The sequence below is a fragment of the Sorex araneus genome, chromosome 8 (genome assembly GCF_027595985.1).
Source record: "Sorex araneus isolate mSorAra2 chromosome 8, mSorAra2.pri, whole genome shotgun sequence".
NCBI lineage: Eukaryota > Metazoa > Chordata > Mammalia > Eulipotyphla > Soricidae > Sorex > Sorex araneus.
The window spans coordinates 33111379-33178949 of record NC_073309.1 but is presented as its reverse complement, the minus strand read 5'-3'; the positions used below and the strand labels follow the sequence as shown (position 1 = coordinate 33178949).

General features: G+C 42.1%; 1 protein-coding gene across 1 annotated transcript; it reads right to left on the bottom strand.

Annotated features, from left to right (window-relative positions):
• Positions 1-15158: 15158 nt before the first annotated feature.
• On the bottom strand, positions 15159-34217 carry DNAJA2 (DnaJ heat shock protein family (Hsp40) member A2). The gene is made up of 9 exons (XM_055145521.1): positions 33998-34217; positions 32354-32413; positions 31411-31634; positions 26319-26399; positions 25966-26099; positions 24260-24456; positions 18222-18366; positions 17952-18079; positions 15159-16922 (listed from the first exon to the last, which is right to left on the bottom strand). The coding sequence occupies exons 1-9, from the start codon at positions 34073-34075 to the stop codon at positions 16731-16733; spliced, it is 1239 nt and encodes a 412-aa protein (XP_055001496.1). The 5' UTR covers positions 34076-34217; the 3' UTR covers positions 15159-16730.
• Between the last annotated feature and the right edge of the window lie 33354 nt (positions 34218-67571).

The following is a 67571-nucleotide window of genomic DNA, read 5'->3' as shown; positions in this document are numbered from 1 at the left end:
CATTTCCCTGTAATTAGTGATGAGATATTTTTCTTCTCTCTCTCTCTTTCCCTCCCTCCCTCTCTCTCTCTCTCTCTCTCTTTCTCTCTTTCTCTCTCTGCTTTTTGGGTCACTTCTGCCAATGCTCAGGATAACTCTCATTCTGCACTCAGGAATCTTTTCCTGCTTCATTTAGTACTCCTGTCCCTTCATCATAAATCTGTCCGTACATGGAGGCTGGAGTGATAGCACAGTGGGTAGGGCATTTACCTTGCACGCAGCCAACCCGGGTTTGAATCTCAGCATCCCATATGGTCCCCCGAGCAGCCGCCAGGAGTAATTCCTGAGTGCATGAGCCAGGAGTGACCCCTGTGCATTGCTGGGTGTGACCCAAAAAGCATAAATAAATAAATAAATAAATAAATAAATAAATAAATAAATCTGTCTGTACATCTGAAGGTATTCTCAGATCTTAATTCTCTTCCTTTGGTCTGAGAGTTTGTTTTTGTACCAGTACCACAGTGCTCTATTATAACACTTTATAGTACAGTGTAAGGTCAAGATAATCAATGCCTCCCTTGTTCATTTTAGAATTCCTTTGGCTATTTAGGCATTTTTATGTTCTATACAAATTTTAGTAGCACTTATTCTGTCCTTGAAGAATGCCATTGGAATTATGATAGGGATTACATTGAAAATATGATGTTTTAGATAGGATGGCCTTTTTGTTTTGTTTTGTTTTGGGGCCACACCATCAATGTCCAGGGGTTATTTCTGGCTTTGCACTCAGGAGTCATTCCTGGCAGTACTTGGGAGACCATATGGGATGTCAGGAACCAAACCCAGGTTGGTCACATGCAAGGCAAATGCCCTACCCACTGTACTATTACTCCCGCCCATCCTTTACAATATTGAAGAAAGTTCCTTCTACTTAATTGTTCAGTAACTTTATCTGCTCCTATTGTTAGTGATCATAAGATTTTATCTGTCCTTTCAGTGATACCCTGTATTACCTTAGTTGGTTTGCATAAATTCAATCACCTTGTACTCCTGGAATGAATCCTATCTGATCCTAATGAATGATCTTTTTGATAAGACTGTTGAATTTTGTTTTATTGAGGCAAAATGATTTACAAAATCATTCATAACTGAGTTTCAGGCATACAATGTTACAACATCCATCCCACCACCAGTGTCATTATTCCTCCACCAACATCCATAGAGTCCCTTCCCGCCCGCCAGCCTGTCTCCTTGTCCGTCAGGCACATTGTTTTTATACACTGTGATACCTAATACTGTTGAAGGTCGGATTTCATGGATAGTACAATTCGGCACCACCCTCTCCCCGTGTCCGTTTCCCTCCACTATTGCTGCAATGTACCCACATTCTGCCCTCCCAACCCCACCCCCGTGACAGGCTTCCTACTGAAGACCTGTTCTGTTTCTGTTGCTTTTGTTATTTTGTTCAGTTTTTATTCTTTATATCCCACATAGACGGGTATCGTTTGTTACATACTGAACTTTGGGCGGTTTAATTTCTCGGGAAACCTGGTCCTGAGTTGTTGGGGTCTGGCCAGAGGCACAGCGGCAATTTTGAGGTATCAGTTAGCCTGAAGACACCATCGGGCCGCTGATGCACTTACCCCACAGGTACAGGTAGACCTGCTGGTGGCACCACACCCCTTAACTGGCTTTTTAGCTTTCTTTTAAAAAAAAAAAATATTCAGACACTTGGTGCTTTTAATTGGGGAGTTCAATCCATTGACATTTAAGGAAATTTCTGTGATAATTTTAAGTGGTTTTGCATTTTGATTTTGCTTCCCTGATTTTTCCCTTATTTTCTCCTCTAGTCTTTTGATGGCAATCTTTTATGTAGTTTGCCTCTTTGTTTTTCGTTTTGTTCTTTTAATTTGCTTTTGGAGCCACACCCAGCAATCCCCAGGGCTCAGGAATCACTCCTGGCAGTGTTTGGGGATACACAATAATCAAACTTGAGTTGGGGGGGCTGGAGCGATAGCACAGCGGGTAGGGCGTTTGCCTTGCATGCGGCCGACCAGGGTTTGATTCTCAGCATCCCATATGGTCCCCTGAGCACCGCCAGGGCTAATTCCTGAGTGCAGAGTCAGGAGTAACTCCTGAGCATTGCCAGATGTGACCCAAAAAGCAAAACAAAAAACAAACAAACAAAACCCCTGAGTTGGCTACATTCAAACCTTACTAGCTGTTCTGCCTCTAGCTTCCTGTTTTTCCACTTTTTTTTTTCCTTGTTCAGTTTTGGTTTTGGTTTTGGTTCTGGCTTTTGGATTATACCCGGCAGTGCTCAGGGCTTACTCCTCACCCTGTGCTCAGAGATCACTCTTGGTGGGATTTAGCCTGTCATAACGGTGCTGAGGATCAAATCTGGGTTGGCCACATGCAAGTCAAGCGCCCTCCCTGCTGTACTACCACTCTCGCCCTTATTTTCCTCTTCTTGTTAGTTTCTGCTAAGTAGTTTTGATTTGAGGGTACTATATATAATGTATATTAGAAGTTTTAAGTTTATTTTCCTTCGAAATTTAAGTCTAGAGACAACCAGTTTTGATGGGGATACCGTGAACAAACTAACTTTATTCACTGTTGGTAATACCATCATCTCGTTCAGTTTCTACAGAAAGTAGTATGGAGACTTAAAAAAAAAACACAGTAAAAAGAATACCAGATGACCCACGCTAGTGGTCCCACACCTTGGCATCTATCCCATAAATACAAAAACATTGATTGAAAGATATCCTATGTTCATGTCAATACTACTTACAATAGCCTAGAAATGGAAACAAAGCAGGTACCTATCGACAGATGAGGGGGTAAAGATGTGTAACATTTCACACAGTGGAATGCTGAAATAATATATTTTCAACAGAAGGTGAAATCTTGCCTTTTACTGCATCTTGGATTGTATGAAAAAATAAAAAAATAAAAGGGAGAGGGACAAATACTGGATAATGTCATTCATGTCTGGTATACAAAGAAACAAGAAAAGGAGTGGATAGGGGCTGGAGCAATAGCAGAGCAGGGAGGGCATTTGCCTTGCACGCGGCCGACTGGGTTCGATTCCCAGCATCCCATATGGACCCCCGAGCACCACCCAGAGTAATTCTTGAGTGCAGAGCCAGGAGTAACCCCTGTGCAACGCCGTGTGTAAGCCAAAAAATTTTTTAAAAAGGAGTGGACAATGATAAATAAAAGCAAATCTTTGATCTCTGATAACAGAACTGAGGTTGGGGTTAGACAGAAGGCAGGGATGGACTGGATAGCATTAACACCGCTGTGTGTGTGTGTTTGGTGCATTTACTATTGTTTTTTTTTTTCCTTTTTGGGTCACACCCGGCAATGAACAAGGGTTACTCCTGGCTTATGCACTCAGGAATTACTCCTGGCGGTGCTGGGGGTGGGGGCGGGGGGATGGGGACATATAGGATTCTGGGAATTGAACCCAGATTGGCTGCATGCAAGGCAAACACCCTATCCTCTGTGCTATCCCTCCAGCCCCTGCATTTATTGCATTTTTTAAGCTCTAGGATTTCTGTTTGAACTTCTCAAACTTTGGGGTGCTGGAGAGATAGCCCAGAGGGTAGAGCGTTTGCCTTGCACGTGACCAACCCGGGTTCGATTCCCAGCATCCCATATGGTCCCCCGAGCACGCCAGGAAAACAACTTTGAAAGTATAAGAATGCTTTCTCTGACTCTGTTAAAATTCTCTTCCCTCCATCCCTCAAGTCAAAGCTGGTGACAGAGTGCCACCCCCAGGGTTTCCGGGAACCTGCTTGATGATTATGCTCTAGAAAGATCACAGAATGTTTTCTTCTGTGAGTGTGGCATTCTTACTAGAAGTCAGGTTTGGTCTGGTGTGCTGTGCAGCAGAGTCTGAAAAATATTAAAAGTAAAACAAGACAAAAACTGGAATGTGGGTCCCAAAATGGTTCCTGGTAAAAGTACTTTGCAATCATGGGGCTGAGAATTGGATCCCCCACATGGAGCAGGATTTGGGCAGCATGACAACAAAGTATGCAGCCTTTTGTTTGAGACAGTCCCTTGCTCCTTTGTTTGAAGTGTGAAATCACAGCTAGGTGTAAGCACTACAAAAGAACACAACCCCCAAGGAGCACTACAGTGAAAAGAGTATGAGCAGTGTACTCAGGAAGTTTAATTTTCATTGAGCACATGTGAGAACCATGCTGACACCTCCCCCCCCACACACACACCCAGCAGGCACTGCAACCAAAATGTGTGACAACATCCAAACCAAAGAGTGAGACCCCTGGCAAGTATGTTTGCAAGCAAACTTGGTGAGCACTGTGGCCCAGAGTGTGAGCACCACTACCTATGTTCAGTGCCTCACACATTTAGCACCAGAGCTAAATGTGTGAGTACCTCAGCCTGGTATGTGTGCAACCACTGGGTATCACAGAATCAACAACAATGAATAGACAGAGGCTTGCCTTGCACGCAGACAACCTAAATTCAATCCCCAGCAACCCATATGGTCTTCTGGATCTGTGAGGAGTGATCCCTGGGCCTAAGCATAGTGGAGTGCGGTTCTCAAACAAGCAAAAATAATGAAAGTGGGAGGGAATTTTTAAAAGATGTGTGTTGAGAATCTATTTAGGGATGATATTCAGTGGTGTCTGATATTTCCCTTAAGGTACTTCAGGAAAGGGCTGGAAAGATGGTGCAGAGGTTAAGGCACTTCCCTTGTGTGACTTTGTTTCAGTCCCCATAGGATCACATACGTTTCTTGGAGCACTACCATGAGTGATCCCTAAGCACAAAGCCAGGAGTAAACCCTGAGCACTTCCAGGTATAGCCTAGAAATCCCCCAAAGCAAAAAAATCAAACAGATCAACAAAATTTCAGGACAGAGAAGGGAAGAGAGGTTAATCAAAAATTAACAAATCTGGGGCCGGAGAGACAGTACAGCAGGTAGGGCACTTGCCTTGCACTTGGCCAACTGGGGTTTGATCCCCAGCATCCCATATTGGCCCTGAGCACGACCGGGAGTGGATCCTGAGTGTAAAGCCAGTAGTAAGCCCTGAGCACCACTGGATGTGCCCCCAAAAGAAAATAACACAAACTTAACAACATTTTTATTGACCTGAGGAATTAATGCTAGAGCAGGAATTAATGCTAGAGTACATCTTTTACATGTAGGAAAGTCAGTGTTAGCTCCACTTCCCTCACAAAAGGATGCCAAGAAAAATAAGCACAATCTTAAAAGAATAGATAAAGCAAGAGTGGCCTTTTAAAAGAATAGATAAAGCAAGTGTTAATCAATGAATTGGGAGGGGTGTGTATGTGTGTGTGTGTGTGTAATGAATATGTGGAGATTTGTTTTATTCTATTTTTGTGTGCATTTTCATAATAAAATCTTTTTTGTCTATTTGTTTGGACCCCACCCAGTGATGCTTAGGGGTCACTCCTGGCTCAGGAATTACTCCTGGTGGTGCTCAGGGGATCATATGGATGCCAGGGATCAAACCCAACTAAGCCACATGCAAAGCAAGCACATTACCTGCTCCACTATCTCTCCAGCTGGCAGAATAAAATCTTTTAAAGCAACCATAAAATTCAAATCAAGAGATGTGGCTTTCTCAACTATAATCTGGGGAAATAATAATTTATATCTTACAAGGCATTTCCTATGCACAATATTTTCAGCACATGTAATATTTTAAGCACTGAGCTTGGCACATAGAAATCATTCCATTGTATAAATTGGCTTTTAAGATGCTGTCCACTCCCAGAAAAGAGACAGCAAACTTTCAATTTATTAAGCTTGTTAGTTTTTAGCATTATTGCACTCTTATAAAATCTCGCTTATACACACACACACACAAAAAAAAGACTTCAGAATACACCTGGGATTTTTTTTTTCTGGGAAACTCACTTTTTAATTTTTAAAAAAGTTTTATAAGTTAGTTCACAATATTTGATTATATTTAATATTCAAACACCGACCCCACCACTATTAAAACTTCCCACCACCAAATTTGGGATGTTTCCATCCCAAACCCCAATCCCTGTCCCAAAACAAACTGAAAGAATATGTTTTATATTGTCTGTTATGAAGAACTGCTGAACATGTTTACAAAAGTGTTTGTACAGGAAACAGTGTGAAGATTGTTCTATTTTGGCAGGAACCATTAAGACATTCTATAGGATATCACTAACATGTTGTTAAAATTTGGGTGATGTAAGTTTTGGTATATATATCTGAAAATATGTATATATGTATATATTTTTTCCTCTATGATTTGCTGCCTATTGTCTGAACCCCATCAAATATTGTGTGGTAATTATGGAGAATGGGTAGGGAGTGTCTTATGATGTGTCACACAGCTGCAAAAGTGGTTGCGTGGTCCAGGAATATGTTCACTCATATGTGAGGCTTGTCCCGAGCATGTGGGATGCGGCCGGGAACATGCAGCAGTTGGGTAGTGGAGGTCAGCTGCCGGGGTGGGTCCCTTGGGATGGGGAGGGCTCTCACCTGCCCTCCTCTGGGGCGCCCCGAGTGAAAACAGCCTGGTGCGGAGTCCGGTGGCATGGCTTTGGGGGCCTCTTTTTATGCTCCCTTCCAGAAGAAGCAGCCGTTTGATGTCAAAACTCTCAGTTTTAGGGGCTGGAGTGATAGCACAGCGGGTAGGGCGTTTGCCTTGCACGCGGCCGACCCGGGTTCGAATCCCAGCATCCCATATGGTCCCCTGAGCACCGCCAGGGGTGATTCCTGAGTGCATGAGCCAGGAGTGACCCCTGTGCATCGCTGGGTATGACCCAAAAAGAAAAAAAAAACTCTCAATTTTAAATATTTGATTCTATTAGGAAGAAAAGCATCAAAACCCTGTACCATGTCAAAAGAATCAAAAGAATTAGTTGCTGACCATATGTAGTGGGAACTGGCCTGAGTTTTTCTCAGGTCAATGTTTCAACCCAGGACAGGAGATGTGATGAAAACGATTAAGGTGCATGCTTTGCATCTAACTAAGCTTGGATTAATCCTTCACACCACATGGTCTCCCAAGCATCTCTGGACTCCAACACTGCCTAGTATAGTTCTGGAGGCCCTCAACCACCACTGGGGTGGCCCCGGTAATCTTCAGCACCACAAGGCTTAAAAAAGACCTCATCCTCAGGCCCTGAATTGAACCACTGGCTGGGTTGGCTGAGAACCAGTGGGAGTGGTTTTTTTTTTAACCTCTTGAGCACTGCTGAGGAGACTCCACAAGAAAATGAAATAGAGTGGTGCGTACTAGGCCATTCTGTGTCAGGTAGGATTCAGTTGGTTGCCCAATAGAAGCTATATCAAAATCCACACAAACTAAGAGAGAGAAAGGCGGTGCTCCTTGGAGCAGCATTAGACACTTCTTGAAACATGCCAGATAGAACCCACAGAAAAGAGACTGAGTGAGTGAAGCTAGTTGTAGCACTGTAGCACTGTCGTGGCACTGTCGTCTCAGTCATCGATTTGCTCAAGTGGGCACCATTAATGTCTCCATTGTGAGACTTGTTATTGTTTTTTGCATATCGAATACACCATGGGTAGCTTGCCAGGCTCTGCTGTGCCAGTGGGATACTCTCGGTAGCTAGCCAGGCTCTCCGAGAGGGACAGAGGAATTCAACACGGGTCAGCCGCATGCAAGGCAAATGCCCTACCTGCTGTGCTATTGCTCCAGCCCGAAACTAGTTAAAATTAAAAAAATACATATTTTTTGCCCCCTTTTAGCACTGTGGTTTACCATACTATCACTGATAGAATATTACGCATGCCACTTTACCTCCTTTCGGCACCTAGTCTTGGTCCAAAGTGGATTCACAGAAATTAAAAACAATCAGGTTTAGATGTTCTCTAGAGGTCTACCAGGTTGTGTATGCTTTAAAGTTTTAAGAAATCTCTTGCAACTGGATATTAATCACAAGATGTTAGGAGTAATTATTAAATTATGCACATCCTTTTTGTGGTGTCAGAACCCACTCATATGATGCAAGTCGAGTAAATAGGCCACATCTCTGGCCCCAGCTATTTACATTAACGTTAACTGTTACTTAACACTGAAGGAACAGAAAGCTTCCAAGTTACCAAATTAAAAACTAAGGGAAGCTTAGGTTTATTGATTTTATATTCTTGTGTAGCATAAGTAAATGAGTTGTCAAGGAAAAGCAATATAAATTAATAATTATAATCAGAATGGAGAGCAAGATATGTGGCCCCTGGAATTGAGGGTATATCTCAGTAGTGAAGCACACACTTCATGTGTTTGTGTCCCTGGGTTTAATTTCCTCCCACCACAATAATACAGGAGCTAATTGATACAACTATTGACAATGACCTAACATGGGTTTCTCATGTAAATTAAAGTTGCCATATAGGTTCGACTGTGGCAGACTGGGAGTCAGTTCTACCGACTCCCAGCGCAAGATGACTATGGTACGTGAAAAAGGAGCTACTATACCAAACACCAGAGATCATCTACAGTGTTAAATACCTTGGTTAAAATTACATCACACTGGGGTTACCTGCCTGCCACTTCCCAGTAGTCAAATCACTGGTAAGATTTTCCCAGAGTTGAGGAATGTAAGTACCCAGATTCAAGGTCTCATCCAAGATAGATACAAACAGAAGCATTCCAAGACAGGATTGGAATGGCAGAAGCCAAAGACAGAGATAGAATATTGCAAGCAGCAAGATGAAAGAAGTAATTGCATACAAAGGAAACCCCATAAGATCTGAAGGGGAGGAGCTGGAATGATTGTAGAGGCGGTAAGGTGCTCAGTGGTTACTCCTGATTTTGCACTTAGGAATCACTCCTGGGGGGGCTCAGGGGACAGTATGGGATACCAGGCATGGCATAGAACAGGGTTGACCTCATAATCTCTGAACACACACACACACACACACACACACACACACTCACAGCAGATCTGCCAAATGAGATGCTATGGGCCAGAAACAAATGGTGAGATACAGAAGACAGACAGAAGGAAACTGGGGACATTGGTGGTAGGAAATGTTCAGGTTTGGAACATTGTATGACTAAAACCCAATCAGGAATAACTTTGTAACTATGTATCTCATAGTGAATCAATTTAAAAACTGGGGAAAATATTTTTTTAAAACCAAGAGTTCTCCGTCCTTTCCTCTCTGATTAACACTCTGGCGGATAGTGAACAGACTGAAAAACCACTGAAGCTTTTGTAAGAAATGTGGCAAGTATCAGCCCCACAAAGTCACACAGTATAAGAAAGACTTGTATGTATGCCCAGGGAAAGGGCATACATACTTCCTGTTATAACAGGAAACAGAGTGGTTATGGGGGTCAGACTAAGACATTTTTCTGGAAAAAAGCTAAAACTACAAAGAAGAATATGTTGAGGCTTGAACAATCCAACAATATAGCCCAAACTGCAAATCTAAGAGAGAATGCTGGCCATTAAGAGATGCAAGCAAGCTTTTGAGCTGGGAGGAAGCCTGAGTGCAGAGCCAGGAAGAAGTAAGCTGAGCACTGCTGGGTGTGGCAAAAAAAAAGTGCTAGGAAAATTGATCACACATTAAAAAAATCAACTCACTCCTTTCTCACATACAAAAGTCAATTTCAAATGTCCTAAAGACCTCAATGTAAGACTTGAATCCCTGATTCTCCCCCCCAAAATGACCTAAATCCATAAATGATATTGAGGAAAATAAGTAGAACACTTCATGTCTTTGAATCTAAAGATATCTTCCATGATTCAATGCCACTGGCCCAGCAAACGAAGGCAAAGACAAATGAGTGGTGCTACATCAAAGTATGAAGCTTCTGTGCCCAAAATAAACAATGACCATAATAAAAAGGTACTTCACAGACTGGGAAAAATATTTTGCCCACCATTCATCTGAGGAAGGGTTAATATACAATATACATAAAACACTGATGCAACGTAACAAGGAAAAAACCAACTTCATTCAAAAAATGGAGGAAGATTGAGGCCGGAGCAATACTGCAATAGGTTAAGCTTGCCTTGCATGCAGCCAACCTAGGTTTGATATCTGGCAGCCCATATGGTTCCTGAGTCTGGAGTGATTCCTTAGTACAGAGCCAGGAGTAATCCCTGAGTGCTGCCAAGTGTGGCCTCAAAAAGAAAAGAAGAGAAGAGAAGAGAAGAGAAGAGAAGAGAAGAGAAGAGAAGAGAAGAGAAGAGAAGAGAAGAGAAGAGAAGAGAAGAGAAAAGAAAGGAAAAGAAAAGAAAAGAAAGGAAAAGAAAAGAAAAGAAAAAAAGGGAAAGGAAAGGAAAGGAAAGGAAAGGAAAGGAAAGGAAAGGAAAGGAAAGGAAAGGAAAGGAAAGGAAAGGAAAGGAAAGGAAAGGAAAGGAAAGGAAAGAGGACAGGAGAGAGTACAGCAGATAGGATGCTTGCCTTGCTGTCTGGGTTTGATCCCCACCATCCCATATGGTCCCTGATCCACACTAGGGGTGATCCCTTAGCGCCATAGCCAGAGTAACCCTTGCGTATTGACGAGTGTGGCCCCCAAAGAAAAGGAAACAAAATGGACTAAGAGATTAATAGAAACTTCCTCAAAGACGAAATACAGATGGCCAACAGGTATATGAAAAAATATTCTGCATCACAAATCAAAACAATCATCAAATTACCTCACACCAATGAGACTGGAACACTACAAGAACAAAAATAAGGTGCTGGAGGGACAGCACAGTGGGTAGGGCGTTTGCCTTGCAAGCGGCCAACCTGGGTTCGATTCCCAGCATCCCACATGGTCCCCTGAGCGTCACCAGGAGTGATTCCTGAGTGCTTGAGCCAGGAGTAACCCCTGTGCATCGCCAGGTGTGGCCCCCCTCCCCCCAAAAAAGAACAAAAATAACCATTGGTATGGGTGTGGGGAAACGGAATCCTCATCTGCTGCTGGTGGGAATGTCAACTAGTCTAACCTTTTCTGAAAATGATTCTTTTTTTTTCCCTCCAAAATAAAAAATTCTTAAAAAAAAACTAAGAATTGCTCTTCCGTATGATCCAGCAATTCCACTTAATGGCATCTTCCCCAAGAGCCCAAAAATTATCCAGAAAAGACATTTGCTCTTGTATGTTCACTGTAGCACTATTCACAATACCCAATATTGGAAACAATCTAGGAACAGATGACTGAATAAGGAAACTATCATACAAAAGAAGTTGAATAGAATATATACAACTACTTGACTGTAAGATTGAAATAATGCAATCTATTGCTACTAGGGTAGACCTGGGGTGTATCATGCTGAGTGAATTTAGAAAGGAGGACAAATATAGAATGATCGCTCTCATATGTGGGGTATAAAGAAATATAGTAAGGAAATAACAAATGCCCGAAGACAACAGAAGCTGGGAACAGGTCCTTGGTAGGAAGCCTACTGTGGTAGGTGGTATAAGAGGGACTAGGAGGGGGAAACACTAGGACAGTGATGGAGGGAAGTGGACACTGGTGGAAGGTGATGCTGAATGACTTATGCATGATAGCTTTTCATTAACAGTATTGCAAATGACAATGCCTAAAATTAAAATATTATGACACCAGTGCTGGATACACAAGTAAAGGCCTTACACCTGGTTGACTCAAGTTCATTCCCATGATATCTACCAGGAGGGGTTCCTGAGCAGTGAGTGGGCCAGGAGGAAAGTCCTGAGCACTGCCAGGTGTGGCCGAGCCAAAAATAAACTATATGAAAAAAAACAAAAGCACACAAGACAAAAAAAAAACCCAAAACACCAAAACCTGGAGTTAATTAAAAGCTTTTTTACTTAAAAGATATTATCAGGGAAGTGAAGACGACCAATGGAATAGGAAAAAATAATTGCAAGTCAAGTATCTGATAAAGGAAAAACGAAGTGTGGTAACAACTCTTATCCAGCAATAACAAGATGAGTTATCAAGCCTTGTAGAGATACAGCTCTTTTTTTCTCTTCAGTTTAAAATTTTTTATGCTTTTGAAAAAAAATTTTTTTTGCTTTTTGGGTCACACCTGTCTGTGCACAGGGGTTACCCCTGGCTCTGCACTCAGGAACTACTCCTGGCGGTGCTCAGGGGACCATATGGGTTGCTGGGAATCAAACCCGGGTCAGCCGCGTGCAAGGCAAACGCCCTACCCGCTGTGCTATCACTCCAGCCCCTTTTTATGCTTTTGGATCACATCCTATGGTCTCTCATAGGGCTACTCCTGGCTTGGTGCTCAGGAGTTACTCCTAGGTTTGTAGGTAGAACCATCTGTTTCTGGAGAGCAAACCCAGGACTCCTGCATACATTCTTTCATTTACCACCACCTGCCCTTGCCATTTCCTTTCCAACTTCAGTGTTGCTGCTGACATTGTGATGCCAGGGTGTTGCATACATACCTAGCTGTGGCGCTTGCACAATTTTTTAGCTATGGTACTCACCAGGGACTGAACACTCTGGTATGTGATGCTCACACACTTGACACAATGCATACTGAGTTGTGCTCCTTCAGTTGCAGAGGTTACATTATGTGCTCACCAGAGGTCATATGGTTTCTCAAATCATTTTAAATTGCTGCTGTGATTGTGAGAGATGAGTATTTTCTTCTATGGTGTTAACACACACCTGGCTGATGGTGCAACTGAAAATTTCTTGCAATACCAAGAATCACAGATAGTAGAGCTGCCAGGCTCAAACAGGGCAAAGCAGTTCAGAATGCATTCTGCACAATAAGCACTGGAGATATGAACTTAGAACCATACACTTGCCAGGTACTACGATACTTCATGTCCAGATATGGAAAGCGGGTTTGAAAAGCTATATACATTTCCAATTACGTGGAATCCTTAGGCAAAACCACTGTTTTTTATGGACACAGGAGTAAGAATAGGGAAGAGGAATAGGTGAAATGGGATAATTTTAGGGTGATAAACATATGTATTACTGTCTAATGATACTACGTCAAAATAGTGACCTTTCAATCATTGTTTCTAACTTGGGAGCTATCTGATACCCACTCCATTTCATCCCTGTGTCCCCTGGATATTCCAAGGAGGACATAGATGGACCCTATCTGGTCCCCCAAGCACTGAGCACAGACAGGAGTGTTTGTTTCCTGAATTCAGAGCCAGGAATAACCTCCGAGCATCACCCCCAAACAAGAATGTCATTTAGAAGGGCTGGGCAGATAGCTCATGCTTTGCACACAGGTCTGTCTGGGCTCAATACCAGGCACGAGGTCACCTGAGCTTAAGCAGAAGGTGCGTTGGTCGATAGGAATGCAGAGAGAAAACAATAGTGCAACTATGTTACGAATGTAAGGAATAATCTCACAGCAGTGCTGGCCGGAATAATTTGGAAACAGTTTATAAAATTAAAGGTGAAAGTAAGGTAAAGAGGCTAGAAGCACAATAGGTAAGGCTTGCTTTGCATGCTGCCTGTTTGGGTCTGGTTCCCAGCACCAGTGACAGGAGTAAGCCCTGAGCACAACTGCAAATGGCCTAAACCTCACCCTTTCCACCCTCTGCTTCCCCACAAAAGGTCGCATATGTGGTTTACATATAGGAGATCCAGGTTCAATCCCAGGCATCAACACATGGTCCCCTAACCAGCACTAGAGTAAACAGTAATGAATAAGAACAGAAGTAGACTCTAATCACCATATGGCCCCAAACAACAAAACCCTTGCAGTGTAGTTAGTAGCTAAAAGTTTTCTGTATGAGTATGGTTACAAAACTTTATTTTGGGGCCACACCCAGCAGCACTCATGGATCATCTGTGGTGTGATGCTCAGGAGACCATATATGGAGTTGGGAAATGAACCCGAGACAGCATATGCAAGGAAAGTATCCTACCTGCGGCACCATTTGTTCCCAGTTTAAAAACTTGTATAATGCTTTACATATACACTGGGAGAATTATAAGCCAGTGGGAGCAAGGTTTCGCAACACTTCACTGAATTATCATTCATTCATTCATAACATGCAAGTTGGACTGCCAGAAGCTTGTACACATAGCTTTAGAGCCTAACCTGCACAATTATGCTCTGGCATTTGAAATGAAAAATACTGTGATAGAATGTTTGGTTTTTGCTTCTGGTTCCTGCCATAGGAACTCCTAAATTCACTATAATTTGAAGAATGTTCTGAGAGGGTTATCTTTTCATCTTTCTCTCACAACTTTTTTTTTTGCTTTTTGGGTTATACCTGGCGATGCACAGGGGTTACTCCTGGCTCTGTACTTAGGAATTACCCCTGGTGGTGCTCAGGGAACTGTATGGGATGCTGGGAATTGAACCCGGGTCGGCCGCATGCAAGGCAAACGCCCTACCTGCTGTGCGATCACTTCTGCCCTCTCTCACAACTCTTAAGCCCTCAATAATTCACAACAATGAGTTTATATTATAAGGTGGCAACTTTTGAAAGACTGTTGAGAAGAACCAAGCACGTGATTAGAAGGTCAGAAATTTCCAGCACACTTCCAGATCTCCAGGAAGGAGGGGGTTAAGATTGAATTTAACAAGTTTTGTGCTCCTTTGCCCCCCACCTTCATCTTCCAGGCAGTACTAAGGAGTTACTAAAGCCACTCTAGGTGGTACCTGGCTCTAGTACTTGATCCCTAACATACTGACAGCTGCTACAAATCCTCCACTCACTAGAAAAACTAAGTGTTAATGACACTGCTAACTAAAACAAACCTACAATGAATACATCATATTAAATCAGTTATGATTCCATCTGGGCAACATCTGGCAGAGCATGTGATTTCTCCAGCCTGACTACATTTTATATAAAATGTTTAGGAAGTAAATCCATAAAAACCGACTAGTGAGACCAACAGGAACTGGAGGATAGCAACAAAAAGCAAATGCTAGGTTTGCTTTTTCTAGAATGGTTTCTTTCCTAGAATGGTGAAAATACTTAGGTGTGGGTGACTCCAAAATTGACTGATTATACTGGAGATACTTAACACTACACCTTCCTAAAAGGATAGCTGTAATGGCATATATTAAAGCAGTTATAAAAATTATCTGTGCTGGTGATACTAAAAGTTTATTCACTGGACAGGTGCTCTACAAAGTAGAAGCAGACTACAAAAAGCATTAAGTTATAACCAAGTTTTATTCCAGTTCCACATGGTTTTGTTATAGTAAACAAACCAGAATGAAAGGACTACACTGAACAGCTCTAATGTTTTATAAACCTTTATTGGAAAGGCTACAAACTTTATATTGCCACTGCAGTTCTTAAACACTTAAAGTGGTTGTGGGGAAGTAACCTCGAATACAAAACTACTATGCTGTTGAATCTTGCCCAGGCTGGTTGTAAATTTTGTACAATGGAGGTAGAGTGGATAGGGCAATAATTTAAATCTCACAGGCCTTGATTAATGCCATTTTTTTTTCAGGTTCTAGTCAACCTAGAAATAAATTACAAATATTATAATTGGGTTCAGGGCTGGCATATTACATTTAAAATTGTTTTCAGTTTTCCCCCATTTGTTTCTTTTACAAATGTAAAATTTCCAACTGAGGTCTCTTTTCCTTAAAAGTGTGTTCTAAAAATATTTACTACGGGAATGAAAAGAAGTGATAATCAGAAGATAGAAAGAACACAATATCTTTTTCATAGTAGTTTTACCTGATTTTTCTCATACCAGCCTAAGAGATACTTTTCTATAAAATGTTGTAACTAACACTTCCCCCAATCTCGAATATTCAATTTAATGGAGACAGCACACCTTTAACTTAATATTTAACAAAAAAAAAAAAAGCTTTTTAACAGGATCTATGCAGACATGGTTCTAATATTGATTTGCTGTTACTTTATTTTTAAAAAGTGGTGGTAGGGAGATACAGAGGTTAGGTTCTTCTGGCTCCAATGCTGAGAATCATATGTATGAGTTACATTAACTCAGTTGTCCTTGACTCTATAAAGCATCAATTGAAGCCAATAAAAGCTTGTTTCTACCAACATACCAAACTTTCTTTTGCCTTTTAAAACTGTAAAATGGGCATAAGCTTCAGGCCAATGGGTTTGTGAGGGTTGTTTAAAGGAACCAGCACTAAGGCTATATTATCCAGTTTAAGGATATACTTTACAGTTCAAAATATCTTCTTCCTTCTAAAAATGTGACACAAATAATTTACACCACTTCCTTTTATTATCAAGTTTCAGAAACCTTTCACAAGATGGTTAAAAAAAAAAGGGGGGGGAGGAAAAGTCCCAAAACCTACAACCACAGCTAATGTTATTTATTCCATTGTTCCCAGTCTGATCAAAACCCATTGTGTGCAAAAGCCCATTTTTCCATGCATCTAAATGATAGATACAGGTTATGAAATTCTTTATTCTATTTGTAGCAGCTTATGCAGGTGCAGCCAAACACAAAGCTTCAGGACAAATTGTACACAAACTTTACAATGTGGGATCTGAAATTAAAATATGAAACATAAAATCTACACAAAACTGAAAAAAAATCAACAGATATCAGGACTGCAACCTAATAACCAAGTGTGAAAGGGAGTCTTGTTTCCTTTCAAGTGCTTTATTCTGCTACAGAATAGTCAAAATGAAGATGGTAAAGCTTTGTGGTTAGTTTAAATTATACACTCTGTAGATACTATACCAATTTTAAAAGTTACACATAGACCAACAGATGTCCATCAGTTCATCTGAATTGACCGGACACTCCAGCTGGGTCGCTGAAAACAAATCAGGCAAACGTGGAAAGAAAATCCACCTGTGCAGTTTGCAGAGTTTACTGATGGGCACATTGCACTCCTGGTCCATGATGGCTGCTGCTTTCTTCATCAGAGCTATCATTATATGCTTCACGCCTCTGACCACCTCCTGAGCCCCTAGTGCTATCAAATTCCTGAAGCTCTACCTCCTCTGTTTCTCCAATTATGTTTGGAACTTCTGGTCTAGATGGCAAAAGATCTTCTAGTTCCTTCATTAAAACAAATAAAGTAAGGTTACTTCTAAGACATCTTCATAAACTTGCCTGATAATTCAAGGAGAGTGTTAAAATGCACCTATTTCTGTACCAAGTCAGAAATGACAAATCGATAACCCATCAAATCTGCAGCTGTCATTGGTTGCTCATCTTGATTTTAGAAGCACTGTAGCAGTGTAGTCCCGCTCATCGATTTGCTGGAGCGGGCACCAGTAACGTCTCCATTGTGAGACTTGTTACTGTTTTTGGCATATTAAATACGCCACAGGGAGCTTGCCAGGCTCTGGCGTGCGGGTGGGATACTCTCGGTAGCTTGCTGTGCTCTCTGAGAGGGACAGAGGAACTGAATGCGGGTAGGTTGTGTGCAAGGCAAACGCCCTACCCGCTGTGCTACTGCTTCAGTCCCTGATTTTAGAAATTAAAAACAAAACTCCTGAACTAGTTGTGAACATTCATTTTTTTTCTTTTTGGGGTCACACCTGGCGATGTACAGGGGTTACTCCTGGCTCTGCACTCAGGAATTACCCCTGGTGGTGCTCAGGGGACCATACGGAATATTAGGAATTGAACCTCGGTCAGCTGCATGCAAGGCAAATGCCCTACCTGCTGTGCTATCACTCCAGCCAGTTGTGAACATTTAAACATTAAAAAATTCCCCAACAGACACATCTCCCCATGTGAAACAACCAGCAGATGCTATGCTGGGGTTTGCTCTCTATGGGTGAGGGATCTGATCTCCAGGGAGCTCAATCTTTTCATCACTTTAGACTAGATTGGTTTTACAACTTATTCCCATTTGGCCCCATAAATATTTACACTAACAATCTTTGCTTCACTCATTTCCAGGAGAGCCTACGAGGCAAATATTTTCAGAAGTCTAACCTTAAAAACTGTGATATGTCAACATGCAAATCAAAAGCTGACACTCACCCAAATCAAAAGCTGACATGTTTCTTAAATGTAATAGTTGAAAAAGAAAAAAAAAACCCAAAAAACTAATGCTTAAATTCGAAGAATACTTACAGAAAGTTTGTCTGGGTTGATCCAGTTGTTTTCAGGAAACTGCACATCGAATTTTATGTAAAGATCACCTTTTTCAAAAGGATTACGGTACTGTGGCATACCTTCAGCTCGAACTACACGAACACATCCTATTATTTTAGCAAGTAAAACGGAAATGAAAAAGCTTGCCCAAGGTGTTTAGGAATATTAAGTCACCATAAAAACAAACTGTAAAACCAACCTACAAACAAACCACACAGAATCCTGGATCAAACAAAAATCAAGATTTACCTGGTTCAATTACTTTGCCAGGAGGGTATTTTACGACAATTTGACGTCCATCAAGGTGTTTAAATGTGAACTGAAATCCACACAGTGCTTCAACAAGTCCTATCTTATATGTCATGTGCAAGTCATTCCCATCTCTCTGGAACACCTACAGAGCACAAAGAAACATTAAAAAAAAATCATGATTTAATACTGTGCTATGTTCCCTGAATCAGATTATTCAAACTGGAAAAATGAAAGTGAGTCACAAGGCACAGCAGATGTACTGAAAATAGAACCAGACATATTCTGTAATCATGGCCCATTTCCTGATCCCACACCACTGAGCAAAAAGGTATACTAGGCCAAAAGGAATTCTGTATAACAGTTTCACCTTACAGTGCTCCTTAGACATAACCCTAACAGAGGAATAGGGGGATACAACATAAAAAAGTCAACCAGTAGTATTCAACCAAGAAAGCCAAAAAGGTTTAATCCAATGCTTTAAACATACACAAATAAGGTCTCTCACCTAAATTCAGAATCTACTTTAAATGGATGTAAGTCTTCTCAGCAATGGAAAACAAATTACCAAATGCTTTCTTTTCAGCAGATCGACTTTAGGGGGGAGAAACTCCAAATCAATAATAATGAATTTTTTGTTGAAATATTGAATGTAATCAAAGTAAAGTGAAAGTAAAGTGAAATTTACCAGTTACACATGCGGGGTGGGGGGAGGTATATCGTGATTCTTGGTGGTGGAATATGTGCACTGGTGAAGGGATGGGTGTTTGAGCATTGTATAACTGAGACTTTAACCTGAAAGCTTTGTAACTTTCCACATGGTGAATCAATAAAAGAATTTAAATAAATAAATAAATAAATAAATGGATGTAAGTCAAATAGTAAATGCTAAAACTGTCTTATTCCATTACAGCATAATCCTCGGGACTAGATCAGTGGTCGGTTTTTGTATGTGCAAACAAATTACAATTACTGGGTGAGATAATGCAACAATAATACAAAGAAAATGTTTGTGACAAGGTGGAACGATAGCACAGCAGGTAGGGTGTTTGCCTTGCACTCGGCTGACCCGGGTTCGAGTCCCAGCATCCCTGATAGTCTCCAAGTGCCAGGAGTAATCCCTGTGCATCACCGGGTTTTTGACCCAAAAAGAAAAAAAAAAAAAAAAAAAGAAGTTTGTGAGCCTTCAAAATGTATAGGTATATGGCTGAACTTGGTTCAATCATTGTACTAAGTACAGGCGGATTCTTGAATAACCAGATCCTGAGAACTACCATGTGTGATCTAAAAATGCCTGCCCAAACAAAAACACACAAAAGACGAAACAAAGCTAATAGCAGTCATTCTATGTTTTTCCCTATTGTAAATCTTTTTTTTTTTACCCCCTATGTTTTTGGGCCATACATGGTATTACCCAAGAGTTACCTCCTGACTCTGCACCCAGGAATTATTAAAATCAAAGTTTAATGCAATACTTTCCACTGCTTCAAACTTTAAAATGCCAGTGTTTCTGAACATCTTACACTATCATTGTTCTAAAACCCCTGTTCCTTTGATTAAAGTTATAACAGAATGAACAAGAAAGAATAGCAGGTTCTGGGGCCGGAGCGATAGCACAGCGGGTAGGGCATTTGCCTTGCACGCGGCCGACCCGGGTTCGATCCCCGGCATCCCATATGGTCCCCCAAGCACCGCCAGGAGTAATTCCTGAGTGCAGAACCAGGAGTAACCCCTGAGCATCGCTGGGTGTGACCCAAAAAGAAAAAAAAAAGAAAAAAAAAAGAATAGCAGGTTCTTAGATAAGAAAGCTCAACCTGAAGAGACTCCAGTAAAAATGAGTTATTTATTTCTGACAAGAGGTGGAGGGAGTGGATAGGCCGGATAATTTGATGTGCAGGGGGAAAAAAAAACAACTGGTGGGGAGAAAGTAGGTAGATTGTATGTGATTCACAGAAAATAAACAATAATAATTATTTTCTCTTGTTTTTTGGTTGGGGCTCTTGGGGCCAACCCCGCAATGCTCAGGGGTTACTCCTGGTTCTGCACTCTGGAATTACTTCCTGGGAGTTCAGGGAATCAAACCTGGGTGGGCGTGTGCAAGGCAAACACCTTACCCACTGTACTATTGCTTTGGCCCCAAGAATAGTAATCTTTCTTTTTTATATTTGGGCCTTTATCCAGTGGTACCTGGGGCTACTCCTGGCTCCATGTGTGGAGACTGCTCCCACTGGTGCTCAAGGGACTATGCAATGCAAGGGATTAAATCCATGCTTCCTCCATGCAAAGCATGTGCTCAGTTCACTGAGTCAATACTCTGACCCAGTTGAGGTAATTTTTTTAAAATCCAGGGAAAGAACCTGAGATAAAAATACTTAACACTCAAAATAACGTCTGAAAAGCCAAATACAGTGTTACAGAGGAGGGATTAACATTATCAGATACTGTGGTTTTCAGCTGTATTAATGTACTACAGTACCAAGAGCACGAAAACACATCTGTACCGAAAGATCAACACACACGAAATACGTAACATGCAACACTCTACTGTAGCACTGTCATCCCGTTGTTCATCGATTTGCTCGAGCAGCCACCAGTAACATCTCTACTGTGAGACTTGTTAATGTTTTTGAAATATCTAATACGCTACGGGTAGCTTGCCAGGCTCTCTGAGAGGAACGAAGGAATTGAACCTGCGTCGGCTGCGTGCAAGGCCCTACCCGCTGTGCTACTGCTCTAGTCCGAACACTCTACTAATAAAACAAAAATGGTACAACCATTGGCCTCTTACTAGATGAACTTCCATATCTTGACCATTTTCTATTTTCTTTTCGTTTTCATTGTTTTTGGGCCACATTCAGTAGTACTTTGGGTTTATTCTTGGTGGTGCTTGAGGGACACGTGGTGCCAGGGACTGAATCAAAGTTATCCACAGGCAAAGTCAAGGGCCTTAAAAACCTTGTAATACTTCTCTGGCCTCTTTTTTGATTTGTCTTTTTGGGATACATGCAGTTGTACTCAGGGCATCAAACCTGGGCTAGCTACCTGCAAAGTAAGCACCTTTCCAACTGAACTCTTTAGCTCCCTTACTTAAAAATTGTATTCTCATTAGGCACTGTGACAAAACATTGTCATTAGTGCTTTAGGCAAACACATTGCTATACCACAGACCATCTGAGTATTCCCAAAGTACTGTCTCTATGATCCCTCTCATATTTTCTTTTCTACTTTACAAAACCAGTTACACCTGCTCTCTGTTGAGTGTGCCCACACAATTCCCCAGCTGCCAATAATTTTAAGTCACTTATTGACAATACTTCTTCACATACAACAATGTAAAACAGGTTATTCACTATCTCTTTTGATTCTACAAAATGCTTATAAGAAAGGACTATTCTTGCTTTTAATAAGCAAAGTCAAGTACAAGGAGACAAGAGTTAATGAACTGGAATACATATACATAATTGCCTTATCTCCAAATCCAGTAACCTGTACTTAAAAAATTCATATTCATTATATAACAACATTAAAGACTAAACTTAAGAGGTTAAAACCAGGTTTGATCAGTTTTTTTTTTTTTAACCTTTTTGAGTCACACCTGGCAATGCACAGGGGTTACTCCTGGTTCTACACTCAGGAATTACTCCTGGCGGTGCTCAGGGGACCATATGGGATGCTAGGAATCGAACCCGGGTTGGCTGCTTGCAAGGCAAACGCCCTACCTGCTGTGCTATTCCTCCAGCCCCTTAATCAGCCTTACATACCCCAAACTCCAAATCCATGATGACTTCTCCAAATAAGCATTACTTTTAAAATTCCTCACTACACCCTCACTACTACACTTTTTTTTTCTTTTTGGGTCACACCCGGCAATGCACAGGGATTATTCCCGGTTCTGCACTCAGGAGTTACTCCTGGCAGTGCTCGGGGGACCATATGAGATGCTGGGAATCTGAACTTGGGTTGGCTGCATGCAAGACAAACGCCCTACCCAATGTGCTATCACTCCAGCCCCTCATTACTACACTTTTAACTGCCTCAAATTTTATTTCATTAACAGCTCTCAAATTATTCCATGTATACATCAATAAATAACCACATGCTGTTTATCTTATAATACTGTCTACTCTATACCCAAGCAGTCAAGTATCTTAATTACTTGACTGTGTCTTTTTATGCCTTATGTGGTGGTATGCATGAAGTAGTGAACAAATTATGAGTTAAAAGAATCTTGTAAAAGAATTATAAATACTTCAACCTACCAGAAGCTAAAGCAAATTCTAGAAAAAAATTCACTATTTTTAATCTCTGGGCCTACTCAGAGGTATTCATGGCTTACTCCTGCTCTGCACTCAGATATCACTCCTGGGGATGATGCCAAGGATCGAATCCATGTTGGCCCTGTGCAAGGCAAGAGCGCTACCCACCATATTATCTCTCTGGTGCTGAAATACTATTTTAAATAGCCCAATAATCTTGCTATTTATAGGTTTGACAGTGTCTGCAAAGGCTCAATTTTATAGCTTTTCTGAATTAAGAAATGTCACTGGTACACCCTAAATAAAGCTAGTACAATCTAGAAAGATAATGAATATAACCAAATATCCAGAACGCACATTTCAATATGGCTTTACTAAAGTCTTGAGCACTAGACTGCACTCTAATTTCTATGCTAAAACCAGTGGAGTATCCTTCCTTTAATTACCCTATGTGCAGTAAACAAAAGACTTAGATTCAAAAAGCTCAAATGCTAAGTTCAAAATTTCAGCTCTGATAGAACACTCTAGTTATTGTGGATATAGCTTCAGTTTTATTTGATATGTCATGTTTAAAAACAGATGGAGAGAAAAGCTCTAGGAAATTCTAAAGCAAGTGATTCCAAACAACTTTATAACCTTATATAAGATGTGCATGAATGTGTCTTAAAGACCCAACCTCAGAGAGAAAGTGGAATGGACCAACTTGTGACTCTCCTCTGAAAATTTATGGTAGCACTCCCTTTCTCATATCTGCTTCATCTAGTTCTCAATAAGCAGAAAAAAAAATAGTAAACAGACTTTCAAAGGAAATTTTGAGTAAATGTGATCAAGTATGAAGCCAGAACAATCTGTCAAATGATCCTACCTCCAAATCCTTCTTATCATCAATAATTTGGGTGATCAAAAAATTATCATTAGCTCTAGATATAACTATGACTTAATAAGATACACAGCAATTACATGTGGGATCCACATGATTACATGTGGATCTTACCAAGATCCATAGCAGGATCTTATCAAGATTCACAGCTGTATCATCAAAAAGAAAGCGAAGTGGCATAATCACAATCACATACATTAGACATGTGGCTTTCAACCACTAACCCTGCATTCCATATAAAAAGACCGAACACTGCAGCATATTCGACTAGTTCATTTTGCTTTGTACACAAAATAGATATATTACAGGGGCTGGAGTGATAGCCCAGTGGGTAGGGCGTTTGCCTTGCACGCAGCCGACCCGGGTTCGATCCCCAGCATCCCATATGGTCCCCCAAGCACCACCAGGAGTAATTCATAAGTGCAGAGTCAGGAATAACCCCTGTGCATCGCCGAGTGTGACCCCCCCCCCAAAAAAAAAACCCAAAAAACAAAATAAATATATAATACATATCGAAATTTTAAATAAACCTGTGAAATCTTTCAAGAAAGTTCACCTTGACACACAGTATGTAGAACAAATCAACAGCAGTATTGAGGAGTAAAGCCCTGTTTACTCACCACCAATCAAAAGGAGTTTCACAGTGAAAAATAGGTTGCTTTAGATCTGGTCCACAAAACAAAAGGCATCAGATTACAGTGCTAGTCAAGTGGCCCAGCTGGAACCAAAACTCTTTCCACAGTTCTGCTGACTATACCTGTCTTGCTGGTTTCCTAAACAAGTCAGGAACTCAGTTTGACCACTTAAACACTTCTATGTTCAGTGTTGCTCAAGGGAAACCAAACAGATCAAACCTGTATCATGCACAACCCACTTCTAAACAAAAACAGAAAGGAAGTTACCTCATGCTCCTTTTCCTGAAGCAAAAGAACAATGTCTCCTGGTTCCACTCCTGGGGCCTGGTCTGCCTCCCCAGTAAACGTAATTCTCTGTCCATGTTTCATGCCTTTGTCTACATGAACTTCAAGAATCTTGACTTCTTTAATCACCTTCTTCCCTTCACATTTTTTACAACGGTCTTTTTCATTAATTACCTCTCCTGGAAAAAGAGGTCATTAAACTTCTAGTGCACCATACACGCACACGCACGCGCACGCGCACGCGCACACACACACACACACACACACACACACACACACACACACACAGACACTCATCCCAACCCTAAATAGCACAAGTCCTAGATAAAGCCTTTATTAAATAGAATTATAAGCTTTAAAATAATTGCTATTGAAAGTCTAAATCATCTAAGACTAATGATCAAGGAAATAAAACAAGTTAGATGCTAGATTTTCCACAGATGAAAAGTGTCACTAAAGGATGAATCCAAATAAATATTCTTGGGCCTGAGATAACTTAAATGGCAAGTTCCATCCATTCTCCATTCATGCTACTTGAATCAATGGGTCTTGAATCAACCAGGTAGTCCAAGACTGAACATTGACCTGTAAACCATCAGGCCCACAAAGCTGAGCTGTGTATGGCAGGAAATTGTCCCTGAGTACTGCTTGGCAGAGCAATTCCTATCCCCAATTAAAGAGCCTTTGTGAGTCATTAATACATGGTATAGTGGATAGCCCTAAACACTTATATTCCATGCTTAGGACATCCTAACTTCTTTTCTACGTATTTTTCTAAAACATTTGATAAGTGATATAATAAAGTATAAATAAAGTTTTACATAAAGTACATAGTGATAAAAAAGCACTGATTTCTAAAAGCTGAGCATCAGCATACTTTAATACTTAGATGACATATATAATGGACTTCAGGGACCGTTTCAAGAACACTACTTTGGCCAAATGTGTCCTCAAAATAATAACACGTAAGAAAAAATCGTTCAACTTTAGCTTCTAGATACTGTCAACTGTCAGTAACACTATGTAATAAAGTAAAAAGCAATGAGAAACTCTAGAAGGGAAATGTAAAATAAGCAGCTTATTCCAATTCCATCTCTTCTAGGAGCAATATTAAATAGGATATTCAAACTGCACTGTCCAACGTGGTAGTTATTAAATATTTAAATATCAGTTTCTAAGTCATATTAACCATATTTCAAGTAATCAGTAGTCAGAGATGGCTCAGTGGCTATCAACCAAGCATACATATACAGAACTTTTCTCACTGCAAAAAAGCTCATTAGGACTGCTCTAGAACAACCGTTGGTGACATTGAATACACCTATTTTCCAAGTACTATTTAATTAGAAGTCATGGCCATTTATTTACATATTATCTGTGACAAAGTATTAAACTAGAGATTGAAACTTTCCAAAAACATGCAGCACAAAACCAGAATGATGCTCTCCCGTTAAAGAGCTTTACTTGTTATTCTTAAAGTTAACAAATGTCTATGGTAAAATCCGTCCACTATCAGATTATTTTACCAAGTTAACCCATGCATTAGTATATTATTACTTCCACATTTTTCTTTCAGAATTAGCATATTTTCTTTAGTTCTCTATTACACATTGAGAAATAGTAAGCATCTCTATTTTGTGAAATCCCAGTTCATTCTAACATAAAATCAAAAGTATTGGCATGAATACCTTCTCCATTACAGTCAGAACACACAGACTGCATCTGTTGCACCATTCCTGGAGCCAGCTGTCTGATCATGATGCGTACACCTCGACCTCGACAAGCACTACACTTCTGCACAGCTCCAGACTTTCCACCTTGGCTAAAGCAAGCAAAAACAAAAATTAAATTTGCCCATGGACAATTCTAAAAGAAAATATATTATGCTGTTCACCTTTACCTTCAATCCCAATGACTGGCACTCCAACATATTCATACTGAAGAGTTTAAAAATTTTAAGTTTTAAGACAGTTTTGATTTGGTACTCATTGTACCACCAAAACAAATGAAGTTAATTGCATAGATCAGAACATCCACTTACCCATTGCATGCACTACAGAGTACATTCTTGCTAAGTTGTAGTTTGGTTGTCTTGCCATTATACAGATCTTCTAAAGATACTCTGGGGAGAACAGAATATGTTCAATCAAACTTTGTGATGTTTTCTTAAATAACAAGATAAAAATAATCACTGACATAGCAATTTTCACTTCTACTATAATGTGCCCTTCACTCCCCTTTTTATTTTGTGGGCCACACTCAGGGATGCTCAGGGGTTACTCCTGGCTTTGCACTCAGGAATAACTCCTGGCAGATGCCTAGGTTAGCCACACACAAGGAAATCACCCTTCCTGCTGTACTATCTCTACAGCCCCTCTATTATGACACTTTAACACAATTATTTAAAATTAAATTTACAGAAGTTTTTTGGTTTCTTTTTGGCTGACACCCAGCAGTGCTTAGGAGTTACTCCTGGCTCTGCACTTAGGAATTAGCCCTGACGCGGTGCTCAGGGGACCATATGAGGTGCTGGGAATTGAACCCCAGTGGGCTGTGTGCAAGGCAAACACCCTACCTGCTGTGCTATTGCTCCAGCCTCTCAGGAATCACTTCTGGAAGGCTCAGGGAACCATACCTTATGCCGAGGTTAGCCATGTGCAAGGCAAATGTCCTAACCTGCTATCCTATCTCTCCAGCCCCAAATCAACTAAAGTTTTAATGTATAGCTCTAATTAGTAAACTTTATCATAATGTGCAGTATACTATGTTCAAAATCAAACCCTACTGGATCAGTCAAGTATTTTATTGTGCTGCATTTTTGGATATATGATAAACTGCAGAGAGCTAGGGATATTGCTAAGTGGTCAAACATACTGACTTGTATGTGCAGACCCTCATACGATACTCCCAGCACTGCATTATATGGGCCCTATCCAATAAAAAATAAAATCTTAAATGCACAAGCCCAGGCATTCAAACTCTCAGGCACAAGAAGTTTTCTACCTAATGTAATTCTAACCTAATCCTTACATCCTAATCTAGTTCTGAAAGAGATAAAATTATCATTAAAATTTTATACAACAGAAAAGGTTGACCTATGTGATCCTGACCAAGATCACATAAGCAGTCTGACTCAAGCCTGTGCTTTAGCCCTTCAGAACTCAGAAAGGTCGGTTATTACAACTTGTACTGACTAATTCTTAAAAAAAGAAAAAAAATTAAGAGGTTCTATCTACAAGTTGAGAGGAGAAACAGGTTTTCAACAGGTTTTCCTCAGTTTTAGAGGTTTTATTTTTTTAGAATACTGTGTATATGAATGACTTTAAACAAATTTTCAAAGTGGATAAGCCAAAAACAGAAATAAAAAGATTTAAAAAATATGTATCTGGGGCTCGAGAGATAGTACAGTACATATGAGTTTGCCTTACATGAGGACCACCCAGGTTCAATCCTTGGTACATAGACAGTTCCCCAGTAACACTAAGAGTGGACCAAAAACCAAACAAAACAAGGAAACAAAAAAAATCCTTTAAACTCATTTTGTTCTCATAGCATATTAGAATTGGAAGACCATTTCCAAACCTTGTCAATAAAATGAATGTATAGCAAAAAATCCTCAAAATGCAATAAATCAGGATCTGGCAACAAGGAATTTAATTTGGTTTTACCCTTTTAAACTTTTTTTTTTTTTTTTTTTTTGCTTTTTGGGTCACACCGGTGACACACAGGGGTTACTCCTGGCTCTGCACTAAGGAATGACTCCTGGCAGTGCTCAGGGGATGATATGGGATGCTGGGAATCAAACCTGGGTCAGCCACTTGCAAGGCAAACGTCCTACCCGCTATGCTATTGCTCCAGCCCCTAGGTTTTACCCTTTTAAATGCATTTCAAAATTTCTCAAGATTTACTTGAACAGAAGAACGTATCACCAACAAATTTCAATACTGGAACATCGACAATTTAACTGGATTTGAAAGCATTTTTTTTGGGGTGGTGCCAGGGATTGAACCCAAAGCATCACATCTGCAAGGCAAGTGTTCCCCTAGTCTGTACCTGTCTTTTATATAAGTTCTTATGGAAAAATCTAACCAAATGATAAACATGATTTATTTAATTTTTAAATACTGAATCACCGTGAGGTAGATACATACTTACAAACTTTCGTGTTTGCGTTTCAGTCACACAATGATTGAGTACCCATCCCTCCACCAGTGCCCATTCTCTACCATCAATGATCCCAATATCCCACCCATCACCGCCACCCCATCCCACCTCTGTGGCAGATAAACATGATTTTTGCCCCTTTACACATTCAATCACAATCATTATGTAAAATGACCGAAAGACCAGAAAATGTTCATTTCAACAAATATGGATACAGAAAAATATGGGTAATGGTCTGGTATAGCTGACACTCTCTAGCACTTGGGCTAAATAGGCTCAATTCTCCACAAAGCAACTTAACAGTATTATCAGCCTCAAGACACTGGGAGTCTCTGCCAAGAGAGACAAAGCTTATATATATAAAAGCATTACTTATAAAGAACAAAATCTGGCAATGGGCAACTGAAAAAGTGACTAAATATACCATAGATGGAAGTGTAACTCAAATGAAATGTTACTATAACCAGAAAAATTTGAAGCAATGCTAAAACAACAAAAACTAGAACTGCATTTACTATATACTATGAATTAAAAGTTTGTAAATCTCCCACTGGTGGGGGGGAGAAGAGGGGAGGAAGGGGGGGGGGTACCCCGCCACTGATATACACCCAGTGCTCCTTGGCCAGGGAAAGCTGCTTCGTATCAGTGCAGGGGACCTAACTCAGAGACTTCAAAGATGCTAGATATGAGGCCAGACAGTACACTGGGTACGGTGCTTGTTTTGCATGCAGCCAGCCAACCGAAGTTTGGTCTCTGGCAATACATATAGTTTCACACCTTCTAGGAGTGATCCCTGAGCAGGGCAAGGTGAGAACTGCCAGGTGTGGCCCAAAACCAAAACATAACAAACAGGGGCAAGAGATAACAGCAGACAAGGTACTTGCCTTGAATCCCACATGGTCCCCCTCCAAGCTTCTGGTGTGGTCCAAGCCCCACCCCCAAACAAAAATGCCCCATGTTAATGCTATTTCCCTAGGCCTTAAAAAAAAAATTTGGTGGGGGTAGGGATGTCGTGTGGGGATACTTACTGGTGAAGGATGAGTATTCAAACATTGTATGACTGAAACCCAATCTGTAACTACGAATCTCATGGTGATTCAACTTAAAAAACAGGGGGTGGGGTGAGCAAAAAGGATAGTACAGCAGGTAGTGTCTTGCACGCAGCCAAACTAGGTTCTATCCCTGTATCCCATATGGTCCCCCAGCTGTCAGGAGTGATCTGAGTACAGAGCCATGAACACTGCTGGGTGTGGCCCCAAACTGGAGTAGCAAGAATGTGTGTGAAGTAGCAGCACACCCACAGCACATACAGTGTGTACAGGGGTCATTCCCCATGGCACTCAGAGGACAATGCGGTACTGCCAGGTTTCCAACCCCAGGTTCATTTATGAAAACATGTCCTCTAGCCCTTTAGCTATCTCACCGATACAAGAGCAAACATTTTTAAGGATAATAAAAGGAAATGTAAGAAGAGCATGCGTTCTTGACCCTAATCTCAGATAGATCATCTTTATCAGATGAAAACATATGAGGGGAAAATACAATCAAATTTAAGAACGAGATTTAGGAATCAGAGATGGATCAGAGATGTGCTCTGTGGTAGAGGACATGCCTTGCACATCTGAAGCCTGGGATCATCCCTGGAACCACAAGCGAATAAACTAAAAAAGTGAGGTTCAAACGGTAGATTATGCTTTAATTCCTCTAATCTACCCTAACGTATTAACTATGTAATATCTTTAAAATGTACATTTGAGCTTAATTTGCCAGTAAAATTGTTGGGTCATGAAAATGCCATCAAGATAAAAGACCTCACGAAATTTGCAAAGTAAAATAGTTATTTTCATACTGGAGAGGGCTCATAGGCTCACAGTGTAAAATCAAGGTCAGATGCCATTCATATGTTGGCAGGTTAATGTCAGGCTTAAAGCCAGCAACCTCAATGGAAACCAATTTAGGAAAGTCCATTGCTGAGGATGAAATAATGAGCGACTGTAACATGCAAACAAAACAGCTGGAAAGGGATGGATAGTACAACGGGTAGGGCATTTGCCTTGCATGAAGATGACCCAGGTTTGATCCTTGTAATATAGCATATGGTCCATCCAGCACTGCCAAGAGTTAATTCCTGAGTGTAGATCCAGGAGTAATCCCTGAGCATTGGCACATGTAAGGCAAAAACCAAATACAAAAATAGGATAGTCTCTTTGTATGGATTTGAAAAGAAAAGAAAAAGCCCTGGAAGATCAAGTACCCCAAAGAATTTTCTTTCTTTTTTTTTTTTTTGCTTTTTGGGTCACACCCAACGATGTTCAGGGGTCACTCCTGGCTCTGCACTCAGGAATTACCCCTGGCCGTGCTCAGGGGACCATATGGGATGCTGGGAATCGAAGCCGGGTCGGCCACGTGCAAGGCAAACGCCATACCCGCTGTGCTATCACTCCAGCCCCAGCCCAAAGAATTTTAATTATCAGAAACTTATGTACTAACAAGCCTCAAATGGATCTAACAAAACCAATAAAATACCCAATAAAATTCCAGCCATATTTTAAGACATAACAACACAGACACATTCATATTATCAAATTCAACTTAGTCACCCAACAAGAGTAGGTTTTTTTTTTTTTGGGGGGGGGGGGGAGTCATACCCAGTGATACACAGGGGTTACTCCTGGTCCTGGCTCTACACTCAGGAATGACTCCTGGCGGTGCTCGGGAGACCATATGGGATGCTGGGATTCGAACCTGGGTCGGCCGCGTGCAAGGCAAATGCCCTACCTGCTGTGCTATTGCTTCAGCCCCCAACAAGGGTAGTTTAAGTCGAATGAAAATTTTTTTCCAATCAAAGACTTTTCCTCTACTAAAATTACTACTTTTAAAAAGTCACGATTAAAAAAAAAAAAAATAAGAGGCCAGGGATGAAGCTTTAATAGAGGGTTCCATCCTCATCACCAAGAGTAACAACTCACTTGAGTGGATGCATCATGTCTTCTCCTCTTCTTCTGCCGTTTCGACTTCTACTTTGATTGCCCATGAAGCCAAATAATCCCCCACCAAAAATGTGAGAGAAAATGTCATCCATTCCACCTCCTCCGCCACTGCCTTCCCGAAGACCCTGTTCTCCATATCTGTCATATAATTCCCGTTTCTCTGGATTTGATAGTACTTCATATGCAAAGCTTATTTCTTTGAACTGTAATGAAAAAGCAACAAGGAAAGCAGCTGCACTTTATAGGTAAAGACTAATAAAACTCACATAATAAAAACCTTGGTCTAGTACTACAGAGATAGTATAGTAGGAAAGTTCTTGCAGACAGCCTCTGGGGTGTAATCCCAGTAGTCCATAGGGTCCTCTGAGCACTGCTAGGAGTTACTCCTGGGCACAGAGATAGGAATAAGCCCTGTTTTACTGAGCACCATAGAGTGTGGCTCAACGCCCCACGCGCCCCCCCTCCCCCCATCCCAAGCAAAAACCTTGGCCTGATTCTGGTCTTTTTATCTATTACCACTGCCTGGAACGTTAGTATTCCCATTTAATGAAATAAGCAAGTTTTATAAAGGCTTGGATCTAAAGCGATGATGGACTTTTCCTCATCTTTTTTATCTTTCTTTTTTTTTTAAACTAAAAGACAAATGACAGATTCAAACACACTGAAAATGAGGTCCAAATTTTACCATTCAAATTTAAAAATGTGCCTGCCAAGGTGGCAGGCAGGGGGTGGTGGGTGAAGAGTGGGTGGGAAGGAACCTGGGAACCCTGGTAGAAAAGAGACACTGGTGGTGGGACTGGCTCTGGAACATAGTATGCTAACCCAACAACTCTGTAAACATGGTGTTTTAATAAGATTATAATATAAAAAGTAATCTAAATTTAAAATGAAAACCTTAAAGGTTAAGTTTCAAATAACTTACTTTGTCTCCAGCATTTGGATTCTTATCAGGATGGTATTCCTTGGCTAATTTTCTGTATGCCTTCAATAGAAGATTAAAAGAAAAAGGGAGAAAAAAGTTAGGTACAAAGATCAACTTAAAGACTTCTGAGTGAAAAATATCTTTATCCATCCAGATTGTTTGGCATTTTCCCCCTCCATACTATATACTCGTTAATTTAGTGTAACAGAGTGCCCAACTGGCTATTCTCGCAAATAACTGATTTCTCAGATACAATGAAAACAAGACCAAAAAAAACCAAAAAAAAAATGCCGGGGTTGGGGCTTAAAACATTCTGCTGCTTTCACCACCATCACGTCTGTAGCTGCCATACACAGACCAAGAAGACTTCAGCAACTCAGAAATGATGGCTAAGCTTTCAGACTGCAAGACATGGCCCCAAACAAACCTAGGTAATCACTGCTCGAGATGCCTCCTGCCTCGTCTTCAAGGGAACATCGAGTTAAAAAGGATAAAAAGAAAACCGAAAGCAAGCAGGCCGCCCTAAGAGTTTCACCTTCCGGAGAGCGGCTATTAATCGCGACCCCAGTTCCCTGGAGTGACTGGTTAGCACCTTACTAGGGTGGCCTCCACCCGCGAACACCCCCCCCACACCGTTCCCCCCCTCCCCGCACCTTCATTCAGGGCCCGGGTTATATAACACACGAGCATTTCCGGTAAGGTAACAGGAAGTCCATTTTACTCTCCAGTCTCGCGTCCCACTGCCTGCCGGAGCCGCCTCATGTCTCTCGGCGCACAAACCCGGTCACTCGAACCCCCCTGGAGGATGCTCCGTGTGTGTGTGTGTGTGTGCTGGGGTGGGGGGGAACGCTCCGTCAAATGCCTCGCGGGGGTGTGTGTGTGTGTGTGTGTCCGGGATGGGGGTGGGGGGGCTGCAATCCCGAGGCGCGATAACGAAGCCGCCGCGGGGTTATTTTTAGTCGGCCTCCGCTCAGGTGCTCGGCCGCGACCCCACGCCCGGGGTGGGGGACCCGCGCCCCGAACGCCCCCATGTCGGCGGCGGCCCACAGAACAAAGCTCGCCCGCACGCGAGCCGAGCCGAGCCGAGCGAGCGAGCAAGCGGGCGACCTCTGGGCGGCACGCGCGAGGGAGGCGCTCCCGGTGGCCGCGGCGCCCGGGAAACGTCCCACAAATGCCCGGCGACGGCGGCGTGGCCGCCTCTCTCCTCCCCGGGGCCGGCGGCGCGGGGCGCCTCGGTCCGACCTGTTTTTCCGGGGTGGCGACCTCGGCGCGGGTGGGCCGCGCCACGCTAGGCCCCGGGCGCCCGGCCGCGGGGTGGGGGTGGGGGCGGGGGACGGGCGGGCAGGCAGGAAGGAAGGAAGCGTTTTTCGCCGGTTTGCGACGGAGTGGGTTTTTTGGTGTTTTTTTTTTTTCCCCCTTTTTTTAATCTGCGGCATCTGCGGCGGGCGGGGCCGCGGGCCCAAGGTCAGCCGAGGCTGAGTGCGCGACCCCGCGGCCCGGCCACGCCGAAGCCGGCGCCGGCTCGCGGGCCGCCCCCGCCACAGCGCGGCCTGGCCCCGCACAGGCCCCGGCCCAGGCCCCGCGCCCCTCGCGATCCCGTGCGGCCGGGCCCCCCCTCTCTCGTTCTCTCTCCCCCGCCAATACCTTCTTCAGCTCGTTCTCGCTGGCGCCCGGAGGGACGCCCAGAATGTCGTACAGCTTCGTGTCGGCCACGTTCGCCATGGCGGCCGGCCTGGCAGCGCTGCAGGGCAGGAAGGCGGCGGAGCTGACTGAGCGCGGAGCCGGCCCACAGCGGCGGCGGCGGCGGCGGCGGCGGCGGCGCAGGCCCAAGCAGACAGCGGAGGGGAAGTGGGGGCGGGGCTGAACTTTGACCCGGCGCACGGCGCGCCGTGACGTCGCCGCGTGGGAACCGCCCCCCGAGCGCTCGGCCGCGGCCGTTGGAGGTCGGGCGTGGGGATTGCCGCGCTGTGTGTCGGGCGGGAGCCTTAAGCCGAGAGGTGGAGACGGGCGGACCGGGCACTGCGCTCGCCTGGAAGTCACCTGCGAGGGGCTTTCAATGGAGGCTGTGGCGGGGGCGCGGGGAGGGTCTAGGAGCCTGAGCGATTCAGGTGGAAGAGAAAAATTGGTCCAGACCTCGGCGGAGAGCCCAATTCTGCAAGCTTGTGCATCAATCCCAGATGCTGCGGGTGGACCCGCCGGTGTCTGGTTCAGTTTGGGTTTTATTTAGCCTGAGAAACGGGACCTGGGGCGCATTTGCGTATCTCTCGTGTTTTAGGTTAGGAAATTAGACAAACGTGCACCCAAAGTGTGAGGCCCCTTCTGTGCAACAGTTAGCTACAGTTTTACAAATTTTTGTTTTGTATAGTCTTCCTACTCTTACAGGTTTGTAAGGGAAACCATTTCATTCATAAGTACGATGTGTATATTTCACATGTGACTTCAGTGGGGTGTCCCTGAGATATGCTGGAGGTCCCTGGGGTCATATGCCAGCAATGCTGGGGTTCGGGCTCCAGGGTCTTCCCATGATGCTCAGAAGGTGACATACCAAACCCAGTCCCACCTGTACTAAGCCCAGCTCAACAGATGGCTTTTTATGTCATGTGTATTGAAATCAGCAACTTCATCTCATTCCTAGTTTATCACAGTTGTCTTCTCTTTCATGATTTGTTTATGGCATCTAAACTTTGATCCAAGGTCACACTGGATCATGATATTTTGGGCTTTTTTAAGATTTATTTATTTATTTATTGCTTTTTCGGTCACACTCAGGAATTACTCCTGGCGGTGCTGGGGGACCATATGAGATGCTGGGAATTGAACCCGGCTCGGCCACGTGCAAGGCAATCCGCTGTGCTATCACTCCAGCCCCTATTTTGGGTTTTCTTGATCCATTTAAAATTAACAGCAAAGGTCTAGGTGATTAAAGGTGACCTCTCTGGGCCCAGTTATTTGGAGATTGACACATAAAAAAGTAAAAAAAACCCTGTGCACCTACCTTAATGAGCCAAGATGTTCAGAAGCCTGGACGAGGGAAGGCCATGTTCTAGTGGAAGAGTAAGTCATAGTGTGTACCTTCAACTCATCAGCTACGGAGATGGGAAAAGAACACATTTCTGAACCATTAAACCAGACTCCTGCATGACCTCTCAGAATAGTTGCCTTCTTTAACATTCTTTGGAGGGCTTTGAAAGGCCATGCCAAGGAGTTTGAAATTTATTTTGAAAACTGGGGTTTAGTAGGTCTTAAATTATGATATTCCTTTCCCCTGACTCTTCTCATTTCCTCAAGTCCAACCCCAAATGCTGCTCCTTTATTGAAGTCTTGATTCTGTAACCAGAAAGCACTGTTTAGTTTGAGTGCCCACTATTCCTTGTTTCTGCCCTTTGTGATCAGATCTGATGTGCCACTTGAGTGATATTTTTTGTGTCTGAACTCGAGTTCCTTCCTTAGGTGGAATTAACTCTTCTTAGTCTCCAGGGTCTGATTTGAACTCCATCAGGACTGCAACACTCATTACGGTAGAGTTAGATTATGTGTGTTGATACTTGGACTCTATAAAACAATGTGAACTTAATTTTTCTGAGATGGTTTCCTTTGTACAGAATGGATTAAATAGCATTTACGTAATTGATTTTATTTAAAAAATATTAAAAGAGCAAATAGGGGCTAGAGAGATAGTCCAGAATATTGGACACTTGTCTTGCACATGCCCGACCCGTTTGATCCATGGCACCCCGTATGGTACCTGGGTATCACTGGGAGTAACTCCTGAGTACAGTCAGGAGTAGCACCCCAGCTGCCCCTACCAAACAGCAAATAAGGGTCTGCAGCACATGCTTCACAATCTGGGGTCCTGAGTTCCCGAGTTGGGTATAGTCTCCCAAAAACACAAGGAGATAAAGAAAAAGTGAATACATGGAGCAAATTTAGAATTAGAACTAATCCCCGAGCTGGGTGTCACTGTCACTGTCATCCCGTTGTTCATCAATTTGTTCGAGCAGGCACCAGTAACGTCTCTCAATGTGAGACTTATTGTTACTGTTTTTGGCATATCCAATACGCCACGGGTAGCTTGCCAGGCTCTGTCGTGCGGGCGCCATACTCTCGGTAGCTTGCCAGGCTCTCCGAGAGGGGCAAAGAAATCTAACATGGGTCGGACACATGAAAGGCGAACGCCCTACCGCTGTGTTATCGCTCCAGCCCGATATGGGTGTAGTCTCCCAAAAAAGTAAGGGGAAAAAAGAAAAGGCGGATACATGGAGAAAAATTAGTATTAGAAGTATCCCAGAAAAATTAGGAATAGAAGATGAATTTTTGTTTTTCACTCATTTGCTTATAGGTTTTCTCTACATATCCATTGTTTTTATTTAAATCCCTGGCTTCCCAATAGTATCCCCAACTTTTTCCATTGACTATTCCAGGCTTTTTTCATGATGTATCCCTCAAGATCTCTCTCTTTGCCAATTGCCATGTTCTTTATTCCTCCATCAGTTCCTGTTACACATGAAAAATTTGAAATGAAACTGTTTTATTGAGGCCTTCATGTTTTCTTTCTGCTTCTAGCATTAAAAAAGAGCAGAACTTTTGAATTTGTTTCGGTTTCCTCATTTTTTTTTCATTTTTTCAAAATGAAAAATGTCCTCAGTTCAATTTTAGCTTCTTTTACTGGATTAACCGGGTAAACCCCCACCCTAGCTCTTGTTTTTGTCTGAGTAAAACCAGTCACCACAGTATATCTTTTTATTTTCATTTACTTAGTGTATTTTCTCCATTTCTGAAGCTTTAGGTGTAGTTAGCATTGTTGCTTGCTAACTTTCTAAGTAAAACGTTATTTCTTATAGTTCTGTGAACTTCAGCTGACACACACTTGCCTTTCTGTCATAGAGTGAGTTCTACTGGTGTGAGCACTGTAACTTTTCAGCTACTAACAGTGTTTTTGAAGTAGTTCTTTTATTTTAGCTCCAAATTTAGCTAATGCCATAAAGACAACAAGACCTTTATCTCATGTCATGTCTCGGGCACCATAAAATGCTGAGTCACAGTGCATCTGCAGGCAGCTTTCACTAGGTAAATGATTTAAACAGTAAGTTCAGATTTCTGCGAGGCTTATATAATTTAATTCCTTTTAATTTGTTATACTTGTGCAGTAACTGCATGAGGTTGAGAATGGGGAGAGGGGGCTGGGTAAGGACTTCAGAGAGGGTATGTGTGGTTGAAGGCCTTTCAACTGCTATCAACTCAGATTGTTCAGACAGTAGTTTTGCTTCCTGCCTTTTGTCTAGTTTTGAGTGGGTAGAGCATGAGATGCAAATTAAAATGCTTTTCAGGGGCTGGAGCGATAGTACAGTGGGTAGATAGTACAGTGGGTAGGGCATGTGTCTTGCACATGGCTGACCCAGGTTGAATTCCCAGCATCCCATATGGTCCCCTGAGCACTGCCAGGAGTAATTCTTGAGTGCAGAGCCAGGAGTAACCCCTGTGCATTGCCGGGTGTGACCCAAAAAGCAAAAAAACAAAAAACAAAAAACCAAACTTTTCAGGGTTCTTTTTTCAAGGAGGTTGTTAGTGGCAAGAGTTGATGACTGCTAGTACTGAGGAAGAAAAAAATCAAAGGGTTTGAATCACTAGATGATCTTTAAATTCCTTTCAGATCCAATACTAAGTTGTTCAGTGACGCAACAATATGGCTGCACATAGATTATGTGTATATGCATAGTTGTACCTTGAAAGGGTTTGAACTGTTGGGTTCAAGTCAACCCATTCAGTTCAATTGACTACACATTTATCTTCTATCTCCAGGTTCTGATTTCATGTACAACCAAGGACACATGGGTGAGACTGGGAGAGAGGAAGCTGGCTGAACATCCACAAATTTAGTATGGGTGAGAGAGGTGGGCGTAATGTCCTGAAACCAAGGGAAAACTGTAGTTAGGTTTTAGGTTTTAGAGAAGTCAGAGATTATAAGTACGTGGAGGCTGGAGAGACAGCACAGTAGATAAGGACATGCATGACACTGACCCAACATCCCATATGGTCCCCCAGCATCTTCAGGAGTAATTCCTGGTGTAGAGCCAGGAGTAAGCCCTGAGCATTGCAGGGTGTGGCCCAAAACCAAAAATAAACAAATTAGTAGTGGAGGGTTGAGGAGTACATGGCTTAAAGGGCTTCATCTCTAATACTCCCTAGGCCCACAAGCACCATCAGGTATGTCCCCTTATCAGGTGTGTCCCCTATCCCACACCCCTCCTGCTCCCCTGACTCTTCCCTCCCCCACCCCTCCCACCCCTCCACTTTGCTGGCAAAAAAAACAAAATTAGAACAGGGCATTGTATTTCTTTGGTTGTGATAATGGAACCCAGGATGTCTCATGGGAAGTATACACTCTACTATATCCCCATTGATTTGGTTTTGTTTGTTTTGTTTTTGAACCATACCCAGCAGCGCTCAAGACTTACTTCTCTGTGCTCGGGGATCACTCCTGGAGGGCTCAGGGGACTTTATGGAGTACATGGGGTGTAAATGATACTTCTATGAACAAACTTGTAATCTAATTTTTCTATCTAGCCTTACATTCCATACGATACATTTCTAGAGTATTGGTAATATTTTTATAATATTTTGATGTTTTAATGTTATTTTTACACCTGTAAGGAAGATTAGAGACCACCCTAAAACTGTCCGTCCCTCTCGGAGAGCCTGGCAAGCTACTAAGGGGATCCCGCCCGCACGGCAGAGCCTGGCAAACTACCCGTGGCGTGTTTGATATGCCAAAAACAGTAACAATAATGGGCCTAATTCTCCTGACCCTGTAAGAGCCCCCCATATGGCAGCATTGGGAAGGACGAGTAAGGAGAAGCTGTGATGTTCTTCATGGTCCTGGAGTAAGCAGACGCCATTGGGCTACACTAGCACGCAACAGGGATGAATGGAGATATTACTGGCACCCACTTGAGCAAATCGATGAGCAATGGGATGACAAGTGATACAATGTTATTTTTAAATTAAACTTAAAATTAATTTTTTTTTAGTTTTGGGGCCATATCCAGCAATGCCCAGGAGTTACTCCTTGCTCTGCACTTAGGAATCACTCCTGGCAGTGTTCCGGGGACCATATGGGATGCTGGGGGATCGAACCGGGGTCGGCCATGTGCAAGGCAAACACTACTCACTGTACTATCGCTCCAGTCCTTTATACATTATTAGCACTGTAGCACTGTCATCCCATTCATCGATTTGCTCAAGTGGGCACGAGTAACGTCTCAATTGTGAGACTTGTTACTGTTTTTGGCATATTGAATATGCCACGGGTAGCTTGCCAGGCTCTGCCATGCGGGTGGGATACTCTCTGTAGATTGCCGGGATCTCTGAGAGGGACGGAAGAATCGAACCCAGGTCAGCCTCGTGCAAGGCAAACGCCCTTCCCGCTGTGCTATCACTCCAGCACACCCTGTAGTACTCCTTCAAAAGTATTACATTAGTCTTACACATTTCCAAAAGGTTTACAATGCTCATAATCAAAGATCTCACGATATAGAATTCCAGACTATAGGAAAACACAGATAAAAGAGGGTTAAAATACTCACAAGATTTATTTATTTCATCCATCTCCATGTTCCTTCAATCTTTGCCCACCTCATCAGTTCCAGTGGACTGCACCTAGTGTTTTATTCTATTAAAGGACTTTAATGTCAATTTTTAATTTTCTCTCCAATATACAGCTCAAAGGGTCATTTATGCTGTTTAAGCTTGTGTTTTAAACAATCTTTGGAAATTACATAATATAGAGAAAGGGAGCAAAGTTTTAAATTGTCTTATCTTTGTATGCAAGCCAAATATTCCTTCCAATTTCCTGTTTTATCTCTTTTCATAATTCTTGAAATAAAACTCTTCTGCCAGAATGCTTTAAACTTTAAATTCCTTTTTACCAGAAATGCATATTTTGTTTTCTGGATATACTCAATTCAAAAGGCATTCAAAACTTTTAACACTTTAGGGCTGGAGCGATAGCACAGTGGGTAGGGCATTTGCCTTGCACGCGGCTGACCTGGGTTCGATTCCCAGCATCCCATATGGTCCCCCAAGCACCGCCAGGAGTAATTCCTGAGTACATGAGCCAGGAGTAACCCCTGTGCATCGCTGGGTGTGACCCAAAAAGGAAAAAAAAAAACTTTTAACACTTTAGATATTAACTTCCGAACTTCAAAACTGAAATCAGAAGGCTGAGAAAGGGCCGAGGAGGAATAAAGAAAAAAAAATAAAAGAAGGTGGGAGTAGGCAACTTCCTCTCTTCCTCTCTTCCCCTGCAAGATCACTAAAGATTAATCCAATTTAACTCTTTGCTAATAAGCTCTAGAAATTTTAGCTACCAAAAGTCTCAGAGATCAAAATAACACTGGTAGGATAAGTTTTGCAACCAATTTTATAACTCAATAAAAACTCATGTTTTGAACCAAACCAGTACCTTTTTTTTTTTTTTGCTTTTTGGGTCACACCCAGCTATGCACAGGGGTCACTCCTGGCTCTTCACTCAGGAATTACTACTGGCGGTGCCCAGGGGATTATATGGGATGCTGGGATTCGAACCCGGGTTGGCCACGTGCAAGGCAAACGCCCTAACCGCTGTGCTATCGTTCCAGCCCCAAACCAGTACCTTTTGAACCTGTTTTTAGATAACACAATTATTTCGGCTCTCATCTTAACAATCCAATGCAATGTAAATGCAAACAAAGTGTGTGTATGTGTGTGTGTATATATATATATATATATATATATATCAGCATAAAAACTTGAAACCAATTTTTATGAAGCATGAGGGAAACCTCTTGTGGCCTAATTTCAATAGTTCTTATACCGTAGTTATTTCAAATCATGAGCTTTCTACAGCAAATACTTCAGCAATTTTTACTGTAGTTTCAGGCTCTGATTCTACAGTTCTTCCTTCATAGCAGCATATTCTTAAGTTAAAAAGAATTTCAACTCAATAACCATTAATGCTTTTTCAATAGGAGATTTTAGATTGAGAATTTCAATTTCTCTGTAGGTGCCACATTCTGATTATAAATCTTTGTTTAAACCTTTGTCTAACAGGTTCCAGAAGCCGCCTAAACTATTATACTTTATTATTATTATACATAATTTTATTCTGGCAAACCTTAAAATGTTTGTTTGAAAGTCATACATTTACTTAATAAAATTGTAAATTCTTTTTTTTTTTTTTTTTTGCTTTTTGGGTCACACCTGGCGATGCACAGGGGTTACTCCTGGTTCTACACTCAGGAATTACTCCTGGCGGTGCTCAGGGGACCATATGGGATGCTGGGATTCAAACCCGGGTCGGCTGCATGCAAGGCAAACACCCTACCCGCTGTGCTATCGCTCCAGCCCTAAAATTGTAAATTCTTAACTATTGGAATAATATATATTATAAAATACTTGATAATGTGGAACAATTTATATTATAAAATACTCGATAATGTATTTCTTATTGTTTGAGATTCTGTGGGTTACAGTCCTGTTATGATGGTTTCCCATCTGCATAATTCCAGTATCACACCCGCCCGTCACCAGTATAGCTACATTCCTCCCGCAAGGACCCCCCACACCCTTTACCTACACCTCTCCCCCACCAGCCCAGTTGCATGAATCAGCTCTCTCCGACCTTTGTTGCCACCTGGCTATGTTTGTTTGGTTTTCTGGTTACACCCAGCAGTGCTCATGGCATACTCCTGGCTCTTTATTAAGGTATCACTCCCAGTGCAGAATAGGGAGTACCAGCGATCAAACCTAGGTTAGCTGCAGATAATACACCTCACCTGCTATATGATCTCTCTGGCCCCAAATTGCTTTTAATTTTTAAGTCCTACCCATGAGAGAGACTGGAGTGATAGCACAGCGGGGAGGACGTTTGTCTTGCACACTGCTGACCCAGGTTCAATTCCTCCATCCCTCTTGGAGAGCCTGGCAAGCTACCGAGAGTATCCCGCCTGCACGGCAGAGCCTGGCAAGCTGCCCGTGGCATATTCGATATGCCACAAACAGTAACAAATCTCACAATGGAGACATTACCAGTGCCTGCTTGAGCAAATCGATGAACTACGGGATGACAGTGCTATGACAGTGCTACAGTGCTAACCATGAGAGAGATCATTCTGTATCTGTCCCTCTCCTTCTGGCTGACTTCTCAGCACGATAGCCTCTAGTTCCATCCATGCTACTGAGAATTGCCTGATATTGTGCTTTCTTAGCGATGTATAGTATGCCATTATGTATATATACCACAACTTCTTGATCCATTTACCCATAGTTGAACATCTGGGTTGTTTCCATATCTTGGTTATGGTACTAGGTGTGGTGGAGAACACAAGTGTGCACAAGGGTCTCCTTTCAAATTGATATGTTTGTGTTTGGGGGATAGATGCCAAGAAGTAGCATCGCTGGGTCATATGCGAGTTATATTCCTTTTTTTGTTTGTGTTTTGCTTGTGTTTAGGACTGGAGTGATACCACAGTGGGTAGGGTGTTTGCCTTGCATGCAGCCAACCCAGGTTTGATTCCTCCATCCCTCTCGGAGAGCCCGGCAAGCTACCGAGAGTATCCCGCCCACACACCAGAGCCTGGCAAGCTCTCTGTGGCGTATTTGATATGCCAAAAAAGTAACAAGTCTCACAATGGAGACGTTACTGGTGCCTGCTCAAGCAAATCAATGAACAACAGGACAATAGTGCTATGATAGTGCGATAGTGCTTGATAATGTAGATGAGGAAAATGACCCAAAATCTTTAGTGACATTTAAGTATCAAACCTTTCTCCAGATATAGTGATTAAATTTCCCAACATTATTTAATCAGGAGAAAAGAAGAATAAAAAGGAGCTTGAGTAATAATACAATAGGCAGGGCACTTGTTTTGCTGCTGCCAACTCAGGTTTGATCCCCGGCACCCCATATGGTCCCCCCAGTCCACCAGGAGCCATCCTTGAGCATAAAGCCAAGAAAATGCCCTGAGCACCACCAGGTGTGGCATCCAATTTGTTTTTTGAAGAATATGAAGAGCTCATTTAATTCTGATTTAACTACCAAAGTAATAATAATATGGAATTAAGTTTATTTTATCTCATGCTTTTTTTGGTTTGGTTTTGTTCAGGGACCACAAGTTCTTGAGGCTTCCTCTTGGTGCTGTCATCAGGGAACACTCCTGAAAGTAATTGGGGGACCATATGTGGTACCATGGATTGAACACCCCCTCTTCCCCCAACTTGATAGGCATATTACAAAGTTTCTGTGGTTGCAGCTTAGGTGTCATGTTCTTAGTTCTGTTGAGTCTGAGTTTTGGAAATATGGCAAATCACTCACTCATATCACCCATATCACCAGTAGAAATTAGTCGTGGTGCCTGTTCACCCATTACTTCCCACTCTCCTCTTTCCTCCTTGATTTCTTTCATTCTCTGTCCTTCTCTCCTTTTGTATAAGTTCAAGAGTAATCTAAAATCCTTTTTTTACTGTGGTAAATTTCCTCATCCAGTGTTTTGTGTATACAGATAATTTGGATCATCCTGTCCAACACTTACTTCTTAGTGCTTTTTATAGGGTTTAACATTATAGAATCAGACCAAGACTGTGGCTCCATGGTGGAGCACATCCTTGCATGTGTGAAGCCCTGGTTTACAGAATCAAACTGATATGATCACGGAAAGCAAGTCAACTGCAGGAATCCAAGAGAAAAAGATAGCAGTTTGGAACAGCATGGTTATAGTAAAAATGGAGATGAATGGTTGAATTGATCTTTTTGTTGTTGTTGAAATGCTGACTCTTATTTTTATACCCTGCCCTCTTCCTTGTTGTTATAGATGTTTTGTTGCAATTAACAAGGATTTCATACATGTCTGTCCATGGTTGTGTTCACACATCTCAGTTGTGGTGCCCTCTGAAAACGCACATCAGATTGTGATGTTATTGCTTGTACATTGTGATGTTGTTGCTGTAGTACCAGGATCACATTCTTAGGTTGTGGTGCTCATACATATTTTACTTGTGTTGCTCACCAGGTGTTACATCCTGCTATTGTAATGCTCACATCCACCTTGCTTTAGTGTGACTGGAATGCTTGCAGACAACAGAGCTACCAAGTTAGATCACTTGGGTTGCCAGGGTCATGTTTAGTATATGTGGCAACACCAGAGATTGAACTTGTACCCTTACATGTGAAAGGCAGACATTCTAAACTACCAAGCTATTCCTCCCGATCTCTTGTATCTGTTCTAGAAGTAATGTCTGGAGATGAGATAGATGACCCCCATTGTTATTTCTTTTTTTTTTTTTTTTTTGCTTTTTGGGTCACACCCAGCGATGCTCAGGGGTTACTCCTGGCTTTGCACTCAGGAATCACTCCTGGCGGTGCTTGGGGGACCATATGGGATGCCGGGGATCGAACCCGGGTTGGCCGCGTGCAAGGCAAACGCCCTACCCGCTGTGCTATTGCTCCACCCCCCATTGTTATTTCTTTCCATATTAATAAACACCTAAAATTTTTACCCTCCACTTAATCAGACGATGTCATCTACTGTACCTCATTACATTCTCAATTCATTTTTTTTCTTTTTGCTTTTTGGGTCATACCTGGTGATGCACAGGGGTTACTCCTGGTTCTGCGCTCAGGAATTACTCCTGGTGGTGCTCAGGGGACCATATGGAATGCTGGGAATCGAACCCAGGTTGGCCGCATGCAAGGCAAATGCCCTACCCGCTGTGCTATCGCTCCAGTCCCATTAATTCATTATCAAGTTTTTGACTCTTAGAATTACTCCCTTTTATTTTTCCAAAATTTTAGCTTCTGCCTCACCTCGCCAACTTTATCACTGTCTTAATTCTTACCGCTATAATTTTTCAATATACCTGTTAGTAATTCCTGAATTTACTTCCTTGAATTTGCATTCAGTGTTCTTATTCTTGGACTGGAGCGGTAGCACAGAGGGTAGGGCATTTGCCTTGCACGTGGCTGACCCAGTTTTGATTCCTCTGTCTCTTGGAGAGCCAGGCAAGCTACCGAGAGTATCCTGCCCGCACACCAGAGCCTGGCAAGCTACCCGTGGCATATTCAATATGCCAAAAACAGTAACAATAAGTCTCACAATGAGAGACGTTACTGGTGCCTACTCGAGCAAATCGATGAACAACAGGATGACAGTGTTACAGTTCTTATTTTTCAGTCCTAAATCCTCCTTAATCCCATTCAGTTTCTATCACTTTTTTTCCTTTTACTCCCTGTAATAATTTGGCATTCAACTACACTAGAATAGTGTAGTTTTGATTTTAGCAAAGTAGAAATCATTGATAAGGAAGCAAGGTGGGCTGGAGTAATAGTACAGCAGGTAGGGCATTTGCCTTGTATGTGGCCAAATCTGGTTCTATCCCTGGGACCCCATATAGACCTCTGGGCCCATCAGGAGTGATTCTGAGCACAGAGCCAGTAGAAGCCCTGAGCACCGATGGATATGAAAAAAAGAAAAAAAAAAGGAAGCAAGGACTTTAAGGGTATCCAGGAGGCAGATGAATTTTAATGAAAATGTAACAGCACCAATAATTATGGAGCCTGATCCTGTGGCACTTGCTAAGAGATGTGGTCTTCATGCCTTTAGGCTACTTTAAGACTAGGCAAGCTCTTAAGTTTTATTATTTCCCAGAAGTACATAACTGAGCCCCTATTTATCTGCCTTAAACACGATTTGATCTGGCCCCCGTAATTCCTTTCTTAACTTCATGGGACTCCTCTTTCTGCACTTTCTCAAGGACATGTTCTTTTCTCTCCTTTTTCATATTCGATGGTCTTTTCGGTTTTGTTTATGGGCCACACCTGGCAGTGCTCAGGGCTTCCTCCTGGGTCTCTGCTCAAGGATCGCTTCTTGCAGGCTCGGGGGCCCATATGTTGTGCCAGGTTTGGAACTCGGGTAGCCATGTGCCACGCAAGTACCTACCTACTGTGCCATTTCTCTGGTTCCTTGAGAAAATTTCTTTGTTTCACTGTTTGACTCATCCTGAAATTCTTTCCTACAAGTGTCGGTAATGAAGCGGAAGTTGGAGAGTGGAGGTTCTGCAAAAAGCAGTCAAGCCCTTGACCCTGCCTGAGGCTGTGTCTTCTCAAAAACTCAGGTAGTAGGGCCAAGTTCCTATACCATGTGGATCAAGTGGGTTCCAAGTGCAAGCTGAGGGCTATCTTAGTGGGGCTGGTAGGACCCTAGAGTATGCAAGTGTTTGTGCAGCCTTTTTTACTAATCATAATCAGTCCTGGTCACTTCTCCAGGGAAATCAAGATGTGCCTAAGCAAGATGGCAGTAGCCCTCTTTCTACTGAGACCTCTACATCCCTACTCACTGGTTTCCTGTGTTTCCCACTAACAAAAATAACTGATAATATTCAAAGACTGAAGTCACTCTCCACACCCAGGGACAAGGGGAAAAAAAAACTGCAGACAGATTTGCACAAAAAGGCAAAGGAAATGCTCAGAGGTGATGTTGAGTCTATGGAGACTGGTGGGCAGTGAATGTCCATCAAAGTGATGGCTATGGAGCAGGGTACAGAATAATTACTTGAGACTTATGATCATTTTGGACTAGTTCATTTATTTTAATATTGGCGGCCAATGCTGCTTTGAAACAGTTTCAAGTTTGGTGTGATATGACTACACAAACTATAGGATGATTTATTGTTGACCTATTGTGTGCAGGCAGCAGCCTACCCAGCAGTGCCTGGAAGCCTGTGGACCATGTACAGTTCAGTGGTACTTGACCCAGCTGTGCAGCTTGACAGTTCAGTACTTGAGCCCTGAGGTGCTGGGGGCTTCCAAGATTGCACCCAGTGATGCTCAAGGTGGGCCAGATGGTGCCAACTATCAAACTTGGAGCCTGGCTGAGGAAGGCAGGTGCTCCGGCACATTCAGTTATCTCTCTGACCCCCAAAACTTTAATTATGTTAAAAAATAACAGACTTTTTTTCCAGTTCTGGAGTAATTAAAAATCTCGATATTTTCTCTTTAAATTTCTGGATCCAACTCTTCTTTCTTCCTTCCTTTCTTTCTTTCTTTCTTTCTTTCTTTCTTTCTTTCTTTCTTTCTTTCTTTCTTTCTTTCTTTCTTTCTTTCTTTCTTTCTTTCTTTCTTGCCTCCCTCCTTTTCTCTCTTCCCTCCCTCCCTCCCTCCCTCCCTCCCTCCCTCCCTCCCTCCCTCCCTCCCTCCCTTCCTTCCTTCCTTCCTTCCTTCCTTCCTTCCTTCCTTCCTTCCTTCCTCCCTCCCTCCCTCCCTGCCTCACCAGGTCATGCTCATGGCTTACTCTTTTTTTTTTTTTTTAAATCTTGAATGTTGCTCAGGGATCACTCCTGGCAGAGCTTGGGGGTACCATATGAGGTGCAGGGTATTAATTACAAATCAGCCATATGGAAGATAATTGCCCTTCTTGCTCTCTCTCTAGCCCATGGAACCAATTAGTTTCTTAAATGAAAAGGGGAAAAAAAAAGCTTGATTTAATCTACCTTAGAAAAATGTCACTAAATGACTTTTAGAATCAACTTATTTTCTATTTTATCTGAACTTGAAAAAATCTTTGACAATAAAAACCTTGGTTTCAGGGGCTGGAGCAATTGTACAGTGGTTAAGACTTTTGCCATGCATGTGGCTGACCCGGATTTGATCCCTGGTACCACATGCAGTCCCCAGAGACCCCCCACCCCAGCCCCCAAGAGTGACCCCTGATCACAGAGCCAGGAGTAAACTCTAAGAACTGTCAGGAATAGTCCAAAAACCAAAGTGGGTGGGGAAAGTGTTTTCATTGCTTTCAATGAAAATGTAATATTTTGTAAAAAAATTATCTCTATTGGGACTGGAAAAATAGTATAGCAAGTAAGTTACCTGCCTTGTGTGCAGCTGACCCAGTTTCCATCTCCAGTAACCCATATGGTCCCCCAGCTCTGATATGAACGAGTCCTTAGTACAGAGCTGGAAATTAAGCCCTGAGTTAAGACCTGAGCACTGCCAGGTGTGGATCCCAAACAAAAAGTTATTTATGCATTTATGTGATTAGAAGTCTTAAACTATGACTAGGGCTGCGAGATGGCTCAGAGAGCTAAAGCAAATTCAGGAACTCCAGGGGAACTGCCACTGCTGTCCCCAAGCCCTGTGGAGAATAAGCCCTGAACACCGTGCTAGGAGGGAGTAGTCACAGCCCAAGAACATCTGGGTACGACTTAAAAACAGCAACCAAAATGCAACCAAAACCCAAAACCCTTAATCATATAAAAATTTGCTTTATCCTATACTCCACAAATTAGTGCAGTCCTTCTATGTCTGTCCCTCTCTTTCTGACTCTGGAGTATAGAATAACATCACATGAGGCTGACACCCAAAGACAGTAGATACAAGGGCCAGGGGGATTGCCCCATAGCTGGAAGAATGCTTCATGAGTGGAGGGGAGAGGCAGATGGAATAGAGAAGGGATCACTAAGAAAATGATGGCTGGAGGAACCAGTCGGGATGGGAGATGCATGCCGAAAGTAGGTAATGGACCAAACATGGTGACCTCTCAGTGTCTATGTTGCAAGCCATAATGCCCAAAAGTAGAGAGAGTATGGGGTATATTGTCTGCCATGGAGGCAGGGGGAGGGTGGAAAAGGGGGGTATACCGGAGATATTGGTGGTGGGGAATGTGCACTAGTGGAGGGATGGTTGTTAGATCATTGTGTGATCGTAACCCAAACATGAAAGCTTGTAACTATCTCACGGTGATTCAATAAAATAAATAAATAAAAAATAAAAATTTGCTTTAACCTTTTTTTGTCTCTCCTTACGTCACACTTGAATTTCTTCTTTGCTTGACTCTGCTCAGGATCTGTTCTCAGTGGTGCTCAGGAGACCATGCAGTGATGGGGACCAAACCTAGAGCCTCCTGTGTGCAAAGCATGCGCTCAGCATCTTGAGTGACTTTTTTTGTTTTACCCATCATTCTCACTTATTCTTTTAATTTTTGTCAGGGGTGGGTCTGGGCCATATCTGGTGGTGCTTGGGGGTTCTATTCTCAGGAGTTTTCCCAACAGTACTTGGAATTTTATCATAAAAGTGAATTTATTCCTGAACTTCTGGGTCCTTGAGGATTGTATGAAAGATTTGCATGCAAAATTCAGATGCTTAAGTTCAAGTTTATTGCACATTAGGGTCTGAGTCCTATCCAATGTCCAGGCCTCTCCTTTAACCTGTGCATGATGTCACGTGTCCTGTCCCTCGATTATAATTCCTTATTCTATCCCTCACCAACTGCCTACCTCTGGTGTCCAAAAGCCTGGGGTCTTGCCCCTTGGCTCTCTCTCTCCAGTGTATCTGCTTTTGATCTGGAATCTGTAGTTAGACCCCTAGGACGTGTGTCCCCTACTGGGGTTTGCTGCTCTGTAAACTGTCTCAAGGCTTCTCTACCCCAGCAGCTCCCTGTCCCCATCAGCTTTCCTTTGGTTCTGATCATGGTCACGTGCCTGTAGGTGAGATCACTGCTCTCCTGCCATTTGTCTGGGCACGGGGGAGGGGGCAGAGAGAGTGTTTCCTGGCTAAGGTCTTCTTTTCATTTATTTATTTTTGGTTTTGGGGTCATATCTGGCTTTGCTCAGAGCTTACCCCCTGACTTTGTTCTCAGTTCAGGGAACCATATGGGGTGCTGGAGAATGAACTTGGGCCTACCACATGCAAGGCAAGCATATTACCATCTCTTATCTTCTTCTATCTCCCACCCCCCAGCCTTCTCATTATCTATTTTGACTGTATATTTTCTCAGCAGGTGAGATTTTAAAATGACCAATTAACTAGTCACCTGTTGGGCCACCCTTCCATTCCCACAGTAACAGGAAGACCAGGTGGTGCCAGGGATAGCATGAGTCAGTCACATCAAGACAATTGCTTTATACCTTTTTTCTATCTCTTCAGCACCTTAACATTGTTTCTACAAATTTAAGCAAATATATATATTTATATACTTAGATCCATTTTTTTGTTATATAGAAATATGCATATGAAAAGTGTTGCAGGTGGCTTGGTAAAGTGGGGAGAAAGGGAGATAGTCTCAAGAAAAAAGAATGTCCATCTCTCTGCTCAAGAAAATAATGCTTCCCACATCAAAAAGAACAAGAACAACCAGTGCTGGCCTGGATGTGAGGAGAGAGGGACTCTCACTCATTGTTGGTGGAAATGCCGAAAGGTCTAGTCTTTTTGGAAAGCAATATGGATATTCCTCAAAAAACTAGAAATTGAGTTTCCATATGACCCAGCAGTACCATGTCTGGCAAGCTACCCCAGGGCTCCAAAACACACAGCAGAAATGTCATCTGTACTTCTATGTTCATTGCAGCACTATTCACAACAGCCAGAATCTGGTAGCAATCTGAGTGCCCAAAACCAGATGACTGGATAAAGAAACTATGGTACATCTACACAATTGAATACGCAGCCACCAAGAACAATAACGTCATAAAATTTGCTTATAAATGGAAGGACATGGAGAGTATCATGCTGAGTGAAATAAGTCAGGAGAGGTACAAACTAGAATGATTGCCTTTATCTGTGGGATATGAAAAACACAGCATAAGGGCTGGAGCAATAGCACAGTGGGTAGGGCGTTTGCCTTGCACGCAGCTGACACCAGTTTGATTCCCAGCATCCCATATGGTCCCCTAAGCACCTCCAGGAGTAATTCCTCAGCACAGAGCCAGAAGTAACCCCTGTGCATCGCCAGGTGTGACCCCCCCAAAAAAACCCTAAAAAAACCCCACAGCATAATACTATTACTTAAGGACAATAGAAATGAGGGCCAGAAGGACTGGTCCAGGGTTGGGAGCTTTCGAGGGTGTGGGGGATGGAGAGAGGAGAATTAGGATAGAAAAGGGATCACTATGACAATGACAGTTAGAAATGATCACTCTGGACAAGAACTGAGTGCTATAAGTAGGTAAAAGGACATATATTATAATTTTTCAGTACCTGTATTGCAAACCATAATGACTAAAGGGAAAAAGAAAAGAGAGAGGGGAGAGGGAGAGGGAGGGAGGGATGGAGAGAGAGAGAGAGAGAGAGGGAGAAGTGTCTGCCATAGAGTCAGATGGGGGGGTGGGGGGAAGGAGGGAAATTGGGGATATTGGTGGTGGGAAATGTACACCAGTAAAAGAAAGGGTTTTAGAACATTGTATGACTGAAACCCAACGTACAACATTGAAGCTGTTTATCTCACAGTCATTTAATAAAATTTTTTTTTTTTGGAAAAAAGAATATATTAGTTTACAATATCAGTGGTTTCCAAGTAAGATGATTACAGAATCAAGGTCTAATAAACCAGTATTTATAATATTAGAAAAAGGTGCTTTCACCTCAGCCACCTGGGAGAATGCCTGGCGTGGGTCAGGACTGGAAAAGTCTGCCATAAGCACTGACACAGCATGATGCTCAGATCTTGCCAGTCCCATGAGGATGTCAAACTGTGCCTGAAGTCCACTCATTCTGCAGCACGCAGGAAATGTCCCCACTGTCTGAACTCTCAGGGACCGTGGGCTCAGGCCGGAGTGAGGAACTGCTCTTTACGGAAAAAGAAAGTGCGTCCTTACCTTGGACCAGGTTTTTCAAGTCCATTGCTATTCCTCACAGAAGAGTTTCAGGAGGAGGTGAAATAGCAATGCAAAATAGTTTATGTGGAAATAAATTTACTTTGATATGAAGGGAGAGAAAGAGAAGAATACATGTTGATCAAGAGAGAATATGTGCTTCTCCTGAGTGGGAAGAGCAAGAGACCAGCTCTTGGGAGTATATATATACAATTTATTCAAATTGTCTTGGCCAGGAATTCTCTGCACACAAAAAAGTTAATCAGAAAAAACTTTGCACTGTTGATGGTCCTTTCATATTGTTATCACAACCATAGGTTCTTCTGTAACCACTCTTTTATGGATGAGGCCTTCGTTTCTGCATTTGGTGGTGCCTGTAGAGCTCAGGATTTGCATCTTAACAGGATGTGTTGTGTTTTTCATGCCTTTTGGCTGGGAAATTCCTTCCTCTTTTTTTTTTTTTTTTTTTTGGAAAGGACACGCACCTGTCAATGCTTAGGGGTTACTCAGGAATTACTCGGGGAGGTGCATGGAAGACCAAATAGGATGCTGGGAACAGAATCTGGATCAGCCTTGTACAACAAGTAAAGCACCCAACCCACTGTATCATCTTTCCAGCCCGTAGGTAATTTCTTAAGTTTTATCATATTCCAGAAGTTTGTTATCAGGGTCACCCTAACTGTCTGCCTGCAACAAAAGTATAATAGTGTATGCATTTGTCAGAGTACAAAAGACATCACATGAAACCCCTCTGGGTTGTTTTTATCTTAAGATTTTTTTTTCAGGTTATTTACCACCAGTAACTGTTATTACCAGTAACTGTTTACTTAAAATTTCTTTCAGGTTATTACCAATAACTTTTTAAAATTTGTATACTTTTTTTTTCTTTTGGGGTCACACCTGGCGATGCTCAGGGTTTACTGCTGGTTTTGTGCTCAGGGCTCATTCCAGGGGTCGAAGCCAGGTTGGCCGCATGCAACCTAAGTGCTGCCCTCGCCGTAGTCTCTCTGGTCCTGCTCTGGGTTCTTTAGGTCTGGATAAGTAAATATCACACATATTGACAAGAGAAAAAAAATTTTAAGTTTAATATCATGTATCACTTGTCATCCTGTTGCTCATTGATTTGCTCCAGCGGGTGCCAGTAATATCTCCATTCATCCCTGTCGAGTGCTAGTGTAGCCCAATAGTGTCTGCTAGCTCCAGGAACATGAAGAGCAACAAACGGTTTATTCAGGGTCTTGACGAAGAAATCCATCTCATAGGTGGGCGGCCTGGTGTTCTTTTGACGTCCTGTGGAATCCAGTCAGTAATAGCTCTAGTCCAGCGGTTGTCTCCAAGTCGCATTACATGTCCGGCCCATCTGATTTTTGACACTTTGGCAAAGGACGCAGCGTCCCTGATTCTTGATTGTCTACAAGGGAAACTCGGGAGTCCTTCTCTCACTCGAGTGAAATGTGATACTCCAAGCATAGCTCTTTTGATTCCTCTTTGGGAGACCCGAATATCATTCTCATCCTGTTTTCACAGGGCCCAGGTCTCTGAGGCATATGTTATTGCAGGATGAATGGTGGAGTCGAAAAGATGTGCCCAGAGTCGGAGGTTCTTTGTCCTTTTAACAACTTCTTCGATGCTCTTGAAGGCGTTCCATGCCGCTCTCTTCCTCCTGTGCAGTTCTGGCACCAAGTCATTCGTCATGTTGAGTTCTCCACCCAGGTACACATAACTGCTGCATTTGGAGATTTTCATTCTATTAAGAGCAAATGGAACGTCAGGAACTAGTTCATTTCTCATGAACATTGTCTTCGTGAGATTCAGCTGTAAGTCCTTAATCTCTTAATATCATATACGCAAGTTTAATGCCTTATGTAAACACGGAAGAGGTCAGAATTCTGAGTAGTTTATTCAGTTACTTGCCTTCAGATGTGGTCTTATGTAACTAAAACAGAGAACTTTAGAGACCAGAGAGATAGTACAGTGGGTGAGACACTTACAATCTTGCATGCAACCTATCTGGGCTTGACCCTGGCCCCCTATCTCCTAAGCACCAATCAGGAGTGATCCTTCAGTGTAGATATAGGAGTTAAGCCCTGAATACCACTGGGTGTACAGCCCCTTCCTGCCCTCCCTATCCCTCAAAAAGAGAACTTTAGGGAGGAGGAAGGGAAGGTCTTTGAGAGGGGTTAACAGTAAAACTAATAGAAAAAGGCATGCAGATTTAGTTTTCCTTGCCTTAGGAATGAGATAATGAGATTTGGATTAAGTCCTAGCGAGGGACTTTCCCTTACAGAGCAGTTTGCAAAGTCACAAACAAATACCTTTCACCCAACTTTCAGAGCTCTTCCCAGTAAATCTTTTTATCAAAGACAGTACAGAAGGCCAGGTGCTAACCTTGCACACGGCTGTCTGGGTTTGATCCCTGGCACCATACATGGTCCCCCAAGAATTGCCAGGAGTGAACTCTGAGGGCAGAGCCAGGAATAAGCCCTGGCCATTGCCAGGTGTCTACTGCCTCTCCTTCCCCCAAAAATACTTTTTTTTTTGCTTTTTTTTGGGTCACACTTATCGATGCACAGGGGTTACTCCTGGCTCATGCACTCAGTTATTACTCCTGGTGGTGCTTGGGGGACCATATGGGATGCTGGGAATTGAACCCAGGTCGGCCACGTACAAGGTAAACGTCCTACCTGCTGTGCTATCACTTCAGCCCCCCAAAAGACATTTTGAAGGCAGATTTTTTTTTAATTTGTAAATCGTCTCTCTTACTTTTTTAAAATTCAATTATCTTTTTCTTTTCCAGTTAGAAAGTTCATGGTCTGGAGTGATAGTGCAGCACTTAGGTATTTGCCTTGAACACAACTGACCCGGGTTTGATTCCTCCATCCCTCTTGGAGAGCCTGGCAAGCTATCAAGAGTATCCCTCCTGCACTTGCCAGAGCCTGGCAAGCTACCCATGGCATACTCAATATGCTAAAATCAGTAACAACAAGTCTCACAATGGAGATGTTACTGGTGCCCACTCGAGCAAATTGATGAACAACTGGATGGCAGTGCTATAGTGCTACAGTGCAGAAAGTTCATTGGGTTTCAGTCATACAATGTTCCAACACCCATCCCTTCAGCAAAAAAAGCAGCTTTTTGCTTCTCTACATACCCTCTGCACTGATTTTTGAGCACTTAGTGAATTCTGAAAATCCTTTTGATACAGGGCAAGTGGAAGGGTGGTGTACGGGTGAATTTAGTAGGTCACTTTAAATCTCACCAGTGGAACAGAGAGCCAGACAAAACAGATAATGTGATGTCTGGGAGTGGGAGATGGCAGCAGATAAAAGGAGGGCCCCTGCTTCTTTCTCTCTGTCTTCCCACAAATCCAGGCAGACTGCAGGATTAGGTAGGGCTCAAGTGCCCAGATGGCCAAATACAGTCAGACCTCAGTCAGGCTCAGACAGGTGCAGAATGCAGGCAGGGCTTAGATGCCCAGGAAAGGTCAGATTCAGGCAGGGCTCTGACGCCCAGGTAGTGACAAGGTGCTGAGCATAGGGCTTCTCACCCACGAGCACCATGGCTGTGGAAATGTACTAGGAAAGCCAGAATGACAGAAAGTGCTGGGGTACAGTTTGGAGGCCCAGCAACAGGCACAGAGCACAGGGATCTCATTCATTTGCATATGGGGGCAGGCTGGAACCAAGGAAAACTAGGACAATATGTTAGGGAACTGTTGGGGTGTAGGATAACATTGGTTTGTCCTTTCTGCCTTGCCACAGGGAGCTTGGGTTTATTGGGTTACTCCCATCACAGCGCTCCCATTCCTCTGTGTTTATTTGTAACTTCTTTCTTTCTTTCTTTCTTTCTTTCTTTCTTTCTTTCTTTCTTTCTTTCTTTCTTTCTTTCTTTCTTTCTTTCTTTCTTTCTTTCTTTCTTTCTTTTTCTCTTTCTTTCTTTCTTTCTTTCTTTCTTTCTTTCTTTCTTTCTTTCTTTCTTTCTTTCTTTCTTTCTTTCTTTCTTTCTTTCTTTCTTTTCCTCTCTTTCTCTTTCTTTCTTTCTTTCTTTCTTTCTTTTCCTCTCTTTCTTTCTTTCTTTCTTTCTTTCTTTCTTTCTTTCTTTCTTTCTTTCTTTCTTTCTTTCTTTCTTTCTTTCTTTCTTTCTTTCTTTCTTTCTTTTCCTCTCTTTCTCTCTTTCTTTCTTTCTTTCTTTCTTTCTTTCTTTCTTTCTTTCTTTCTTTCTTTCTTTCTTTCTTTCTTTCTTTCTTTTCCTCTCTTTCTCTCTCTCTTTCTTTCTTTCTTTCTTTCTTTCTTTCTTTCTTTCTTTCTTTCTTTTTTTTTTGCTTTTTGGGTCACACCTGGAGATGCACAGGGGTTACTCCTGGCTCTGCACTTAGGAATCACCCCTGGAGGTGCTCAGGGAACCATATGGGATGCTGGGAATCAAACCCGGTCGGTCATGTGCAAGGCAAACGCCCTACCCGCTGTGCTATTGCTCCACCCTTTGTAACCTCTTTCTTTGTACTCTATTAAATTGTAAATATTGCTTTTCTCTTCTCCTTAAGTCCTTTGCATAGTTAATTCAGAGCAATGTCCTTTTTGTATAGACACAGGAAGACAGCTAATGCTATGCTTTTGTAACTTGGGAGTTAACTGACTTTGAATGGTATTCACTCTGGGATATCTGTTCTCTTGATTTAAGCGTCAATTGACCTTACTTCCTAGCACCTCAAAAGTAACGTCCCAGCAAGGGACTGGATGGACTCAGGGCAAGCAGTGAGCTACTCTGGCATCAAAATGGGCCTGGCCAAATAATACTTAACTATAAATTAAGAGCATAGTCATGGACAAATTCTGTCATGATCCAAAAAGTAACAACTAGATTAGGACCCTGCTAGGGTTAGGAAAGACTAATTTGGCCTGAGCACTGTAGTCTGAGATCCATAGTGAGATGTCCCCAGGAGAGCCATCCTACCAGCTCAATGTATCTCTTATTGTGTCCATACAAAGTAACTAATATTAAGAAGTAGAATTAAGATGTTAAGGTGTTAATTAAGTTATTGGACTATGGAGAGGAGAAAAACCCCTTGGTGGTATTTCTGCCCTTGAGCCTGATCTGTGATCAGGAAGGACTTTTGATATGTTGATTTTGCTACTGGACGGGGTGTGGTGGCTACCCCCAATGTGGAGAGTTGGGAGAGAGATCAGAGAGAGACCAGGACAGCAAGACAGAGCACGGAGAGACTAGCAAGGGGGACAGAGGGAGAAGAAAGTAGGGGAAGAATGCAGGAGCAGGCACGTGGAGAGCCGTGGCTGGGAGAGGGAGCATGGAGAGATGAGGGGCAGTGTGAGACTAGAATGACTGGAACAGGCACATGGGGAGAATGGAATAAACGGCACCTGATCATCAACCAGCCTAGCAGCCTCATTTCCTCCTTTGTCCACCCATGGCATTGGCAGACCCGGGTGGGCTAGTGGGCCCAGTTCACCAAATGCAGGAGGTGAGAGAGAGCCGCCCTGGAGATTACAGTCTGGGAAAGGCCCTGGGACATGGTTTCAGATCAGGAAAGTGTACATGGGATAGAGAGCAACGCTGGGACGGGACTTGGCCATCATATACACTGGAGGCAAGATTGTGCAGGATGGGACTGGAACATAGTAATTGGATGGGGAAGCCCCAGGGTGAGTAACGTCATTCATGGCTAAAGGAGAGGTCTGGGACATGTGGGGAGGAACCCTGACCAGTCTACTTGAACTATTAAACTGTACAATAAACAAGAACCCACCAGTGCAGGAAAATCCACTTGAGTAACACTTTTACTCAAGTGGGAGGGAGGGGACACTGAAGTCTGGGCCTCAAACTTTTTAGGCATATGTCCTGCTCGGGGCCCTGTCCTCTCACATCAGTACATAATGAAAATTTCCTTACTAAAACAATAAAATAAGTTTATATCAATGCACCTAATTCATTTAATTAGTTCTTGGTGGCTATTTTGCATCAGCCAGTCAGGCAGAGGGGCTTCTTGGCAGTGATCTGAAAAGGACTTATACTGCTGAATTTTAACATTTCTTCAGAAAAAATATCCTGGAGTTAAAAAGACCCTCCCCTACCCTAGCCCTAGTTTGATGTTTAAAACGACCCAGCCCACACTTGAGACCAGCCTGAGGCTCCAATTTAGGAAGACCCTAACCAAGCCTAAACCTAAGACTGGACTCAGGAGACACTTCATCAGAAACAAAGGTCCGATGACTCTGAAGACCACCAGAATTCAAAGTTCTTTTTCTTTTTCTTTTTGGGTCACATCCAGCGATGCACAGGGGTTACTCCTAGCTCATGCACTCAGGAATTACTCCTGGAGGTACTCAGGGAACCATATGGGATGCTGGGAATCGAACCTGGCTTGGCCAACTGCAAGGCAAACACCCTACCCGCTGTGCTATCACTCCAGTCCCACAGAATTAAAAGTTCTTGACACTACTAGCAATATGACCCTACCAGCAGCCTCTTACCTTCACAGAGAATCCTAGAGAAAGGAAGGCACCATGAAAAAGGCATATAATTCACTTTCAAAAATAATTCCTAGAGTATGCTCCATTCCGAAACCATTCTAGCATCCTGACTTTGAATGTGCTATCCCTTTACTTCCTGGGACACTCATTCTCATATTTCCTAAATACAACTATTTACTTTACTATTCATCATCTGAAACTTTTTTTCTGCCAGAGTAGACGAAGAATCAAAGGGTCTGGGTGGAGATCTGACTGACTTTCCCTTCTGATAAAAGCCTTACCTGACCTCAGCCTGACAAGCACAGATTCCCCCAAATTCAGGTTACAAAGGGAATAAATCCCATGCTGAGCAGATCAGGTGACTTTGAAAGCTGCCTTAATGAAGCTGGCAGGACTTCAGAGACTAACCATACAGAAGCTCTCGAAGACTTACCAGTCCTGATCTCCCAGAACTGGTAATTAAAATATGTATATATGCCAAAGAGAGAAAGGCTTAGAATTTTTTTTAACTCTGAACTTTTAGAAAATAGAATATGTTTCTCAGGAGCATTATTATATATGATGTTATATATCATATAGTATTATAATATATCATGCAATATTATATAATATATAATTATGATTTCAAATTGATTTTACTTTTGATTCATTTTTTTCTTTTTTAGGCTTTGGGGGACACCATGTATTGCTCAGAGGTTACTCCTGGCTCTTCACTCAGGAATTATTCCTGGAGATGCTCAGTGGGTATTATGTGATGCCAGGAATAAAACCAAGTTTGGGTGTGTGCAAGGAAAGCATCTTATACTGCCTCTCCAGCCCCTTGGTTTTTTAATTTTTAAAGACATTTGCTTTACTCGAAGGAGAAATTAAAATTTTTTTAAAGCAAAAGAAATTGACTTAAAATATCCTGGAATTAAAAAACACTGTTGCACTTCCTTCCCCCTCCCCCCCCAATCTAAAAGAAATAGCCACCCGCATCATTTTTTGAACTTGAAGTCATTGTTTTTTTCCTATGTGTGATTCAGAAAAAAATATTCAGAAATTGTAAGAGCAGTAGCTCTGAATTATGGTTTCTAGGTCAAAGAATGAAGACATAATGTCAGCTCTGATTTACTACTGAACTTGACTAGCAGAGTTTTCCTACTAAAGAAATAAACTACTCAGTTCCAACTGGAAAAATACACAGGAAAAAAATCCAGGATCTAGTGGCTTTGGCAAGGGAAACCTCTCCTCTAAAAGAAACCAAGACAAAATACTCTTTAGGAAGATTTTCATTAGAGAAGAAACTCTTCGAAATAATTGCATTTAAAATCTGTGTCTCCTTTGAAAGTAGATTCTACTCTGAAAGCTTTTTTCCAGCAAATAAAGAATGTCATTTTCTGTAGACTAGAGACTGAACACAATGGCCACTCAATACCCCTATCGCAAACCACAACACCCAAAAGGAGAGAGAACAAAATGGAATACCCTGCCACAGAGACAGTGTGGGGTGGGGGGGACGGCATTGGAGGGTGGGAGGGATACTGGGTTCATTGGTGGTGGAGAATGAACACTGGTGGAGGGATGGGTTCTTGAACATTGTATGAGGGAAACACAAGCACAAAATTGGGTAAATTTGTAACTGTACCCTCATGGTGACTCACTTATTAAAAAATAAATAAAGGAAAAAATATGCATGGAAAAAAAAAAGAATAAGTCACTTTCCCTACCAAATCAGTGACAAAAGGCCTCTGAACTACTGACTTCCTTCTTCAAAGACCATCATTTGAATGATCTGAAGTTGAATGTCACAACTCAACTGCTGAATTAATTTCTTTTTTCTTTTCTTTTTTTAAATAGTGAACAACCATGAGGTACAGTTACATACATACAAACTTCTGTGTTTGGGTTTCAGTCATACAATGATCGAGCACCCATCCCTCCACCAGTGCCCATTCTTCACCATCTATGATCCCAATATCCCTACCACCACCTAATCCTTCCCCTCCACCACCCCACCTCTGTGGCAGGGCATTCCCTTTTGCTCTCTCTCTCCTTTTGGGAGTTGTGGTTTGCAATAGAGGCATTGAGTGGCCATTGTGTTTGATCTATAGTCTACATTTGGCACACATGTCCCAACCCGAGCGTGTCCTCCAAACACCCTTTAATTGCTATTCCCTTCTCTATCTGAGCTGTCTTTTCCCCCAGCATGTGAGGCCAGCTTCCAAGCTATAGGACAAACCTCCTGGTCCTTATTCCTGAATTAATTTCTTAAGAGTTGTTTAGGGCCAGAGTAATGTACAGGTGTTAAGGTACTTGCATGTAACCAAACTCATTTCTATCCCTGGCACCACACATGGTCCCTCAGCACCACCAGGAAAAAGTTATTTTTAGCAAAATTAATGAATTCTAAATATTGAGACTTCTCTTTGAATAGTCACCTTGGGGTGGGGGCTGGGGTGATAGTACAGAATGTAAGGTGCTGGTTTTGCAAGCGGCCTACCTGTGTTCTATCCCTGGCATCCTTTATAGCCCCCCAAGCACCACCACGAGTGATTCCTGAATGCAGAGCCAGGAGTAAGGTCTGAGCACTGCTGGGTGTGACTCAAAAACAACAAAGAAAAGTTGCCTTGGGAAAGGTTGCAAGTTGTGGCAATTCTTTGCTAAAGGCATAAAATCCTGGGGCATCGCTGGATGTGCCCCAAAAAAGCCAAAAAAAAAAAAAGGTTTAATGAACCTTTAAAAGTAAATGAAGTTTAGGGGCTGGAGCAATGGTTGACCTAGCACAGTGGGTAGGGTGTTTGCCTTGCATGTGGCCGACCCGGGTTCGATTCCCAGCATCCCATATGGTCCCCTGAGTACTGCCAAGAGTAATTCCTGAGTGAACATTTTTTCTCAACTGTATTATATTCACAAGCATTTTTATATTTGTTTCCTTTTAAATATTTGTTTATAAGACAGAAAGGTATTAAAAGATACATTGCAAAGTATATTAGAGTTCAGCTCAGAAGCACCTACCCTGATGGTTTTCCTATATATATTTTAATTCAATAATAATGAGAGTGCTATTGAACTTTATTCTTAATATGTTCCCTATCAATTAGAAAATTTGTTTTGTAATAAAATTTCTCTTTCTTTCTTGATTTATTCTTTCTTTCTGACCCAGGATTTCATTTTTCCTATGACTGAGTAGCATACTATTGTGTATATTTGCCATAATTTATATGTTCACTCATTTTCTTTTGTGTACTTGGATTGTTTCTTTATTTTTGATATTAGGTGTATCGCTTGGAGCAATAGCACAGCAGGTAGGGCATTTGCCTTGCATGTAGCCAATGGGGGTTTAATTCCTCCATCCCTCTCGGAGAGCCCTGCAAGCTACCAAGAGTATCCTGACCGCATGACAGAGCCTGGCAAGCTACCGTAGTGTATTCAATATGCCAAAAACAGTAACAACAAGTCTCACAATGGACATGTTACTGGTGCCTGCTCGAGCAAATCGATAAATAATGGGACAACAGTGCTACAGTGCTAGAGGTGTATATTGCCAAAGTGAGGTGACATCTCAATAACATTTTAAATTTATGTATCCCTGTGTGCAAGGCAAGTAAGTGCCTTACCCTCTATACTATCATTCCAGTCCTGAGGCTTTTTTTAATTAATGATTTTTTGTGTGTTTTTAAAAAGTACATCTTGAATATATTAGCCCTGGATGATGTATGATGTGTGAACATTTTCTTGTGTTCAGTTGATTGTCTTTTGCTTTTATGATAATTTCTTTTGCTATTTGAATGCTTTATAGTTTCACATGGTCCCATTTGTTTGTTTTTATTTCAGTTTTCCTTGCCACTGGAGTCAAAATTCCTGAAAACTCTGCTGAAGTCAGTGTCATGAAGCATTTTACTTATTTTATTCAATGTATTTTATGGTTTTATGCCCAACATCCCTGTTGCAGGGCCCACCCCTAGTGGTGCTTTGACTTGGTAGAGTTCAGAGGCCACCAGGGCTACACAACTGTGCTGTGTGAACCATGAAATATCAGGGATCAAATCAATGGCCTTGTACATGCATAAAGTTTGAGTCATATAACAAGTCCCAAATTTCTCCATTTTATGGTAATCTTTTCGTTTTGTTTTGGGGCCATACCTGATGGTGCTCAGGGATCCCTCCTGACTCTGCACTGAGAATACTCCTGGAGGACTTGGGAGACCATATGGGATGCCAGGGATTGAACCTAGGCTGGCCAAGTGCAAGGCGAATGTCTATCTCTCCATCCCCCATTTTATGCTCTAAGCTCCATTATCATAAATTTACTGCCTATATGTGCAAGTATTTTGATCTGTGTGTCTATTTAGCCTACTTTTCCAACATTACACTGTCTTTATTACTCTTTGACTTACATAATATAGTTTGAAGTTGATGAAGAATGATACCTTTGTTTATGGAGATAACCTCCAAGGCACCTTACCAGCACTAGTCTGAGAGGATTGTTCGTACAAATAGTGCTGACCCAGCCCAACCATTGTCAATTGTGAACATAGCATCTAAGACAAAGGGAAAATGAAAGAACAGAGATGCGAAGAGAAGACACCAAAAATCCAGAGGGGTGCCCAATGAAACAGATCTCTGTAGTCTGTCCAAAGATGGATATGATCACATCAATACTCAGTGATCTGAAAATGACATTGGTTTGGATTCAAGAAAAGAATCCAATAAATCTGAATGGTAAAATGAAGAAAAATTTCCAAATAGAAGCATAGGAATTTAAGAACACAGTAGCAGTACTCCTAATTATTTAAAAAAATTAAAATTAAAAAAATTAAAATTAAAAAATTAAAATTAAAAAATAAAGAACACATGGGACCGGCGCGATAGCACAGCGGGTAAGGCATTTGCCTTGCACGCGGCTGACCTGGATTTGATCCCCAGCATCCCATATGGTCTCCCCAGCACCGCCAGGTGTAATTCCTGAGTGCATGAGCCAGAAGTAACCACTGTGCATCGCCAGGTGTGACCCATAAAGCAAAAAAAAAAAAAAAAAAAAGATAAAGAACACAGTAGTAAGCCTTAGAACAAATGTGGTAGAAACTGAGAAGCAAATCAGTACACTTCAAGATGGAGTAAACAACTCTAGCTAGAAAAAAAGAGCAAATGGAAAAGAGAATGAGGAAAAAATAAAGACAATATAAGGGAAATTATTGACATAATAATTTATATTGACATATAAAAACTTCAGAATCATAGGAACTCTAGGAGAATAACAAGAGAGAGAAGAAAGGCAAGTTGAAGAAATAATTGAAAAGAATTTTCCCAAGCTGAAAAGTGAAACAGGAGCATTGATCTAAGATACACAAAAAGTACCAATCAGAATAAATCCAGATGAAACAACACCAAGGCATTTTCTAGTCAGAATAGCAAGAACCAAAGACAGGTTCCTTATAGATGCAAAATAGAATCAAAACTTTACATACAAGAAAATATGTGTTACAGTCACAGCATATTTCTCTAGTGAATCTCTACAAGCAAGAAAAAGAATTTCCAACCAAGTATCATCTACCCAGGAAGATTGTCTTTAGAGTGGAAGAGGGAATAAAAACATTCTCAAACAAGCAGCAGTTGAGGACATATTTGGAATCCAACTCAGCCCTAGAAAGGACACTGAAAGGCCACACACACACACACACACACACGCACACACACACACACACACACATAAATATATATATGCATATATATATATATATGAAGAAGCATCACATACATCACATAGTACAAACAACCAAACTCCACAGATAGATGTGGCAACAAATACTTTCATGGCAATAATTTCTCTAAATGTCAATGACTAAATGCTCCCATAAAATGACACAGAGTTGCAGGAAAGATCAGGAAATAAAACCCAATCTTCTGTTGCTTACAGGAGAACATATGGGATTCTGGGGATCAAACTTGGACTGGTGGCATGCAAGGCAAATGCTCTGCCTACTGTACTACTGTTTCAGGCCAGTACTTAGAATTTAATGAGCTGAAGAGAGGCATGAATGGGGTGATCTGAGTGTCATTAACTATAGATGAGGACTGTGGCTTTCTGCAGGACTCATAAGTTAAACAAATGAGCCTTTTCAGGCTCAGCTAATTGTAGCCAGATGGAAATGTAAGTCCTTTGTTGCCAGAACTGCTGTTTCAAGAAAACATGCAAAGTCCAGATTTTTACCAAAAATTGCTTGATATTCTTTGAGTTATATGAATGTACTAAGAAAACGAGGTGCCAGATTTGACTTATGAACTGCCAAGTTGCACTTCTCTTCACAGACTTGGTGGTTTATACCCCTTTTGTCCCTTTTGCTATACAAATAAAACCATGATAAGACTGTAAGAAAATTTTGGCAGCATATATCAAATCTCTACAGACAGTAGAGATATTATTATTTGTTTTTTTGGGTAACACCCAGTGATCCTCAGAGTTTACTCTTGGCTCTGCACTTAGGAATTATTTCTGGCAGTACTTATGGGACCATATGAGATGCCAAGGATCAAACCCAGGTTGGTTGCATACCAGGCAAATGCCCTACCTGTTGTACTATCTCTCCAGCCCAAGATATTATTTTTGATTCAGAAAACAGTGAGAAATTAAATCTCCTTTCAAATGGTGTCACTATCGAAAACGTCCTTCGGAGAATAAGAATAGAGCAAAGAATTACACTTGGACTTGGGAGGTTGTTCAAAGGGCTAATACACATACTTTCCACTAGGGAGGCCCAGGTTTGATCCTGTACCAATAAGTTCCCCTTAGCTTCTTTTGGGAGAAACCCATAAATACTAAGCCAGAAATAACCCTTGGTATAACCCACTGTGAACTGTGGGTTCCCCCAAACCAAACCCAAACAGCAACAATAAATAGTTGCACTAATTTTTTTGCATGTGGAAGAAAGTATCTTTTAGAAAAGAATATGACATAATTGGTTAAAGAAGGCATTGGAAGAAGGTACTAATAGAATTTAAGCACTTTTAGAAAATAATTTTTATGTAGGGGCCAGAGGGATAGTACAGCAGGTAGGGCATTTACCTTGCATGCAGCTGACCCGGGTTTTTCCCCAGCATCCTATATAGTTCCCCCAAGCACTGCCAGGAGTAATTCCTGAGTGCAGAGCCAGGAGAAACCCCTGAGCATTGGTGGGTGTGACATAAAACCAAACCAAAACAAAAAAACCCTAAAACCCAGAATAACTCCCATGTGATTAAATTTACTCAAAGGCATTGCAAACTAGCAAGTATCTTATTTATTACTGCATTTTAATTTATTGCTTTTGGGTCACAACTGCTGGTGCTCAGAATTTACTCCTGGGTCTGTGCTCAGGGATCACACCTGATGGGGCTGAGGGGACCATCTGGGGTACCTGGGATCAAACCTAGGTTCTCCCCATGCAAAGCAAGTGCCCTACCCGCTGTACCACCACTCTGGCCCCTCTCTTACGTCCTTTAGTTGAATTGTTTACACTCTCCCTCGATTTGTTGTGGTGTTCATATACACATGGCTTTGGTGTGATCAAAATTATTTGCCATGATGGAGATCAAAGACAACAGAACTGCCAGGCACAAATAGCAGAGTTGCCTAGATTACACTTGATGCACTTGGCAATACTGGAGATTAAACTCTCAGCCTTTTGTTTACAAAGCAGGAGGTCAAGCCACTGAACTATCCCTCCCCACCCCATTTAAATATTTTTTTAAAGTAACCATTTAAAAAGCTTACAGGCTGAGGGCCCTGTGATAAGTACAGCAGGTAGGGCATTTGTCTTGCACGTGGCTGATCGGGTTTGATCCCCAGCATCCCATATGGTTCCCCAAGCACCACCAGAAGCAATTTCTGAGCTCAGAGCCAGGAGTAACCATAAGCATTGCTGAGTGTGGCCCAAACACCAAAACAAATGAACAAACAAAAAATGCTTACAAGAGGTGAGAAATCACTATCCCCCAACCTGTTCCCCCCCCCCGCCCCCGCCTGCTACAGGTGAGCTGCAGCATGGCCCTGTGAGGTTCTCCTCAGAGCCCCCAGCTTCTCCTGAAGGGGCACAGTAGCAAACCTCTGTGGCAAATTGGTAAATTGGTTCCCCAGAAGTGTGAAGCTTCTGTGCCAGGTGTGAGTTACTTCTTTCCTCACTAAACATACTCAACCCAGGGCCTGGAGCAATAGTATAGATGTAAGGGACTCGCCTCACATGCAACCTAGTTCAACCCCATCACCTCGTATGGTCCCCTGTGCACTCTCAGGAAGCACTTTCAGAAGTGGTCCCTGAGCACAGATCCAGTAATCTCTGAGCAGTGCTGAGTGTGACTCCCAAACAAAAACAAAGAAAAGAAATATTCTACCCAGCTAAACAATCATTTAGATTTAAGGGAACAATACAGAAATTCATGGATCAGCAACAGTTCAAGGCCTTGAAATTAACTTTGCAAGAAGGGGCTTCTTTAAGACAAGAAAAACTTCACAAACATGCAAAAATTCTACAGGATGATAGTGGAAAACCCCATGTTAATCATCTCTCAATGTCAATGTTCTAAAGGCAGTAATCAAGAGACATAGTGTCAAGATAGATCAGAAAACTGAGCCCAATTTTCTGTTGCCTGCAAGAGACATATTTGAACAATGGGGCTCAAAGTCAAAGTCAAAGACTGGAAAACAGAATTTCAAGTAAATAATCCCAGGGCTGGAAGTGATAGTGCAGCAGATTGGGTGTTTGCCTTGCACTCGACCTACCCAGGTTTGATCCTCAGCATCTCATATGGTCCCCTGAGCACCACCAGGAGTAACCCCTGAGCATTGCCGGGTGTGACCCAAAAAGCAAAGCAAAACAAAACAAAACAAAGCAAAAACCAAGCAAACAATTCCTATAAAAAGACTGAGGTGTGATACTAATATCAGAAAATATGACTTTGAGTTTAAAAAAGTTATAAGGGACATGGATGGTCATTTCTTAATGATCAAAGGGTATATATGTATATTTGTATATCCTTGATATAATATATATCCTTTATATATATTTCAAATATATAACGAAGAGCTCATACTCCTAAACATATATGTACTGATACTTAATATTGAACTATCAATATATTTAAAGCCACTGCTAATAGACC

Bases quoted from the DNA above. Each gene is read 5' to 3' on its own strand.
- DNAJA2 (XM_055145521.1), bottom strand. From the start codon at position 34,075: ATGGCGAACGTGGCCGACACGAAGCTGTACGACATTCTGGGCGTCCCT. The intron at 24,457-25,965 runs GTATTCATGCCA...CTCTTTTTCCAG, and splicing joins TTCTGACTGTAATGGAGAAG to GAGAGGTAATTAATGAAAAA. The intron at 18,367-24,259 runs GTAACTTCCTTT...TGTGCTCTGTAG, and splicing joins TTCAGGAAAAGGAGCATGAG to GTGTTCCAGAGAGATGGGAA.